At 36.6% G+C, this 72,089-nt stretch overlaps 1 protein-coding gene across 1 annotated transcript; it reads left to right on the forward strand.

Moving 5' to 3' along the window:
- The first annotated feature begins 36,042 nt into the window (after positions 1 to 36,042).
- Positions 36,043 to 49,590, forward strand: LOC311120578 (uncharacterized protein). The gene is made up of 2 exons (XM_084195166.1): positions 36,043 to 36,815; positions 45,975 to 49,590. Exons 1-2 carry the CDS (start codon positions 36,275 to 36,277, stop codon positions 47,006 to 47,008), a joined length of 1,575 nt encoding a protein of 524 aa, XP_084051292.1. The 5' UTR covers positions 36,043 to 36,274; the 3' UTR covers positions 47,009 to 49,590.
- Positions 49,591 to 72,089: the final 22,499 nt, after the last annotated feature.

Consider the following 72,089-nt stretch of genomic DNA (forward strand, 5'->3'; position numbering starts at 1 on the left):
CAATCAGGTGATTTAATGTACTAAATACCCAATACTAAACCAATCAGGTGGTTTAATATACTAAATACCCAATACAAAACCAATCAGGTGATTTAATATGCTAAATACCCAATACTAAACCAATCAGGTGATTTAATATACTAAATACCCAATACTAAACCAATCAGGTAATTTCATGTACTAAATACCCAATACTAAACCAATCAGGTGATTTAAGATACTAAATACCCAATACTAAACCAATCAGGTGATTTAAGATACTAAATACCCAATACTAAACCATTCAGGTGATTTAATATACTAAATACCCAATACTACACCAATCAGGTGATTTAATATACTAAATACCCAACACTAAACCAATCAGGTGATTTAATAAACTAAATACCCAATACTAAACCAATCAGGTGATTTAATATACTAAATACCCAATACTAAACCAATCAGGTGATTTAATATACTAAATACCAATACTAAACCAATCAGGTGATTTAATGTACTAAATACCCAATACTAAACCAATCATGTGATTTAATATACTAAATACCCAATACTAAACCAATCTGTAGCTCAGCTGGTAGAGCACGGCGCTTGTAACGCCAAGGTAGTGGGTTCGATCCCCGGGACCACCCATACACAAAAAATGTATGCACGCATGACTGTAAGTCGCTTTGGATAAAAGCGTCTGCTAAATGGCATATTATATAATTATATTATAGGTGATTTAATATACTAAATACCCAATACTAAACCAATCAGGTGATTTAATATACTAAATACCCAATACTAAACCAATCAGGTGATTTAATACACCAAATACCCAATACTAAACCAATCAGGTGATTTAATGTACAACATACCCAATACTAAACAAATCAGGTGATTTAATGTACTAAATACCCAATAATAAACCAATCAGGTGATTTAATGTACTAAATACACAATACTAAACCAATTAGTTGATTTAATGTACTAAATACCCAATACTAAACCAATCAGGTGATTTAATATACTACATACCCAATACTAAACCAATCAGGTGATTTAATATACTAAATACCCAATACTAAACCAATCAGGTGATTTAATATACTAAATACCCAATACTAAACCAATCAGGTGATTAATATACTAAATACCCAATACTAAACCAATCAGGTGATTTAATAAACTAAATACCCAGTACTAATCCAATCAGGTGATTCAATATACTAAATACCCAATACTAAACCAATCAGGTGATTTAATGTAATAAATACCCAATACTAAACCAATCAGGTGATTTAATGTACTAAATACCCAATACTAAACCAATCAGGTATTTAATGTACTAAATACCCAATACTAAACCAATCAGGTGATTAAATATACTAAATACCCAATACTAAACCAATCAGTTGATTTAATGTACTAAATACACAATACTAAAGCAATCAGGTGATTTAATATACTAAATACCCAATACTAAACCAATCAGGTGATTTAAGATACTAAATACCCAATACTAAACCAATCAGGTGATTTAATGTACTAAATACCCAATACTAAACCAATCAGGTATTTAATGTACTAAATACCCAATACTAAACCAATCAAGTGATTAAATATACTAAATACCCAATACTAAAACAATCAGGTGATTTAATGTACTAAATACCAATACTAAACCAATCAGGTGATTTAATGTACTAAATACCCAATACTAAACCAATCAGGTGATTTAATGTACTAAATACACAATACTAAACCAATCAGTTGATTTAATGTACTAAATACCCAATACTAAACCAATCAGGTGATTTCATGTACTAAATACCCAATACTAAACCAATCAGGTGATTTAATGTACTAAATACCCAATACTAAACCAATCAGGTGATTTAAGATACTAAATACCCAATACTAAACCAATCAGGTGATTTAAGATACTAAATACCCAATACTAAACCAATCAGGTGATTTAATATACTAAATACCCAATACTAAACCATTCAGGTGATTTAATATACTAAATACCCAATACTACACCAATCAGGTGATTTAATATACTAAATACCCAACACTAAACCAATCAGGTGATTTAATGAACTAAATACCCAATACTAAACCAATCAGGTGATTTAATGTGCTTAATACCCAATACTAAACCAATCAGGTGATTTAATGTACTAAATACACAATACTAAACCAATCAGTTGATTTAATGTACTAAATACCCAATACTAAACCAATCAGGTGATTTCATGTACTAAATACCCAATACTAAACCAATCAGGTGATTTAATGTACTAAATACCCAATACTAAACCAATCAGGTGATTTAAGATACTAAATACCCAATACTAAACCAATCAGGTGATTTAAGATACTAAATACCCAATACTAAACCAATCAGGTGATTTAAGATACTAAATACCCAATACTAAACCATTCAGGTGATTTAATATACTAAATACCCAATACTACACCAATCAGGTGATTTAATATACTAAATACCCAACACTAAACCAATCAGGTGATTTAATAAACTAAATACCCAATACTAAACCAATCAGGTGATTTAATATACTAAATACCCAATACTAAACCAATCAGGTGATTTAATATACTAAATACCAATACTAAACCAATCAGGTGATTTAATGTACTAAATACCCAATACTAAACCAATCATGTGATTTAATATACTAAATACCCAATACTAAACCAATCTGTAGCTCAGCTGGTAGAGCACGGCGCTTGTAACGCCAAGGTAGTGGGTTCGATCCCCGGGACCACCCATACACAAAAAATGTATGCACGCATGACTGTAAGTCGCTTTGGATAAAAGCGTCTGCTAAATGGCATATTATATTATTATATTATAGGTGATTTAATATACTAAATACCCAATACTAAACCAATCAGGTGATTTAATATACTAAATACCCAATACTAAACCAATCAGGTGATTTAATACACCAAATACCCAATACTAAACCAATCAGGTGATTTAATGTACAACATACCCAATACTAAACAAATCAGGTGATTTAATGTACTAAATACCCAATAATAAACCAATCAGGTGATTTAATGTACTAAATACACAATACTAAACCAATTAGTTGATTTAATGTACTAAATACCCAATACTAAACCAATCAGGTGATTTAATATACTACATACCCAATACTAAACCAATCAGGTGATTTAATATACTAAATACCCAATACTAAACCAATCAGGTGATTTAATATACTAAATACCCAATACTAAACCAATCAGGTGATTAATATACTAAATACCCAATACTAAACCAATCAGGTGATTTAATAAACTAAATACCCAGTACTAATCCAATCAGGTGATTCAATATACTAAATACCCAATACTAAACCAATCAGGTGATTTAATGTAATAAATACCCAATACTAAACCAATCAGGTGATTTAATGTACTAAATACCCAATACTAAACCAATCAGGTATTTAATGTACTAAATACCCAATACTAAACCAATCAGGTGATTAAATATACTAAATACCCAATACTAAACCAATCAGTTGATTTAATGTACTAAATACACAATACTAAAGCAATCAGGTGATTTAATATACTAAATACCCAATACTAAACCAATCAGGTGATTTAAGATACTAAATACCCAATACTAAACCAATCAGGTGATTTAATGTACTAAATACCCAATACTAAACCAATCAGGTATTTAATGTACTAAATACCCAATACTAAACCAATCAAGTGATTAAATATACTAAATACCCAATACTAAAACAATCAGGTGATTTAATGTACTAAATACCAATACTAAACCAATCAGGTGATTTAATGTACTAAATACCCAATACTAAACCAATCAGGTGATTTAATGTACTAAACACACAATACTAAACCAATCAGTTGATTTAATGTACTAAATACCCAATACTAAACCAATCAGGTGATTTCATGTACTAAATACCCAATACTAAACCAATCAGGTGATTTAATGTACTAAATACCCAATACTAAACCAATCAGGTGATTTAAGATACTAAATACCCAATACTAAACCAATCAGGTGATTTAAGATACTAAATACCCAATACTAAACCAATCAGGTGATTTAATATACTAAATACCCAATACTAAACCAATCAGGTGATTTAATATACTAAATACCCAATACTAAACCAATCAGGTGATTAATATACTAAATACCCAATACTAAACCAATCAGGTGATTTAATAAACTAAATACCCAGTACTAATCCAATCAGGTGATTCAATATACTAAATACCCAATACTAAACCAATCAGGTGATTTAATGTAATAAATACCCAATACTAAACCAATCAGGTGATTTAATGTACTAAATACCCAATACTAAACCAATCAGGTATTTAATGTACTAAATACCCAATACTAAACCAATCAGGTGATTAAATATACTAAATACCCAATACTAAACCAATCAGTTGATTTAATGTACTAAATACACAATACTAAAGCAATCAGGTGATTTAATATACTAAATACCCAATACTAAACCAATCAGGTGATTTAAGATACTAAATACCCAATACTAAACCAATCAGGTGATTTAATGTACTAAATACCCAATACTAAACCAATCAGGTATTTAATGTACTAAATACCCAATACTAAACCAATCAAGTGATTAAATATACTAAATACCCAATACTAAAACAATCAGGTGATTTAATGTACTAAATACCAATACTAAACCAATCAGGTGATTTAATGTACTAAATACCCAATACTAAACCAATCAGGTGATTTAATGTACTAAATACACAAAACTAAACCAATCAGTTGATTTAATGTACTAAATACCCAATACTAAACCAATCAGGTGATTTCATGTACTAAATACCCAATACTAAACCAATCAGGTGATTTAATGTACTAAATACCCAATACTAAACCAATCAGGTGATTTAAGATACTAAATACCCAATACTAAACCAATCAGGTGATTTAAGATACTAAATACCCAATACTAAACCAATCAGGTGATTTAATATACTAAATACCCAATACTAAACCAATCAGGTGATTTAAGATACTAAATACCCAATACTAAACCAATCAGGTGATTTAATGTACTAAATACCCAATACTAAACCAATCAGGTATTTAATGTACTAAATACCCAATACTAAACCAATCAAGTGATTAAATATACTAAATACCCAATACTAAAACAATCAGGTGATTTAAGATACTAAATACCCAATACTAAACCAATCAGGTGATTTAAGATACTAAATACCCAATACTAAACCAATCAGGTGATTTAATATACTAAATACCCAATACTAAACCATTCAGGTGATTTAATATACTAAATACCCAATACTACACCAATCAGGTGATTTAATATACTAAATACCCAACACTAAACCAATCAGGTGATTTAATGAACTAAATACCCAATACTAAACCAATCAGGTGATTTAATGTGCTTAATACCCAATACTAAACCAATCAGGTGATTTAATGTACTAAATACACAATACTAAACCAATCAGTTGATTTAATGTACTAAATACCCAATACTAAACCAATCAGGTGATTTCATGTACTAAATACCCAATACTAAACCAATCAGGTGATTTAATGTACTAAATACCCAATACTAAACCAATCAGGTGATTTAAGATACTAAATACCCAATACTAAACCAATCAGGTGATTTAAGATACTAAATACCCAATACTAAACCAATCAGGTGATTTAAGATACTAAATACCCAATACTAAACCATTCAGGTGATTTAATATACTAAATACCCAATACTACACCAATCAGGTGATTTAATATACTAAATACCCAACACTAAACCAATCAGGTGATTTAATAAACTAAATACCCAATACTAAACCAATCAGGTGATTTAATGTACTAAATACCCAATACTAAACCAATCATGTGATTTAATATACTAAATACCCAATACTACACCAATCAGGTGATTTAATATACTAAATACCCAACACTAAACCAATCAGGTGATTTAATAAACTAAATACCCAATACTAAACCAATCAGGTGATTTCATGTACTAAATACCCAATACTAAACCAATCAGGTGATTTAATGTACTAAATACCCAATACTAAACCAATCAGGTGATTTAAGATACTAAATACCCAATACTAAACCAATCAGGTGATTTAAGATACTAAATACCCAATACTAAACCAATCAGGTGATTTAAGATACTAAATACCCAATACTAAACCATTCAGGTGATTTAATATACTAAATACCCAATACTACACCAATCAGGTGATTTAATATACTAAATACCCAATACTAAACCAATCAGGTGATTTAATATACTAAATACCAATACTAAACCAATCAGGTGATTTAATGTACTAAATACCCAATACTAAACCAATCATGTGATTTAATATACTAAATACCCAATACTAAACCAATCTGTAGCTCAGCTGGTAGAGCACGGCGCTTGTAACGCCAAGGTAGTGGGTTCGATCCCCGGGACCACCCATACACAAAAAATGTATGCACGCATGACTGTAAGTCGCTTTGGATAAAAGCGTCTGCTAAATGGCATATTATATTATTATATTATAGGTGATTTAATATACTAAATACCCAATACTAAACCAATCAGGTGATTTAATATACTAAATACCCAATACTAAACCAATCAGGTGATTTAATACACCAAATACCCAATACTAAACCAATCAGGTGATTTAATGTACAACATACCCAATACTAAACAAATCAGGTGATTTAATGTACTAAATACCCAATAATAAACCAATCAGGTGATTTAATGTACTAAATACACAATACTAAACCAATTAGTTTATTTAATGTACTAAATACCCAATACTAAACCAATCAGGTGATTTAATATACTACATACCCAATACTAAACCAATCAGGTGATTTAATATACTAAATACCCAATACTAAACCAATCAGGTGATTTAATATACTAAATACCCAATACTAAACCAATCAGGTGATTAATATACTAAATACCCAATACTAAACCAATCAGGTGATTTAATAAACTAAATACCCAGTACTAATCCAATCAGGTGATTCAATATACTAAATACCCAATACTAAACCAATCAGGTGATTTAATGTAATAAATACCCAATACTAAACCAATCAGGTGATTTAATGTACTAAATACCCAATACTAAACCAATCAGGTATTTAATGTACTAAATACCCAATACTAAACCAATCAGGTGATTAAATATACTAAATACCCAATACTAAACCAATCAGTTGATTTAATGTACTAAATACACAATACTAAAGCAATCAGGTGATTTAATATACTAAATACCCAATACTAAACCAATCAGGTGATTTAAGATACTAAATACCCAATAATAAACCAATCAGGTGATTTAATGTACTAAATACCCAATACTAAACCAATCAGGTATTTAATGTACTAAATACCCAATACTAAACCAATCAAGTGATTAAATATACTAAATACCCAATACTAAAACAATCAGGTGATTTAATGTACTAAATACCAATACTAAACCAATCAGGTGATTTAATGTACTAAATACCCAATACTAAACCAATCAGGTGATTTAATGTACTAAATACACAATACTAAACCAATCAGTTGATTTAATGTACTAAATACCCAATACTAAACCAATCAGGTGATTTCATGTACTAAATACCCAATACTAAACCAATCAGGTGATTTAATGTACTAAATACCCAATACTAAACCAATCAGGTGATTTAAGATACTAAATACCCAATACTAAACCAATCAGGTGATTTAAGATACTAAATACCCAATACTAAACCAATCAGGTGATTTAATATACTAAATACCCAATACTAAACCATTCAGGTGATTTAATATACTAAATACCCAATACTACACCAATCAGGTGATTTAATATACTAAATACCCAACACTAAACCAATCAGGTGATTTAATGAACTAAATACCCAATACTAAACCAATCAGGTGATTTAATGTGCTTAATACCCAATACTAAACCAATCAGGTGATTTAATGTACTAAATACCCAGTACTAAACCAATCAGGTGATTTAATATACTAAATACCCAATACTAAACCAATCAGGTGATTTAATGTACTAAATACCCAATACTAAACCAATCAGGTGATTTAATGTTCTAAATACCCAATACTAAACCAATCAGGTATTTAATGTACTAAATACCCAATACTAAACCAATCAGGTGATTCAATGTACTAAATACCCAATACTAAACCAATCAGGTGGTTTAATATACTAAATACCCAATACAAAACCAATCAGGTGATTAAATATACTAAATACCCAATACTAAACCAATCAGGTGATTTAATGTACTAAATACACAATACTAAAGCAATCAGGTGATTTAATATACTAAATACCCAATACTAAACCAATCAGGTGATTTAAGATACTAAATACCCAATACTAAACCAATCAGGTGATTTAATGTACTAAATACCCAATACTAAACCAATCAGGTATTTAATGTACTAAATACCCAATACTAAACCAATCAAGTGATTAAATATACTAAATACCCAATACTAAAACAATCAGGTGATTTAATGTACTAAATACCAATACTAAACCAATCAGGTGATTTAATGTACTAAATACCCAATACTAAACCAATCAGGTGATTTAATGTACTAAATACACAATACTAAACCAATCAGTTGATTTAATGTACTAAATACCCAATACTAAACCAATCAGGTGATTTCATGTACTAAATACCCAATACTAAACCAATCAGGTGATTTAATGTACTAAATACCCAATACTAAACCAATCAGGTGATTTAAGATACTAAATACCCAATACTAAACCAATCAGGTGATTTAAGATACTAAATACCCAATACTAAACCAATCAGGTGATTTAATATACTAAATACCCAATACTAAACCATTCAGGTGATTTAATATACTAAATACCCAATACTACACCAATCAGGTGATTTAATATACTAAATACCCAACACTAAACCAATCAGGTGATTTAATGAACTAAATACCCAATACTAAACCAATCAGGTGATTTAATGTGCTTAATACCCAATACTAAACCAATCAGGTGATTTAATGTACTAAATACCCAGTACTAAACCAATCAGGTGATTTAATATACTAAATACCCAATACTAAACCAATCAGGTGATTTAATGTACTAAATACCCAATACTAAACCAATCAGGTGATTTAATGTTCTAAATACCCAATACTAAACCAATCAGGTATTTAATGTACTAAATACCCAATACTAAACCAATCAGGTGATTTAATGTACTAAATACCCAATACTAAACCAATCAGGTGGTTTAATATACTAAATACCCAATACAAAACCAATCAGGTGATTTAATATGCTAAATACCCAATACTAAACCAATCAGGTGATTTAATATACTAAATACCCAATACTAAACCAATCAGGTAATTTCATGTACTAAATACCCAATACTAAACCAATCAGTTGATTTAAGATACTAAATACCCAATACTAAACCAATCAGGTGATTTAAGATACTAAATACCCAATACTAAACCATTCAGGTGATTTAATATACTAAATACCCAATACTACACCAATCAGGTGATTTAATATACTAAATACCCAACACTAAACCAATCAGGTGATTTAATAAACTAAATACCCAATACTAAACCAATCAGGTGATTTAATATACTAAATACCCAATACTAAACCAATCAGGTGATTTAATATACTAAATACCAATACTAAACCAATCAGGTGATTTAATGTACTAAATACCCAATACTAAACCAATCATGTGATTTAATATACTAAATACCCAATACTAAACCAATCTGTAGCTCAGCTGGTAGAGCACGGCGCTTGTAACGCCAAGGTAGTGGGTTCGATCCCCGGGACCACCCATACACAAAAAATGTATGCACGCATGACTGTAAGTCGCTTTGGATAAAAGCGTCTGCTAAATGGCATATTATATTATTATATTATAGGTGATTTAATATACTAAATACCCAATACTAAACCAATCAGGTGATTTAATATACTAAATACCCAATACTAAACCAATCAGGTGATTTAATACACCAAATACCCAATACTAAACCAATCAGGTGATTTAATGTACAACATACCCAATACTAAACAAATCAGGTGATTTAATGTACTAAATACCCAATAATAAACCAATCAGGTGATTTAATGTACTAAATACACAATACTAAACCAATTAGTTGATTTAATGTACTAAATACCCAATACTAAACCAATCAGGTGATTTAATATACTACATACCCAATACTAAACCAATCAGGTGATTTAATATACTAAATACCCAATACTAAACCAATCAGGTGATTTAATATACTAAATACCCAATACTAAACCAATCAGGTGATTAATATACTAAATACCCAATACTAAACCAATCAGGTGATTTAATAAACTAAATACCCAGTACTAATCCAATCAGGTGATTCAATATACTAAATACCCAATACTAAACCAATCAGGTGATTTAATGTACTAAATACCCAGTACTAAACCAATCAGGTGATTTAATATACTAAATACCCAATACTAAACCAATCAGGTGATTTAATGTACTAAATACCCAATACTAAACCAATCAGGTGATTTAATGTTCTAAATACCCAATACTAAACCAATCAGGTATTTAATGTACTAAATACCCAATACTAAACCAATCAGGTGATTCAATGTACTAAATACCCAATACTAAACCAATCAGGTGGTTTAATATACTAAATACCCAATACAAAACCAATCAGGTGATTAAATATACTAAATACCCAATACTAAACCAATCAGGTGATTTAATGTACTAAATACACAATACTAAAGCAATCAGGTGATTTAATATACTAAATACCCAATACTAAACCAATCAGGTGATTTAAGATACTAAATACCCAATACTAAACCAATCAGGTGATTTAATGTACTAAATACCCAATACTAAACCAATCAGGTATTTAATGTACTAAATACCCAATACTAAACCAATCAAGTGATTAAATATACTAAATACCCAATACTAAAACAATCAGGTGATTTAATGTACTAAATACCAATACTAAACCAATCAGGTGATTTAATGTACTAAATACCCAATACTAAACCAATCAGGTGATTTAATGTACTAAATACACAATACTAAACCAATCAGTTGATTTAATGTACTAAATACCCAATACTAAACCAATCAGGTGATTTCATGTACTAAATACCCAATACTAAACCAATCAGGTGATTTAATGTACTAAATACCCAATACTAAACCAATCAGGTGATTTAAGATACTAAATACCCAATACTAAACCAATCAGGTGATTTAAGATACTAAATACCCAATACTAAACCAATCAGGTGATTTAATATACTAAATACCCAATACTAAACCATTCAGGTGATTTAATATACTAAATACCCAATACTACACCAATCAGGTGATTTAATATACTAAATACCCAACACTAAACCAATCAGGTGATTTAATGAACTAAATACCCAATACTAAACCAATCAGGTGATTTAATGTGCTTAATACCCAATACTAAACCAATCAGGTGATTTAATGTACTAAATACCCAGTACTAAACCAATCAGGTGATTTAATATACTAAATACCCAATACTAAACCAATCAGGTGATTTAATGTACTAAATACCCAATACTAAACCAATCAGGTGATTTAATGTTCTAAATACCCAATACTAAACCAATCAGGTATTTAATGTACTAAATACCCAATACTAAACCAATCAGGTGATTTAATGTACTAAATACCCAATACTAAACCAATCAGGTGGTTTAATATACTAAATACCCAATACAAAACCAATCAGGTGATTTAATATGCTAAATACCCAATACTAAACCAATCAGGTGATTTAATATACTAAATACCCAATACTAAACCAATCAGGTAATTTCATGTACTAAATACCCAATACTAAACCAATCAGGTGATTTAAGATACTAAATACCCAATACTAAACCAATCAGGTGATTTAAGATACTAAATACCCAATACTAAACCATTCAGGTGATTTAATATACTAAATACCCAATACTACACCAATCAGGTGATTTAATATACTAAATACCCAACACTAAACCAATCAGGTGATTTAATAAACTAAATACCCAATACTAAACCAATCAGGTGATTTAATATACTAAATACCCAATACTAAACCAATCAGGTGATTTAATATACTAAATACCAATACTAAACCAATCAGGTGATTTAATGTACTAAATACCCAATACTAAACCAATCATGTGATTTAATATACTAAATACCCAATACTAAACCAATCTGTAGCTCAGCTGGTAGAGCACGGCGCTTGTAACGCCAAGGTAGTGGGTTCGATCCCCGGGACCACCCATACACAAAAAATGTATGCACGCATGACTGTAAGTCGCTTTGGATAAAAGCGTCTGCTAAATGGCATATTATATTATTATATTATAGGTGATTTAATATACTAAATACCCAATACTAAACCAATCAGGTGATTTAATATACTAAATACCCAATACTAAACCAATCAGGTGATTTAATACACCAAATACCCAATACTAAACCAATCAGGTGATTTAATGTACAACATACCCAATACTAAACAAATCAGGTGATTTAATGTACTAAATACCCAATAATAAACCAATCAGGTGATTTAATGTACTAAATACACAATACTAAACCAATTAGTTGATTTAATGTACTAAATACCCAATACTAAACCAATCAGGTGATTTAATATACTACATACCCAATACTAAACCAATCAGGTGATTTAATATACTAAATACCCAATACTAAACCAATCAGGTGATTTAATATACTAAATACCCAATACTAAACCAATCAGGTGATTAATATACTAAATACCCAATACTAAACCAATCAGGTGATTTAATAAACTAAATACCCAGTACTAATCCAATCAGGTGATTCAATATACTAAATACCCAATACTAAACCAATCAGGTGATTTAATGTAATAAATACCCAATACTAAACCAATCAGGTGATTTAATGTACTAAATACCCAATACTAAACCAATCAGGTATTTAATGTACTAAATACCCAATACTAAACCAATCAGGTGATTAAATATACTAAATACCCAATACTAAACCAATCAGTTGATTTAATGTACTAAATACACAATACTAAAGCAATCAGGTGATTTAATATACTAAATACCCAATACTAAACAAATCAGGTGATTTAAGATACTAAATACCCAATACTAAACCAATCAGGTGATTTAATGTACTAAATACCCAATACTAAACCAATCAGGTATTTAATGTACTAAATACCCAATACTAAACCAATCAAGTGATTAAATATACTAAATACCCAATACTAAAACAATCAGGTGATTTAATGTACTAAATACCAATACTAAACCAATCAGGTGATTTAATGTACTAAATACCCAATACTAAACCAATCAGGTGATTTAATGTACTAAATACACAATACTAAACCAATCAGTTGATTTAATGTACTAAATACCCAATACTAAACCAATCAGGTGATTTCATGTACTAAATACCCAATACTAAACCAATCAGGTGATTTAATGTACTAAATACCCAATACTAAACCAATCAGGTGATTTAAGATACTAAATACCCAATACTAAACCAATCAGGTGATTTAAGATACTAAATACCCAATACTAAACCAATCAGGTGATTTAATATACTAAATACCCAATACTAAACCATTCAGGTGATTTAATATACTAAATACCCAATACTACACCAATCAGGTGATTTAATATACTAAATACCCAACACTAAACCAATCAGGTGATTTAATGAACTAAATACCCAATACTAAACCAATCAGGTGATTTAATGTGCTTAATACCCAATACTAAACCAATCAGGTGATTTAATGTACTAAATACACAATACTAAACCAATCAGTTGATTTAATGTACTAAATACCCAATACTAAACCAATCAGGTGATTTCATGTACTAAATACCCAATACTAAACCAATCAGGTGATTTAATGTACTAAATACCCAATACTAAACCAATCAGGTGATTTAAGATACTAAATACCCAATACTAAACCAATCAGGTGATTTAAGATACTAAATACCCAATACTAAACCAATCAGGTGATTTAATATACTAAATACCCAATACTAAACCATTCAGGTGATTTAATATACTAAATACCCAATACTACACCAATCAGGTGATTTAATATACTAAATACCCAACACTAAACCAATCAGGTGATTTAATGAACTAAATACCCAATACTAAACCAATCAGGTGATTTAATGTGCTTAATACCCAATACTAAACCAATCAGGTGATTTAATGTACTAAATACCCAGTACTAAACCAATCAGGTGATTTAATATACTAAATACCCAATACTAAACCAATCAGGTGATTTAATGTACTAAATACCCAATACTAAACCAATCAGGTGATTTAATGTTCTAAATACCCAATACTAAACCAATCAGGTATTTAATGTACTAAATACCCAATACTAAACCAATCAGGTGATTTAATGTACTAAATACCCAATACTAAACCAATCAGGTGGTTTAATATACTAAATACCCAATACAAAACCAATCAGGTGATTTAATATGCTAAATACCCAATACTAAACCAATCAGGTGATTTAATATACTAAATACCCAATACTAAACCAATCAGGTAATTTCATGTACTAAATACCCAATACTAAACCAATCAGGTGATTTAAGATACTAAATACCCAATACTAAACCAATCAGGTGATTTAAGATACTAAATGCCCAATACTAAACCATTCAGGTGATTTAATATACTAAATACCCAATACTACACCAATCAGGTGATTTAATATACTAAATACCCAACACTAAACCAATCAGGTGATTTAATAAACTAAATACCCAATACTAAACCAATCAGGTGATTTAATATACTAAATACCCAATACTAAACCAATCAGGTGATTTAATATACTAAATACCAATACTAAACCAATCAGGTGATTTAATGTACTAAATACCCAATACTAAACCAATCATGTGATTTAATATACTAAATACCCAATACTAAACCAATCTGTAGCTCAGCTGGTAGAGCACGGCGCTTGTAACGCCAAGGTAGTGGGTTCGATCCCCGGGACCACCCATACACAAAAAATGTATGCACGCATGACTGTAAGTCGCTTTGGATAAAAGCGTCTGCTAAATGGCATATTATATTATTATATTATAGGTGATTTAATATACTAAATACCCAATACTAAACCAATCAGGTGATTTCATATACTAAATACCCAATACTAAACCAATCAGGTGATTTAATACACCAAATACCCAATACTAAACCAATCAGGTGATTTAATGTACAACATACCCAATACTAAACAAATCAGGTGATTTAATGTACTAAATACCCAATAATAAACCAATCAGGTGATTTAATGTACTAAATACACAACACTAAACCAATTAGTTGATTTAATGTACTAAATACCCAATACTAAACCAATCAGGTGATTTAATATACTACATACCCAATACTAAACCAATCAGGTGATTTAATATACTAAATACCCAATACTAAACCAATCAGGTGATTTAATATACTAAATACCCAATACTAAACCAATCAGGTGATTAATATACTAAATACCCAATACTAAACCAATCAGGTGATTTAATAAACTAAATACCCAGTACTAATCCAATCAGGTGATTCAATATACTAAATACCCAATACTAAACCAATCAGGTGATTTAATGTAATAAATACCCAATACTAAACCAATCAGGTGATTTAATGTACTAAATACCCAATACTAAACCAATCAGGTATTTAATGTACTAAATACCCAATACTAAACCAATCAGGTGATTAAATATACTAAATACCCAATACTAAACCAATCAGTTGATTTAATGTACTAAATACACAATACTAAAGCAATCAGGTGATTTAATATACTAAATACCCAATACTAAACCAATCAGGTGATTTAAGATACTAAATACCCAATACTAAACCAATCAGGTGATTTAATGTACTAAATACCCAATACTAAACCAATCAGGTATTTAATGTACTAAATACCCAATACTAAACCAATCAAGTGATTAAATATACTAAATACCCAATACTAAAACAATCAGGTGATTTAATGTACTAAATACCAATACTAAACCAATCAGGTGATTTAATGTACTAAATACCCAATACTAAACCAATCAGGTGATTTAATGTACTAAATACACAGTACTAAACCAATCAGTTGATTTAATGTACTAAATACCCAATACTAAACCAATCAGGTGATTTCATGTACTAAATACCCAATACTAAACCAATCAGGTGATTTAATGTACTAAATACCCAATACTAAACCAATCAGGTGATTTAAGATACTAAATACCCAATACTAAACCAATCAGGTGATTTAAGATACTAAATACCCAATACTAAACCAATCAGGTGATTTAATATACTAAATACCCAATACTAAACCATTCAGGTGATTTAATATACTAAATACCCAATACTACACCAATCAGGTGATTTAATATACTAAATACCCAACACTAAACCAATCAGGTGATTTAATGAACTAAATACCCAATACTAAACCAATCAGGTGATTTAATATACTAAATACCCAATACTAAACCAATCAGGTGATTTAATACACCAAATACCCAATACTAAACCAATCAGGTGATTTAATGTACAACATACCCAATACTAAACAAATCAGGTGATTTAATGTACTAAATACCCAATAATAAACCAATCAGGTGATTTAATGTACTAAATACACAACACTAAACCAATTAGTTGATTTAATGTACTAAATACCCAATACTAAACCAATCAGGTGATTTAATATACTACATACCCAATACTAAACCAATCAGGTGATTTAATATACTAAATACCCAATACTAAACCAATCAGGTGATTTAATATACTAAATACCCAATACTAAACCAATCAGGTGATTAATATACTAAATACCCAATACTAAACCAATCAGGTGATTTAATAAACTAAATACCCAGTACTAATCCAATCAGGTGATTCAATATACTAAATACCCAATACTAAACCAATCAGGTGATTTAATGTAATAAATACCCAATACTAAACCAATCAGGTGATTTAATGTACTAAATACCCAATACTAAACCAATCAGGTATTTAATGTACTAAATACCCAATACTAAACCAATCAGGTGATTAAATATACTAAATACCCAATACTAAACCAATCAGTTGATTTAATGTACTAAATACACAATACTAAAGCAATCAGGTGATTTAATATACTAAATACCCAATACTAAACCAATCAGGTGATTTAAGATACTAAATACCCAATACTAAACCAATCAGGTGATTTAATGTACTAAATACCCAATACTAAACCAATCAGGTATTTAATGTACTAAATACCCAATACTAAACCAATCAAGTGATTAAATATACTAAATACCCAATACTAAAACAATCAGGTGATTTAATGTACTAAATACCAATACTAAACCAATCAGGTGATTTAATGTACTAAATACCCAATACTAAACCAATCAGGTGATTTAATGTACTAAATACACAGTACTAAACCAATCAGTTGATTTAATGTACTAAATACCCAATACTAAACCAATCAGGTGATTTCATGTACTAAATACCCAATACTAAACCAATCAGGTGATTTAATGTACTAAATACCCAATACTAAACCAATCAGGTGATTTAAGATACTAAATACCCAATACTAAACCAATCAGGTGATTTAAGATACTAAATACCCAATACTAAACCAATCAGGTGATTTAATATACTAAATACCCAATACTAAACCATTCAGGTGATTTAATATACTAAATACCCAATACTACACCAATCAGGTGATTTAATATACTAAATACCCAACACTAAACCAATCAGGTGATTTAATGAACTAAATACCCAATACTAAACCAATCAGGTGATTTAATGTGCTTAATACCCAATACTAAACCAATCAGGTGATTTAATGTACTAAATACCCAGTACTAAACCAATCAGGTGATTTAATATACTAAATACCCAATACTAAACCAATCAGGTGATTTAATGTACTAAATACCCAATACTAAACCAATCAGGTGATTTAATGTTCTAAATACCCAATACTAAACCAATCAGGTATTTAATGTACTAAATACCCAATACTAAACCAATCAGGTGATTCAATGTACTAAATACCCAATACTAAACCAATCAGGTGGTTTAATATACTAAATACCCAATACAAAACCAATCAGGTGATTTAATATGCTAAATACCCAATACTAAACCAATCAGGTGATTTAATATACTAAATACCCAATACTAAACCAATCAGGTAATTTCATGTACTAAATACCCAATACTAAACCAATCAGGTGATTTAAGATACTAAATACCCAATACTAAACCAATCAGGTGATTTAAGATACTAAATACCCAATACTAAACCATTCAGGTGATTTAATATACTAAATACCCAATACTACACCAATCAGGTGATTTAATATACTAAATACCCAACACTAAACCAATCAGGTGATTTAATAAACTAAATACCCAATACTAAACCAATCAGGTGATTTAATATACTAAATACCCAATACTAAACCAATCAGGTGATTTAATATACTAAATACCAATACTAAACCAATCAGGTGATTTAATGTACTAAATACCCAATACTAAACCAATCATGTGATTTAATATACTAAATACCCAATACTAAACCAATCTGTAGCTCAGCTGGTAGAGCACGGCGCTTGTAACGCCAAGGTAGTGGGTTCGATCCCCGGGACCACCCATACACAAAAAATGTATGCACGCATGACTGTAAGTCGCTTTGGATAAAAGCGTCTGCTAAATGGCATATTATATTATTATATTATAGGTGATTTAATATACTAAATACCCAATACTAAACCAATCAGGTGATTTAATATACTAAATACCCAATACTAAACCAATCAGGTGATTTAATACACCAAATACCCAATACTAAACCAATCAGGTGATTTAATGTACAACATACCCAATACTAAACAAATCAGGTGATTTAATGTACTAAATACCCAATAATAAACCAATCAGGTGATTTAATGTACTAAATACACAATACTAAACCAATTAGGTGATTTAATGTACTAAATACCCAATACTAAACCAATCAGGTGATTTAATATACTACATACCCAATACTAAACCAATCAGGTGATTTAATATACTAAATACCCAATACTAAACCAATCAGGTGATTTAATATACTAAATACCCAATACTAAACCAATCAGGTGATTTAATATACTAAATACCCAATACTAAACCAATCAGGTGATTTAATAAACTAAATACCCAGTACTAATCCAATCAGGTGATTGAATATACTAAATACCCAATACTAAACCAATCAGGTGATTTAATGTAATAAATACCCAATACTAAACCAATCAGGTGATTTAATGTACTAAATACCCAATACTAAACCAATCAGGTATTTAATGTACTAAATACCCAATACTAAACCAATCAGGTGATTAAATATACTAAATACCCAATACTAAACCAATCAGGTGATTTAATGTACTAAATACACAATACTAAAGCAATCAGGTGATTTAATATACTAAATACCCAATACTAAACCAATCAGGTGATTTAAGATACTAAATACCCAATACTAAACCAATCAGGTGATTTAATGTACTAAATACCCAATACTAAACCAATCAGGTATTTAATGTACTAAATACCCAATACTAAACCAATCAAGTGATTAAATATACTAAATACCCAATACTAAAACAATCAGGTGATTTAATGTACTAAATACACAATACTAAACCAATCAGGTGATTTAATATACTAAATACTCTCCTCTTATCTATAGGAGGGGTGCTCTCCTCTTATCTACCAACATAGATAGGGCTCTAACTCCTTTAGCCCCACAGTGAAATAGGGTGCAGGCCAGGCAGCAGGCTGTTAGCCAACCTGCCAGCTTAGTGGAGTCTGCCAATAGTATAGTCAGTGTAGTCAGCTCAGCCATACCCATTGAGACTGTGTCTGTGCCTCGACCTAGGTTGGGCAAAACTAAACATGGTGGTGTCCACCCTAGCAATCTTATTAGGATAAAGACCTCCTCCATTCCTGCCATTATTGAAAGAGATCGTGATACCTCACATCTCAAAATAGGGTTACTTAATGTTAGATCCCTCACTTCAAAGGCAGTCATAGTCAATTAACTAATCACTGATCATAATCTTGATGTGATTGGCCTGACTGAAACATGGCTTAAGCCTGATGAATTTGCTGTGTTAAATGAGGCCTCACCTCCTGGTTACACTAGTGACCATATTCCCCGTGCATCCCGCAAAGGCGGAGGTGTTGCTAACATTTACGATAGCAAATTTCAATTTACAAAAAAAAAAATGACGTTTTCATCTTTCGAGCTTCTAGTCATGAAATCTATGCAGCCTACTCAATCACTTTTTATAGCTACTGTTTACAGGCCTCCTGGGCCATATACAGCGTTCCTCTCTGAGTTTCCTGAATTCCTATCAGACCTTGTAGTCATAGCAGATCATATTCTAATTTTTGGTGATTTTAATATTCACATGGAGAAGTCCACAGACCCACTCCAAAAGTCCTTCGGAGCCATTATCGACTCAGTGGGTTTTGTCCAACATGTCTCTGGACCTACTCACTGCCACAGTCATACTCTGGACCTAGTTTTGTCCCATGGAATAAATGTTGTAGATCTTAATGTTTTTCCACAAAATCCTGGACTATCGGACCACCATTTTATTACGTTTGCAATCGCAACAAATAATCTGCTCAGACCCCAACCAAGGAGCATCAAAAGTCGTGCTATAAATTCTCAGACAACACAAAAATTCATTGATGCCCTTCCAGACCCCTTCTGCCTACCCAAGGACGTCAGAGGACAAAAATCAGTTAACCACTTAACTGAGGAACTAAATTTAACCTTGCACAATACCCTAGATGCAGTTGCACCCCTAAAAACGAAAAACATTTGTCATAAGAAACTAGCTCCCTGGTATACAGAAAATACCCGAGCTTTGAAGCAAGCTTCCAGGAAATTGGAACGGAAATGGCGCCACACCAAACTGGAAGTCTTCCGACTAGCTTGGAAAGACAGTACCGTGCAGTACCGAAGAGCCCTCACTGCTGCTCGATCATCCTACTTTTCCAAATTAATCGAGGAAAATAAGAACAATCCAAAATTTCTTTTTGATACTGTTGCAAAGCTAACTAAAAAGCAGCATTCCCCAAGAGAGGATGGTTTTCACTTCAGCAGTGATAAATTCATGAACTTCTTTGAGGAAAAGATCATGACCATTAGAAAGCAAATTACGGACTCCTCTTTGAATCTGCGTATTCCTCCAGGGCTTAGCTGTCCTGGATCTGCACAGCTCTGCGAGGGCCTGGGATCGGGAGAGACACTTAAGTGTTTTAGTACTATATCTCTTGACACAATGATGAAAATAATCATGGCCTCTAAACCTTCAAGCTGCATACTGGATCCTATTCCTACTAAACTGCTGAAGGAGCTGCTTCCTGTGCTTGGCCCTCCTATGTTGAACATAATAAACAGCTCTCTATCCACCGGATGTGTACCAAACTCACTAAAAGTGGCAGTGATAAAGCCTCTCTTGAAAAAGCCAAACCTTGACCCGGAAAATATAAAAAACTATCGGCCAATATCGAATCTTCCATTCCTCTCAAAAATTTTAGAAAAAGCTGTTGCGCAGCAACTCACTGCCTTTCTGAAGACAAACAATGTATACGAAATGCTTCAGTCTGGTTTTAGACCCCATCATAGCACTGAGACTGCACTTGTGAAGGTGTTAAATGACCTTTTAATGGCGTCAGACCGAGGCTCTGCATCTGTCCTCGTGCTACTAGACCTTAGTGCTGCCTTTGACACCATCGATCACCACATTCTTTTGGAGAGACTGGAAACCCAAATTGGTCTACACGGACAAGTTCTGGCCTGGTTTAGATCCTACCTGTCGGAAAGATATCAGTTTGTCTCTGTGAATGGTCTGTCCTCCGACAAATCAACTGTACATTTCGGTGTTCCTCAAGGTTCCGTTTTAGGACCACTATTGTTTTCACTATATATTTTACCTCTTGGGGATGTTATTCGAAAACATAATGTTAACTTTCACTGCTATGCGGATGACACACAGCTGTACATTTCAATGAAGCATGGTGAAGCCCCAAAATTGCCCTCGCTAGAAGCCTGTGTTTCAGACATAAGGAAGTGGATGGCTGAAAACTTTTTACTTTTAAACTCGGACAAAACAGAGATGCTTGTTCTAGGTCCCAAGAAACAAAGAGATCTTCTGTTAAATCTGACAATTCATCTTGATGGTTGTAAAGTCGTCTCAAATAAAACTGTGAAGGACCTAGGCGTTACTCTTGACCCTGATCTCTCTTTTGACGAACATATCAAGACTGTTTCAAGGACAGCTTTTTTCCATCTACGTAACATTGCAAAAATCAGAAATTTTCTGTCCAAAAATGATGCAGAAAAATTAATCCATGCATTTGTTACTTCTAGATTAGACTACTGCAATGCTCTATTTTCCGGCTACCCGGATAAAGCACTAAATAAACTTCAGTTAGTGCTAAATACGGCTGCTAGAATCCTGACTAGAACCAAGAAATTTGATCATATTACTCCAGTGCTAGCTTCCCTACACTGGCTTCCTGTTAAGGCAAGGGCTGATTTCAAGGTTTTACTGTTAACCTATAAAGCGTTACATGGGCTTGCTCCTACCTATCTTTCCGAGTTGGTCCTGCCGTACATACCAATACGTACGCTACGGTCACAAGACGCAGGCCTCCTAATTGTCCCTAGAATTTCTAAGCAAACAGCGGGAGGCAGGGCTTTCTCCTATAGATCTCCATTTTTATGGAACAGTCTGCCTACCCATGTGAGAGACGCAGACTCGGTCTCAACCTTTAAGTCTTTACTGAAGACTTATCTCTTCAGTAGGTCATATGATTGAGTGTAGTCTGGCCCAGGAGTGTGAAGGTGAACGGAAAGGCTGGAGCAACGAACAGCCCTTGCTGTCTCTGCCAGGCCGGTTCCCCTCTCCACTGGGGTTCTCTGCCTCTAACCCTGTTGCAGGGGCTGAGTCACTGGCCTGCTGGTGCTCTTTCATGCCGTCCCTGGGAGGGGTACGTCAATTGAGTGGGTTGAGTTACTGACGTGATCTTCCTGTCTGGGTTGGCGACCCCCCCCCCCTTGGTTTGTGCTGTGGTGGAGACCTCTGTGGGCTATACTCGGCCTTGTCTCAGGATTGTAAGTTGGTGGTTGGGGATATCCCTCTAGTGGTGCGGGGGCTGTGCTTTGGCGGAGTGGGTGGGGTTATATCCTTCCTGTTTGGCCCTGTCCGGGGGTTTCTTCGGATGGGGCCACAGTGTCTCCGGACCGCTCCTGTCTCAGCCTCCAGTATTTATGCTGCAGTAGTTTATGTGTCGGGGGGCTGGGGTTAGTTGGTTATACCTGGAGTACTTCTCCTGTCTTATCCAGTGTCCTGTGTGAATTTAAGTATGCTCTCTCTAATTCTCTCGTTCTCTCTTTCTCTCTGAGAACCTGAGCCCTAGGACCATACGTCAGGACTACCGGGCATGATGACACCCTGCTGCCCCCAGTCCGCCTGGCCTTGCTGCTATTCCAGTTTCAACTGTTCTGCCTGCGGCTACGAAACCCCTACCTGTCCCAGACCTGCTGTTTTCAACTCTAAATGATCGGCTATGAAAAGCCAACTGAGAGACCTGAGCCCTAGGACCATACGTCGGGACTACCGGCCGTGGTGACTCCTTGCTATCCCCAGTCCGCCTGGCCTTGCTGCTATTCCAGTTTAAACTGTTCTGCCTGCGGTTATGGAACCCCTACCTGTCCCAGACCTGCTGTTTTAAACTCTAATGATCGGCTATGAAAAGCCAACTGAGATTTATTCCTGATTATTATTTGACCATGCTTGTCACTTATGAACATTTTTGAACATCTTGGCATGGTTCTGTTATAATCTCCACCCGGCACAGCCAGAAGAGGACTGGCCACCCCTCATAGCCTGGTTCCTCTCTAGGTTTCTTCCTAGGTTTTGCCTTTCTAGGGAGTTTTTCCTAGCCACCGTGCTTCTACACCTGCATTACTAGCTGTTTGGGGTTTTAGGCTGGGTTTCTGTACAGCACTTCGAGATATTAGCTGATGTAAGAAGGGCTATATAAAATAAAATTGATTGAATACCCAATACTAAACCAATCAGGTGATTTAAGATACTAAATACCCAATACTAAACCAATCAGATGATTTAATGTACTAAATACCCAATACTAAACCATTCAGGTGATTTAATGTACTACATACCCAATACTAAACCAATCAGTTGATTTAATGTACTAAATACACAACACTAAACCAATCAGGTGATTTAATGTACTAAATACCCAATACTAAACCAATCAGGTGATTTAAGATACTAAATACCCAAAACTAAACCAATCAGGGGATTTAAGATACTAAATACCCAATACTAAACCAATCAGTTGATTTAATATACTAAATACCCAATACTAAACCAATCAGGGGATTTAATATACTAAATACCCAATACTAAACCAATCAGGTGATTTAATATACTAAATACCCAATACTAAACCAATCAGGTGATTTAATGTACTAAATACCCAATACTAAACCATTCAGGTGATTTAATGTACTAAATACCCAATACTAAACCAATCAGGTGAATTAAGATACTAAATATCCAATACTAAACCAATCAGGGGATTTAATATTCTAAATACCCAATACTAAACCAATCAGGTAATTTCATGTACTAAATACCCAATACTAAACCAATCAGGTGATTTAAGATACTAAATACCCAATACTAAACCAATCAGGTGATTTAAGATACTAAATACCCAATACTAAACCATTCAGGTGATTTAATATACTAAATACCCAATACTACACCAATCAGGTGATTTAATATACTAAATACCCAACACTAAACCAATCAGGTGATTTAATAAACTAAATACCCAATACTAAACCAATCAGGTGATTTAATATACTAAATACCCAATACTAAACCAATCAGGTGATTTAATATACTAAATACCAATACTAAACCAATCAGGTGATTTAATGTACTAAATACCCAATACTAAACCAATCATGTGATTTAATATACTAAATACCCAATACTAAACCAATCTGTAGCTCAGCTGGTAGAGCACGGCGCTTGTAACGCCAAGGTAGTGGGTTCGATCCCCGGGACCACCCATACACAAAAAATGTATGCACGCATGACTGTAAGTCGCTTTGGATAAAAGCGTCTGCTAAATGGCATATTATATTATTATATTATAGGTGATTTAATATACTAAATACCCAATACTAAACCAATCAGGTGATTTAATATACTAAATACCCAATACTAAACCAATCAGGTGATTTAATACACCAAATACCCAATACTAAACCAATCAGGTGATTTAATGTACAACATACCCAATACTAAACAAATCAGGTGATTTAATGTACTAAATACCCAATAATAAACCAATCAGGTGATTTAATGTACTAAATACACAATACTAAACCAATTAGGTGATTTAATGTACTAAATACCCAATACTAAACCAATCAGGTGATTTAATATACTACATACCCAATACTAAACCAATCAGGTGATTTAATATACTAAATACCCAATACTAAACCAATCAGGTGATTTAATAAACTAAATACCCAGTACTAATCCAATCAGGTGATTGAATATACTAAATACCCAATACTAAACCAATCAGGTGATTTAATGTAATAAATACCCAATACTAAACCAATCAGGTGATTTAATAAACTAAATACCCAGTACTAATCCAATCAGGTGATTGAATATACTAAATACCCAATACTAAACCAATCAGGTGATTTAATGTAATAAATACCCAATACTAAACCAATCAGGTGATTTAATGTACTAAATACCCAATACTAAACCAATCAGGTATTTAATGTACTAAATACCCAATACTAAACCAATCAGGTGATTAAATATACTAAATACCCAATACTAAACCAATCAGGTGATTTAATGTACTAAATACACAATACTAAAGCAATCAGGTGATTTAATATACTAAATACCCAATACTAAACCAATCAGGTGATTTAAGATACTAAATACCCAATACTAAACCAATCAGGTGATTTAATGTACTAAATACCCAATACTAAACCAATCAGGTATTTAATGTACTAAATACCCAATACTAAACCAATCAAGTGATTAAATATACTAAATACCCAATACTAAAACAATCAGGTGATTTAATGTACTAAATACACAATACTAAACCAATCAGGTGATTTAATATACTAAATACCCAATACTAAACCAATCAGGTGATTTAAGATACTAAATACCCAATACTAAACCAATCAGATGATTTAATGTACTAAATACCCAATACTAAACCATTCAGGTGATTTAATGTACTACATACCCAATACTAAACCAATCAGTTGATTTAATGTACTAAATACACAACACTAAACCAATCAGGTGATTTAATGTACTAAATACCCAATACTAAACCAATCAGGTGATTTAAGATACTAAATACCCAAAACTAAACCAATCAGGGGATTTAAGATACTAAATACCCAATACTAAACCAATCAGTTGATTTAATATACTAAATACCCAATACTAAACCAATCAGGGGATTTAATATACTAAATACCCAATACTAAACCAATCAGGTGATTTAATATACTAAATACCCAATACTAAACCAATCAGGTGATTTAATGTACTAAATACCCAATACTAAACCATTCAGGTGATTTAATGTACTAAATACCCAATACTAAACCAATCAGGTGATTTAAGATACTAAATATCCAATACTAAACCAATCAGGGGATTTAAGATACTAAATACCCAATACTAAACCAATCAGTTGATTTAATATACTAAATACCCAATACTAAACCAATCAGGTTATTTAATATACTAAATACCCAATACTAAACCAATCAGGTGATTTAATATACTAAATACCCAATACTAAACCAATCAGGTGATTAAATATACTAAATACCCAATACTAAACCAATCAGGTGATTTAATATACTAAATACCCAATACTAAACCAATCAGGTGATTTAATATACTATATACCCAATACTAAACCAAATCAGATGATTTAATATACTAAATACCCAATACTAAACCAATCAGGTGATTTAATATACTAAATACCCAATACTAAACCAATCAGGTGATTTAATATACTAAATACCCAATACTAAACCAATCAGGTGATTTAATATACTAAATACCCAATATTAACCAATCAGGTGATTTAATATACTAAATACCCAATACTAAACCAATCAGGTGATTTAATGTACTAAATACCCAATACTAAACCAATCATGTGATTTAATGTACTAAATACCCAATGCTAAACCAATCAGGTGATTTAAGATACTAAATACCCAATGCAAAACCAATCAGGTGATTTAATATACTAAATACCCAATACTAAACCAATCAGGTGATTTAATATACTAAAAACCCAATACTAAACCAATCAGGTGATTTAATATACTAAATACCCAATACTAAACCAATCAGGTGATTTAATATACTAAATACCCAATACTAATCCAACCAGGTGATTTAATATAATAAATACCCAATACTAAACCAGTCAGTTGATTTAATATAATAAATACCCATTACTAAACCAATCAGGTGATTTAATATACTAAATACCCAATACTAAACCAATTTGGTGATTTAATGTACTAAATACCCAATACTAAACCAATCAGGTGATTTAATATACCACTAAATACCAAATACTAAACCAATCAGGTGATTTAATATACTAAATACCCAATACTAAACCAATCAGGTGATTTAATATACTAAATACCCAATACTAAACCAATCAGGTGATTTAATGTACTAAATACCCAATACTAAACCAATCATGTGATTTAATGTACTAAATACCCAATGCTAAACCAATCAGGTGATTTAAGATACTAAATACCCAATGCAAAACCAATCAGGTGATTTAATATACTAAATACCCAATACTAAACCAATCAGGTGATTTAATATACTAAATACCCAATACTAAACCAATCAGGTGATTTAATATACTAAATACTCAATACTAAACCAATCAGGTGATTTAATATATTAAATCCCCAATACTAAACCAATCAGGTGATTTAAAATACTAAATACCCAATACTAAACCAATACGTTGATATAATATACTAAATACCCAATACTAAACCAATCAGGTGATTTAATATACTAAATACCCAATACTAAACCAATCAGGTGATTTAATGTACTAAATACCCAATACTAAACCAATCATGTGATTTAATGTACTAAATACCCAATGTAAACCAATCAGGTGATTTAAGATACTAAATACCCAATGCAAAACCAATCAGGTGATTTAATATAATAAATACCCAATACTAAACCAATCAGGTGATTTAATATACTAAAAACCCAATACTAAACCAATCAGGTGATTTAATATACTAAATACCCAATACTAAACCAATCAGGTGATTTAATATACTAAATACCCAATACTAAACCAACCAGGTGATTTAATATACTAAATACCCAATACTAAACCAATCAGGTGATTTAATATACTAAATTCCTAATACTAAACCAATCAGATGATTGAATATACTAAATACCCAATACTAAACCAATCAGGTGATTGAATATACTAAATACCCAATACTAAACCAATCAGGTGATTTAATATACTATATACCCAATACTAAACCAAATCAGATGATTTAATATACTAAATACCCAATACTAAACCAATCAGGTGATTTAATATACTAAATACCCAATACTAAACCAATCAGGTGATTTAATATACTAAATACCCAATACTAAACCAATCAGGTGATTTAATATACTAAATACCCAATACTAAACCAATCAGGTGATTTAATATACTATATACCCAATACTAAACCAAATCAGATGATTTAATATACTAAATACCCAATACTAAACCAATCAGGTGATTTAATATACTAAATACCCAATACTAAACCAATCAGGTGATTTAATATACTAAATACCCAATACTAAACCAATCAGGTGATTTAATATACTAAATACCCAATATTAACCAATCAGGTGATTTAATATACTAAATACCCAATACTAAACCAATCAGGTGATTTAATGTACTAAATACCCAATACTAAACCAATCATGTGATTTAATGTACTAAATACCCAATGCTAAACCAATCAGGTGATTTAAGATACTAAATACCCAATGCAAAACCAATCAGGTGATTTAATATACTAAATACCCAATACTAAACCAATCAGGTGATTTAATATACTAAAAACCCAATACTAAACCAATCAGGTGATTTAATATACTAAATACCCAATACTAAACCAATCAGGTGATTTAATATACTAAATACCCAATACTAATCGAACCAGGTGATTTAATATACTAAATACCCAATACTAAACCAGTCAGGTGATTTAATATACTAAATACCCAATACTAAACCAATCAGGTGATTTAATATACTAAATACCCAATACTAAACCAATCAGGTGATTTAATGTACTAAATACCCAATACTAAACCAATTTGGTGATTTAATGTACTAAATACCCAATACTAAACCAATCAGGTGATTTAATATACTACTAAATACCAAATACTAAACCAATCAGGTGATTTAATATACTAAATACCCAATACTAAACCAATCAGGTGATTTAATGTACTAAATACCCAATACTAAACCAATCAGGTGATTTAATGTACTAAATACCCAATACTAAACCAATCATGTGATTTAATGTACTAAATACCCAATGCTAAACCAATCAGGTGATTTAAGATACTAAATACCCAAGGCAAAACCAATCAGGTGATTTAATATACTAAATACCCAATACTAAACCAATCAGGTGATTTAATATACTAAATACCCAATACTAAACCAATCAGGTGATTTAATATACTAAATACTCAATACTAAACCAATCAGGTGATTTAATATATTAAATCCCCAATACTAAACCAATCAGGTGATTTAAAATACTAAATACCCAATACTAAACCAATACGTTGATATAATATACTAAATACCCAATACTAAACCAATCAGGTGATTTAATATACTAAATACCCAATACTAAACCAATCAGGTGATTTAATGTACTAAATACCCAATACTAAACCAATCATGTGATTTAATGTACTAAATACCCAATGTAAACCAATCAGGTGATTTAAGATACTAAATACCCAATGCAAAACCAATCAGGTGATTTAATATAATAAATACCCAATACTAAACCAATCAGGTGATTTAATATACTAAAAACCCAATACTAAACCAATCAGGTGATTTAATATACTAAATACCCAATACTAAACCAATCAGGTGATTTAATATACTAAATACCCAATACTAAACCAACCAGGTGATTTAATATACTAAATACCCAATACTAAACCAATCAGGTGATTTAATATACTAAATTCCTAATACTAAACCAATCAGATGATTGAATATACTAAATACCCAATACTAAACCAATCAGGTGATTGAATATACTAAATACCCAATACTAAACCAATCAGGTGATTTAATATACTATATACCCAATACTAAACCAAATCAGATGATTTAATATACTAAATACCCAATACTAAACCAATCAGGTGATTTAATATACTAAATACCCAATACTAAACCAATCAGGTGATTTAATATACTAAATACCCAATACTAAACCAATCAGGTGATTTAATATACTAAATACCCAATACTAAACCAATCAGGTGATTTAATATACTATATACCCAATACTAAACCAAATCAGATGATTTAATATACTAAATACCCAATACTAAACCAATCAGGTGATTTAATATACTAAATACCCAATACTAAACCAATCAGGTGATTTAATATACTAAATACCCAATACTAAACCAATCAGGTGATTTAATATACTAAATACCCAATATTAACCAATCAGGTGATTTAATATACTAAATACCCAATACTAAACCAATCAGGTGATTTAATGTACTAAATACCCAATACTAAACCAATCATGTGATTTAATGTACTAAATACCCAATGCTAAACCAATCAGGTGATTTAAGATACTAAATACCCAATGCAAAACCAATCAGGTGATTTAATATACTAAATACCCAATACTAAACCAATCAGGTGATTTAATATACTAAAAACCCAATACTAAACCAATCAGGTGATTTAATATACTAAATACCCAATACTAAACCAATCAGGTGATTTAATATACTAAATACCCAATACTAATCGAACCAGGTGATTTAATATACTAAATACCCAATACTAAACCAGTCAGGTGATTTAATATACTAAATACCCAATACTAAACCAATCAGGTGATTTAATATACTAAATACCCAATACTAAACCAATCAGGTGATTTAATGTACTAAATACCCAATACTAAACCAATTTGGTGATTTAATGTACTAAATACCCAATACTAAACCAATCAGGTGATTTAATATACTACTAAATACCAAATACTAAACCAATCAGGTGATTTAATATACTAAATACCCAATACTAAACCAATCAGGTGATTTAATGTACTAAATACCCAATACTAAACCAATCAGGTGATTTAATGTACTAAATACCCAATACTAAACCAATCATGTGATTTAATGTACTAAATACCCAATGCTAAACCAATCAGGTGATTTAAGATACTAAATACCCAAGGCAAAACCAATCAGGTGATTTAATATACTAAATACCCAATACTAAACCAATCAGGTGATTTAATATACTAAATACCCAATACTAAACCAATCAGGTGATTTAATATACTAAATACTCAATACTAAACCAATCAGGTGATTTAATATACTAAATCCCCAATACTAAACCAATCAGGTGATTTAAAATACTAAATACCCAATACTTAACCAATACGGTGATTTAATATACTAAATACACAATACTAAACCAATCAGGTGATTTAATATACTACTAAATACCAAATACTAAACCAATCAGGTGATTTAATATACTAAATACCCAATACTAAACCAATCAGGTGATTTAATATACTAAATACCCAATACTAAACCAATCAGGTGATTTAATGTACTAAATACCCAATACTAAACCAATCATGTGATTTAATGTACTAAATACCCAATGCTAAACCAATCAGGTGATTTAAGATACTAAATACCCAATGCAAAACCAATCAGGTGATTTAATGTACTAAATTCCCAATACCAAACCAATCAGGTGATTTAATATACTAAATACCCAATACTAAACCAATCAGGTGATTTAATATACTATATACCCAATACTAAACCAAATCAGATGATTTAATATACTAAATACCCAATACTAAACCAATCAGGTGATTTAATATACTAAATACCCAATACTAAACCAATCAGGTGATTTAATATACTAAATACCCAATACTAAACCAATCAGGTGATTTAATATACTAAATACCCAATACTAAACCAATCAGGTGATTTAATATACTATATACCCAATACTAAACCAAATCAGATGATTTAATATACTAAATACCCAATACTAAACCAATCAGGTGATTTAATATACTAAATACCCAATACTAAACCAATCAGGTGATTTAATATACTAAATACCCAATACTAAACCAATCAGGTGATTTAATATACTAAATACCCAATATTAACCAATCAGGTGATTTAATATACTAAATACCCAATACTAAACCAATCAGGTGATTTAATGTACTAAATACCCAATACTAAACCAATCATGTGATTTAATGTACTAAATACCCAATGCTAAACCAATCAGGTGATTTAAGATACTAAATACCCAATGCAAAACCAATCAGGTGATTTAATATACTAAATACCCAATACTAAACCAATCAGGTGATTTAATATACTAAAAACCCAATACTAAACCAATCAGGTGATTTAATATACTAAATACCCAATACTAAACCAATCAGGTGATTTAATATACTAAATACCCAATACTAATCCAACCAGGGGATTTAATATACTAAATACCCAATACTAAACCAGTCAGGTGATTTAATATACTAAATACCCAATACTAAACCAATCAGGTGATTTAATATACTAAATACCCAATACTAAACCAATCAGGTGATTTAATGTACTAAATACCCAATACTAAACCAATTTGGTGATTTAATGTACTAAATACCCAATACTAAACCAATCAGGTGATTTAATATACTACTAAATACCAAATACTAAACCAATCAGGTGATTTAATATACTAAATACCCAATACTAAACCAATCAGGTGATTTAATGTACTAAATACCCAATACTAAACCAATCAGGTGATTTAATGTACTAAATACCCAAAACTAAACCAATCATGTGATTTAATGTACTAAATACCCAATGCTAAACCAATCAGGTGATTTAAGATACTAAATACCCAAGGCAAAACCAATCAGGTGATTTAATATACTAAATACCCAATACTAAACCAATCAGGTGATTTAATATACTAAATACCCAATACTAAACCAATCAGGTGATTTAATATACTAAATACTCAATACTAAACCAATCAGGTGATTTAATATACTAAATCCCCAATACTAAACCAATCAGGTGATTTAAAATACTAAATACCCAATACTAAACCAATACGGTGATTTAATATACTAAATACCCAATACTAAACCAATCAGGTGATTTAATATACTACTAAATACCAAATACTAAACCAATCAGGTGATTTAATATACTAAATACCCAATACTAAACCAATCAGGTGATTTAATATACTAAATACCCAATACTAAACCAATCAGGTGATTTAATGTACTAAATACCCAATACTAAACCAATCATGTGATTTAATGTACTAAATACCCAATGCTAAACCAATCAGGTGATTTAAGATACTAAATACCCATTGCAAAACCAATCAGGTGATTTAATGTACTAAATACCCAATACTAAACCAATCATGTGATTTAATGTACTAAATACCAATGCTAAACCAATCAGGTGATTTAAGATACTAAATACCCAATGCAAAACCAATCAGGTGATTTAATATACTAAATACCCAACACTAAACCAATCAGGTGATTTAATATACTAAATACCCAATACTAAACCAATCAGGTGATTTAATATACTAAATACTCAATACTAAACCAATCAGGTGATTTAATATACTAAATCCCCAATATAAACCAATCAGGTGATTTAAAATACTAAATACCCAATACTAAACCAATACGGTGATTTAATATACTAAATACCCAATACTAAACCAATCAGGTGATTTAATATACTACTAAATACCAAATACTAAACCAATCAGGTGATTTAATATACTAAATACCCAATACTAAACCAATCAGGTGATTTAATATACTAAATACCCAATACTAAACCAATCAGGTGATTTAATGTACTAAATACCCAATACTAAACCAATCATGTGATTTAATGTACTAAATACCCAATGCTAAACCAATCAGGTGATTTAAGATACTAAATACCCAATGCAAAACCAATCAGGTGATTTAATATACTAAATACCCAATACTAAACCAATCAGGTGATTTAATATACTAAATACCCAATACTAAACCAATCAGGTGATTTAATATACTAAATACTCAATACTAAACCAATCAGGTGATTTAATATACTAAATCCCCAATACTAAACCAATCAGGTGATTTAAAATACTAAATACCCAATACTAAACCAATACGGTGATTTAATATACTAAATACCCAATACTAAACCAATCAGGTGATTTAATATACTAAATACCCAATACTAAACCATTCAGGTGATTTAATGTACTAAATACCCAATACTAAACCAATCATGTGATTTAATGTACTAAATACCCAATGTAAACCAATCAGGTGATTTAAGATACTAAATACCCAATGCAAAACCAATCAGGTGATTTAAAATACTAAATACCCAATACTAAACCAATCAGGTGATTTAATATACTAAAACCCCAATACTAAACCAATCAGGTGATTTAATATACTAAATACCCAATACTAAACCAATCAGGTGATTTCATATACTAAATACCCAATACTAAACCAACCAGGTGATTTAATATACTAAATACCCAATACTAAACCAATCAGGTGATTTAATATACTAAATTCCTAATACTAAACCAATCAGATGATTGAATATACTAAATACCCAATACTAAACCAATCAGGTGATTGAATATACTAAATACCCAATACTAAACCAATCAGGTGATTTAATGTACTAAATACCCAATACTAAACCAATCAGGTGATTTAATATACTAAATACCCAATACTAAACCAATCAGGTGATTTAATATACTAAATACCCAATACTAAACCAATCAGGTGATTTAATATACTAAATACCCAATATTAACCAATCAGGTGATTTAATATACTAAATACCCAATACTAAACCAATCAGGTGATTTAATATACTAAATACCCAATACTAAACCAATCAGGTGATTTGTAGATCAACCAGATCTTGACTACAACTAAGTTACTAAGTCTTTAAAACGACACTGTGTTGTTACATTGGTGAGTAAAAACTCATGCTTCCTACCCTTTAACTTTTTGTCTAAAAATAAAATCTACATTTTACTCAACTTCGTTACCCACTCCAGTCAGCAGATGGCGATGTGGGACTTTAAGGCTATGCTGCTAGTGTGACGTATAATCTAGTGGACGGGACGCTTCTTTCAACAGCAGCAACAGTTAGTCAGACACCTCGGTAGCTTGCTAGCCAAAATAGCCCAACCAATAAAGCTCTTTAGACGCTTTCGTGTATATTAGCCACTGTGTTTTAAACCCACTTCTGTCGTCTAGTTAGTTATCCCATTTAATTTCATATTTACGGTGTTGTTGTTATTGGTCAGCTATCTGGCTGGTTAAGTTAGCACTAGCCTAGCTAGCTAACATCCCCGACCATGAGGTCACTAAGCTACTCTCCTCCTGCTAAAGAAGAGGAGGTCTGCTGGACGGAGAAAGAAGCTCTAGTGAAAGAGGAGGAGGAAGAGGAGGATGTTACAATACAAAAACAAGTAGAGGGTGAGACTGTTACCGTGAAAGAAGAAGAGAAAAACGTTACAGTGAAAGAGGAGGGGGATGTTACAGTGAAAGAAGAGGAAGACGCGTTCAGAGTGGAAGAGGAGGAGGATATTACAGTGAAAGAAGAGGAGGACGCGTTCAGAGTGAAAGAGGAGGAGGATGTTACAGTGAAAGAAGAGGAAGACGCGTTCAGAGTGAAAAAGGAGGAGGATGTTACAGTAAAAGAAGAGGAGGAAGCAGTTTTTGGAGTGAAAGAGGAGGAGGAGGAGATGACTGTCACATCGAAAAAGGAGGAGGAAGAAGAGGAGGAAACTGGATATCTGGTTCCGGTTTCCCAAAGGCATCTTAAGGCATCCAATGGTTCTACTGATGAACTTAGCAGTAAGATGGTTTTGGGTAACCGGGCCCTGATTAACACTAGTAAGTACTGTCTTAAAAACAGAGACATAAACTCTGCAGTTGTTGAACTGATGTGTGGTGTTAAAGGTGAAATCTGTAGTTGCTACATCCATATTTGGACTTTTAAATTATTTATATATATCCATTGATTCTTGAAGAATATAACACATGCCTCATGAGCTTAGTTCAACTGTCATACCCCATCAGATCCCAAAATAAGCTTTTTTTACTCCAATGTTTAGAAACAATGTAAATGTAAACCAACACTGTATAGCATCAACATCGTTAAAACTATAATGGTGATATCATTGATGGTCAGTCCTTGCATCCATAGGTCTGTATGTCTATTTATTTGAGAGTAGTTACATTTCTCCAGTCCCATCCATCATTTTATTACCAAAACAGTGGCAGAATGACAGCTTTGTTATTATTTGAACTGCAGATTGGTCCTCTGTAGCTCAGCTGGTAGAGCACGGAGCTTGTAACGCCAGGGTAGTGGGTTCGATCCCCGGGACCACCCATTCACAAAAATGTATGCATGCATGACTGTAAGTTGCTTTGGATAAAAACGTCTGCTAAATGGCATATTATTATTATTATGATTATTATTATTGATGTGTGGCTTTTTTTAAGGGACATCCTAGGATTTAAACAGCAACAAAATGACTGCCCAGAGACTTGGTTTGGTAAATAGCTGAGGGATGGAGGTTGGAGAAATGTAACCACTCTCAAATTCATAGAGAAAGCGATTGTAGCAACCTTAACCCAAAACCTAGCGACCTCATCAAGAAGTTCAGACATCTTGGTATAACAGTTATAAGGTGTTGGCTTGACAGTCTCTGGACCTAGGTTTGAGTCCAGCTCAGGGCTACCCCTGGAATTCACTACACTATGAATACAAGGACTGGCCATCCATGAGGTCAAAATCATAGTTTTAACCTGGTTTTGAAGATATACAGTGTTTGTTTACAAATAGTGGCTTTATACAAGCTTATATTTTGGTTTGTGATGGGGAAATACAGTTGAAACATATGAGGCATTTATAAGTTTGATTCTTCAAGAATCAATGGCTATTAGGGCTGACCCCATTTAGTCGACTGGTTGATTGTTTGGTCGATAGGCTGTTGGTCGACCAATATTGTTTTAGTCGAACGGTCGCAAATATACAGTGCATTCGGAAAGTATTCAGCTGTCCTTTAGACCTTTAGACCTTTAGACCTTAGGTCCCTGCGCCTCTCGGGAGGCAGTGACCTTTAGACCTTTAGACCTTAGGTCCCTGCGCCTCTCGGGAGGCAGTGACCTTTAGACCTTTAGACCTTAGGTCCCTGCGCCTCTCGGGAGGCAGTGACCTTTAGACCTTTAGATCTTAGGTCCCTGCGCCTCTCGGGAGGCAGTGACCTTTAGACCTTAGGGTCCCTGCGCCTCTCGGGAGGCAGTGACCTTTAGACCTTTAGACCTTAGGTCCCTGCGCCTCTCGGGAGGCAGTGACCTTTAGACCTTTAGACCTTAGGTCCCTGCGCCTCTCGGGAGGCAGTGACCTTTAGACCTTTAGACCTTAGGTCCCTGCGCCTCTCGGGAGGCAGTGACCTTTAGACCTTAGGTCCCTGCGCCTCTCGGGAGGCAGTGACCTTTAGACCTTTAGACCTTAGGTCCCTGCGCCTCTCGGGAGGCAGTGACCTTTAGACCTTTAGACCTTAGGTCCCTGCGCCTCTCGGGAGGCAGTGACCTTTAGACCTTTAGGTCCCTGCGCCTCTCGGGAGGCAGTGACCTTTAGACCTTTAGACCTTAGGTCCCTGCGCCTCTCGGGAGGCAGTGACCTTTAGACCTTTAGACCTTAGGTCCCTGCGCCTCTCGGGAGGCAGTGACCTTTAGACCTTTAGACCTTAGGTCCCTGCGCCTCTCGGGAGGCAGTGACCTTTAGACCTTTAGACCTTAGGGTCTCTGCGCCTCTCGGGAGGTCCCCGTCACACATTTCTATCCGGCCCGCGAAGTTATTTGGGTTGTCAAAACATTTTGGCCCGCTTCCATACATACCGCCCATGATGGACTGCACTACAACTCCCAGCAAGCACTGCCAAAGTGCTGCACGCCAAACGTCAGTGCATTGCGACAGACATACCCCTCCTCCCAGATCCACACACAGACCCACACACGAGCCAGCCAAAACACTGGATCATATCACTAATGGTATCTACCAGACCGAAAGTTTAAACATGTTGTAGGATAAATGTATAAACAAATTATACTGAAAAGATAAAGGATTCACACGCGGGTTTACTACTAAAGGACAATAGGACACACAAGCAAGTATAAATGAGTCAAAAGTTGAGTCATCTACTTTATGAAATTACAGCCTGTTGTGCTCGCATCGGTGAATTCAACGTCAGTTGCGCTGCTTTCGTGTGTCCCGCTTAGAGCAGTCAGCGGAGGGAAAGGGTACAGACACACGCTACAGTCCTAGGCTACTGGAAATGTTTCAGTCAGGCTTCGGTTTTTAAAGCTTGACAATGAAGAACCAGAAAACTAAACTTTCAACAAAACACTGTGCAAAGGAGAAACATGTAGGTCTATTACAGCAACATTTGAGCAGCAGTCTAGACTCGACTACAAGACATTTTGACTGACACCACACAGCAATGCTGCATTCAACCGCACCGGTGAAACATGTTTTAAGTTTAGCTACATTTTTGTTATTTGCAGTTATTAAATACCTTTTCATTAAGGGTCGCAGCATATTATGCACATCTGCTGGCAGATCAGCAAAGGCTGGACAAATATACTGAACAAAAATAGAAACGCAACATGTAAAGTGTTGGTCCCATGTTTCATGAGCTGAAATAAAAGATCCCAGAAATGTTCCATACGCACAAAAAGCTTATTTCTCTCAAATTTTGTGCACACATTTGTTTACATCCCTGTTAATGAACATTTTTCATTTGCCAAGATAATCCATCCACCTGACCGGTGTGGCATATCAAGAAGCTGATTAAACAGCATGATCATTACACAGATGCACCTTGTGCTGGGGACAATAAAAGGCCACTCTAAAATGTGCAGTTTTGTCACAGAACACAATGCCACAGATGTCTCAAGTTTTGAGGACCTCCACATCTGGCTTGGTCACCTCCGGGATCATCTGAGACCAGCCACCCGGACATCTGATGAAACGTGGGTCTGCGCAACCAAATAATTTCTGCACAAATTGTCAGAAACCGTCTCAGGGAATCTCATCTGTGTGCTCGTCGTCCTCACCAGGGTCTTGACCTGACTCCATGTCATCTGGAAGGCAAAAGATTTGGATACTTCAGTGACAGCCTTATCCCTAGACACAGAGAAAGCCTTTGATAGGGTGGGCTGGGACTACCTGCCTTAAACTCTAAATACATCTGGATTTGGACAGGGCTTTCAGAATATTATTAAATGTGTGTACAACGACCCCAAATCCATAGTAGTCACTAACGGACTACGATCGTCTCCATTTTCAGTAGGGTGAGGCACGAGACAAGGTGACTGTCTCTCTCCTCTCCTATTTATTATAGCATTAGAACCATTAGCCGAAGCCATTAGGCTGCATCAGTCAATCAAAGGGGTTACTATGGGAGGTAGGGAGAATAAACTACTGCTTTATGCAGACGACATATATTACTATTAATGTCAGACCCCCAACTCTCCATATCTCTTTTACCGGACCTAGTAAATGCATTTTCAGAGATATCGGGCTATAAAGTAAACTGGACCAAATCTGAAGTAATGCCCCTATCAAAACAGTGTCTGAGAAATGACTTCCTCAACTGGAGGTTTCAACGAGTCCCTAAAAACTTGAAGTACCTGGGGATCGCTTTAAATCCTGGTCTAGGGAACAAGATTTCTAAAAACCTTGACCCACTATTGAACAACATTCCACTCCAGTTGAAAAACTGGGATAAACTACGAATCTCATTATGGGGTAGGATACAGGTTCTAAAGATGGTCATAGCTCCTAAACTGAATTACGTCATCCGCGTGTTACCACTGTCCATACCTGTCTACACCTTTAAATCCATAGACAGAATGATTGCTCCGTTTATTTGGGCCTGTAAAAGGGCCAGGATGAAACTAGCGAGATTACAGACAAAGACTGAGAAGGGAGAATGAAAGTTCCCCAACATGCAATTATATCAAGAAGCCTTTATAACTGCCCAAAATAGTCTCTTTATTGAGAACTCTAATTGGCCAATTTGGGTGGACATGGAAGAGGAACTTAATGCCCCATTCGGAGCATCAGATTATTTGAGTCAACAAAAGGTGGGACTGCAGAATCCGATAATGTCCCCATACTAAAAATATACGGAGTCAGATTCATAAGAGAGAGAGATCTTCCCCTTTCTTGACGAGCTCTGCTTCGTTATGGAACAACCCTACATGGAAAATGGGGGGACACTTGGTTTTCTGGAAAGATTCGTTTAGAAAGGGGATAAAGAACATTGGTTGTCAAGAAAACACTTTTAGCTCTTTTTGAAGAACTAAGGTGCAAGTGTAATTTACAGAGACTTTTGGAGATATCTCCAGCTTAGAGATTGTATGTTTAAGGTAAGACAGAATACCAACTAATTCCCTGTACATTCTGATATAAGTGTTAAGATAGAAATCCTTTGTTAATGACCATATACCGCAGGGTTGTTATTAATATATATATATATATATATATGTATATACATATACAGCCACCTTATATATGGATTTAATGGACCTTGTAAAGGCCTAAAGGCCTTATGGGTAAAAGACCTGGAGGTAACATTTGGAGAGGAATGGAATATAACAGTACAACAGATGCTCCTCCCTATGAGAGATGCCCGGTCCAAGCTGATTCATATAACAGTACAACAGTTGCTCCTCCCTATGAGAGATGCCCGGTCCAAGCTGATTCAATAGGATTTATCAGACTCCTCTGAGGTTGAACAGAATGGGTTTGATATAATCCAACCTATTGCCGGAGATGTCAGTCAAGTACAGGTGACATGATCCATGTGTTCTGTAACTGTCCAAGCTTGGGTACCTTTTTGACAGAGGGTGACGGAAAATATTGGGGATATTCAGGCTCACGGTAGGGCGCTCCCTAAACAGTGTCTCTCTCCCACTGGCGTATAGCAGCAAGGGTCAAAGGTTACCCAGCGGTGTACGCTCCCACTCCACCAGGGGTCTGGCAACGTCTTGGGCGATATTTAAAGGTTTGACTGTAGGAGGTATTTGTGCTGCGGCGAGTTGGGCATCACCACACATTTCTGTGAGGTTTTACCACTTGGACGTCACTGCTCACAGTGTGCTAACAGCTGGGGGAGACTTGGACGTCACTGCTCCCAGTGTGCTAACAGCTGGGGGAGACTTGGACGTCACTGCTCCCAGTGTGCTAACAGCTGGGGAAGACTTGGACGCCACTGCTCCCAGTGTGCTAACAGCTGGGGGAGACTTGGACGTCACTGCTCCCAGTGTGCTAACAGCTGGGGAAGACTTGGACGTCACTGCTCCCAGTGTGCTAACAGCTGGGGGAGACTTGGATGTCACTGCTCCCAGTGTGCTAACAGCTAACAGCTGGGGAAGACTTGGACGTCACTGCTCCAAGTGTGCTAACAGCTGGGGAAGACTTGGACGTCACTGCTCCCAGTGTGCTAACAGCTGGGGAAGACTTGGACGTCACTGCTCCCAGTGTGCTAACAGCTGGGGAAGACTTGGACGTCACTGCTCCCAGTGTGCTAACAGCTGGGGAAGACTTGGACGTCACTGCTCCCAGTGTGCTAACAGCTGGGGGAGACTTGGACGTCACTGCTCCCAGTGTGCTAACAGCTGGGGGAGACTTGGACGTCACTGCTCCCAGTGTGCTAACAGCTGGGGGAGACTTGGACGTCACTGCTCCCAGTGTGCTAACAGCTGGGGAAGACTTGGACGTCACTGCTCCCAGTGTGCTAACAGCTGGGGAAGACTTGGACGTCACTGCTCCCAGTGTGCTAACAGCTGGGGAAGACTTGGACGTCACTGCTCCCAGTGTGCTAACAGCTGGGGAAGACTTGGACGTCACTGCTCCCAGTGTGCTAACAGCTGGGGAAGACTTGGACGTCACTGCTCCCAGTGTGCTAACAGCTGGGGGAGACTTGGACGTCACTGCTCCCAGTGCACTAACAGCTAACAGCTGGGGAAGACTTGGACGTCACTGCTCCCAGTGTGCTAACAGCTGGGGAAGACTTGGACGTCACTGCTCCCAGTGTGCTAACAGCTGGGGGAGACTTGGACGTCACTGCTCCCAGTGTGCTAACAGCTGGGGGAAGTCACTAGGCAGCGCACCATGTGTGAAATACCCAGACTGCCGCATCTTGCTGGGTCAGGTCTGGGTGGTCTGCAATGAGCCTTTTCATTTAGTATCCGTTGGGGTTGGTCTGGGGCGGGATTCTATTTCCCCATAGTATGTTGTACCGAAGTTGACCGACTGAAACGGAACGTAATGTTATGACTTTTAACTTAACAAGGAACAACACCTGTTTGGCCCCGCACCGCCCGTTCCTGGGTTCGGTGAAGAGCGGTATTAAATTGAAGGAATTAATCCGAACCTCAGGCTCGTCACCTGTGGAAGGCGAGTCGCAGATTTAATAGTATGTTGTACCTAGTTTCCCTCCTTCAGGGAACAGTAGTTATAGTCATAACGTTAAGCTTGTCATATGATGAACTCCATCTTAAATACTGGATCTTGCTGTCGGACAGTGTTTTGTATTCAGATCTCTGAAATGCGCTCTACCTACGTAACATTTTAGTGTCTCCTTATGTTACGCTTGGAAAAAACAGTTTTCATGGCCACAGAAATCCTACATTTCACGGTTCGCAAAATCCAATGCTTCTGAGAGTCGCCTTAACTTGATTGAAGGTGACAAACGGTACGCGATGCAACAGCCAAAGTGCGGTGAAAACGTCGTTCAGAAGGAATGTCGAGAATATCTTGGCATCTCATTCGTTATGCCAGGAAAGACAGTTAATGCCGTTCTCCACGTTGGATCAAATATCCCTATCAAATGGATGTTTATAATGTGTTATTGTCTGATTGATTTACAGTAGGGTCTGATTGATTTACAGTAGGGTTTAGTCTGATTGATTTACAGTAGGGTTTAGTCTGATTGGTTTACAGTAGGGTCTGATTGATTTACAGTAGGGTCTGATTGATTTACAGTAGGGTCTGATTGATTTACAGTAGGGTCTGATTGATTTACAGTAGGGTCTGATTGATTTACAGTAGGGTCTGATTGGTTTACAGTAGGGTCTGATTGGTTTACAGTAGGGTCTGATTGGTTTACAGTAGGGTCTCGTTAGATCTAACAGAAAGCATCAAGATAATGTGGTCATGTTTTATATGTTTCTGTGTGTCAGTTTGGACACAGGGAAACTTTCCCCATAATGTGTAGAGGACTGTTCCTTGATGGAGAGGCTTTGGCACAACATACAGAGCTATTTTCCTTTATTCAGGACATTTAGAATGACAAAACTTTACAGAGTAGGCTAGTGGGATTATTCACAAAGTATTCTTGGGTCCTACAGTAGGTCTATGTTATTGTTAGGTGAAGTTATGGGTCCTACAGTAGGTCTATGTTGTTAGGTGAAGTTATGGGTCCTACAGTAGGTCTATGTTGTTGTTAGGTGAAGTTATGGGTCCTACAGTAGGTCTATGTTATTGTTATGTGAAGTTATGGGTCTTACAGTAGGTCTATATTGGTATGTGAAGTTATGGGTCTTACAGTAGGTCTATATTGTTAGGTGAAGTTATGGGTCCTACAGTAGGTCTATGTTGTTGTTAGGTGAAGTTATGGGTCCTACAGTAGGTCTATGTTATTGTTAGGTGAAGTTATGGGTCCTACAGTAGGTCTATGTTGTTGTTAGGTGAAGTTATGGGTCCTACAGTAGGTTTATGTTGTTAGGTGAAGTTATGGGTCCTACAGTAGGTCTATGTTGTTAGGTGAAGTTATGGGTCCTACAGTAGGTCTATGTTGTTAGGTGAAGTTATGGGTCCTACAGTAGGTCTATGTTGTTAGGTGAAGTTATGGTCCTACAGTGGGTCTATGTTGTTAGGTGAAGTTATGGGTCCTACAGTAGGTCTATGTTGTTAGGTGAAGTTATGGGTCCTACAGTAGGTATATGTTGTTAGGTGAAGTTATGGGTCCTACAGTAGGTATATGTTGTTGAGCCTTACAATTATAATCCTAAAGTAGTGGGAAATGCACTCATAAGCCAACCTGTAAATGGAGGCTATTGTTGCTGGCAGCCTCTGAGAACTCCCCTGAGTTTTCCCCCACGGTGGTGAATTAGTGAATAGCGACACAGAGCTTAATGTGAGTTTCCTTGAGTAGCACTCCTGATCTTCCACTGATAGTGCGCTGTAATATTCAGAATACGTTGTGAAAAACTAAAATGTTCGCTCACCATTGTTGCTCCATGCAGATATACTACATCCATAACTAGAGGTTATTAGCATGGAGGAGTTCAGATATACTACATCCATAACTAGAGGTTATTAGCATGGAGGAGTTCAGATATACTACATCCATAACTAGAGGTTATTAGCATGGAGGAGTTCAGATATACTACATCCATAACTAGAGGTTATTAGCATGGAGGAGTTCAGATATACTACATCCATAACTAGCGGTTATTAGCATGGAGGAGTTCAGATATACTACATCCATAACTAGAGGTTATTAGCATGGAGGAGTTCAGATATACTACATCCATAACTAGAGGTTATTAGCATGGAGGAGTTCAGATATACTACATCCATAACTAGAGGTTATTAGCATGGAGGAGTTCAGATATACTACATCCATAACTAGAGGTTATTAGCATGGAGGAGTTCAGATATACTACATCCATAACTAGAGTTTTTTAGCACTGAGGAGTTCAGATATACTACATCCATAACTAGATGTTATTAGCATGGAGGAGTTCAGATATACTACATCCATAACTAGAGGTTATTAGCATGGAGGAGTTTCTGCAGCCAAATTGTGTTGCATAGCAACAAACAGCAAACACAGAAAGGGTCCTATATTGGAGAGTAAAAGTCGTCTGGCACTCTGCTTAGGATTTCAACAACTAAACTTATTTCAACTTCTTGGTTGTTGTACAGCTTGTGGGCCTTTAACCATCTGTCTGACTTTGTCGTTCACACAGGAGAGAGACGTGACTATTGTGGATCCTCTGGGGAGCCTCAACAACATCATGAAGCTGAGGAGGCAGAGAAGGTTCTCTCCAGATCAGAACACCAGGAGAGACCCACAGGAAAGAAATCTCACTGCTGCTCTGACTGTGGGAAGAGTTACTCAAGATCTGATTCACTAAAACTACACATGAGAATTCACACAGGAGAGAAACCTCATTGCTGCTCTGACTGTGGGAAACGTTACTCACGATCAAATGCACTAAAAGTACACCTGAGAATACACACTGGAGATAAACCTCATTGCTGCTCTGACTGTGGGAAGAGATTCACCTGTTCAGCAGACCTTAAAATACATCAAAGAATTCACACTGGAGAGAAACCTTATGGCTGTGATCAATGTGGGAAGAGTTTTACTCAGCTAAGCACCCTGAAATCACACCAGAGAATACACACTGGAGAGAAATCTTTTGGCTGTGCTCAATGTGGGAAGAGTTTTACTGTGTCACGCTCCCTGATAGCGCACCAGAGAACACACACAGGAGAGAAGCTTCACCACTGTTCAGATTGTGGGAAAAGCTTTTCAACATCACAGACTTTGATGCTGCACCAGAGAACACACACAGGAGAGAAACCATACAACTGTAATCAATGTGGGAAGAGTTTTGTTACATCTAGCTATCTGACGATACACCAGAGAACACACACAGGAGAGAAACCTTATCGCTGTAATCAATGTGGGAAGAGTTTTATTCAGTCAAGTGGCCTGATAGTGCACCAGAGAACACACACAGGAGAGAAATCTTATAGCTGTGATCATTGTGGGAAGAGTTTTGTTACATCTAGCTATCTGAGGAAACACCAGAGAACACACACAGGAGAGAAATCGTATAGCTGTAATCAATGTGGGAAGAGTTTTACTTGGCTAAACAGCCTGGTATCACACCAGAGAACACACACAGGAGAGAAACCTCATAGCTGCGCTCAATGCGACAAGCGATACTCTGATAAAAGATCTCTGATCAAACATCAGAAAATACATACATGAAGGAGTTGTTTCATGATATGAATGTCACAATGTAGAATGTTTTAACATTGTAGTAGGAGTATTTTAATGAATGTCACGATGTAGAACCTTAAACATTTCCCCCCTGTTCTATTTATTTCAGCATGATATGGATATTAGCCTCTGGGAAAAATACAGGCTCTGAATTGAAAGAGTATTTATGTGATTTAACGAAAAGTGAAAGAAAAAAAAAGTTGTGTTACACTTACCTTGTTGGCGACCCACTTGAATCAAAATGCAACACTTCAAAATGTAGATAGCTGTTTTCTACAAATTGTCCTCTGTCCAGTGATGTACACATTATTCCCAGATTCCAAGTGGTGTTTGAGCTGTTAGTTAACAGGACGTGCAACCTCATCTCCCCACTTTCACGCAATTGATTTCAACATGATATCAATATGAGTGATGACAAATAAGTGTTGCGTTTCTTTATTTAGTGAACCCTAAATTTAAATGCATCTCTCCAAAATACTGTCTTCTGCAGGTTGTCCTCTAACCAGTGAGATAAAAGATATCTCCCATTTCCATGTGTGATTTTTTGGTACTTGTTAAAAACAAACATGTGCAGTTTATAAGTTGCTCGTTTACAAAAATACACGTAATATGATTATTGTGGCACATGTTTGTGTTGATAGTACATTTGATGTTTAGGTTTTCAATATATCAAACTGTTTCTGCATATTGGTTATTGATCTGGACGCGTTAAAACTGTTTTGACATTGGGCAGTATCCCACCGACATCCAATATATGTTGGGTTTTTGTTGAAAGTGGAAGTTGAAAATATGTATTTTCAGGTCGTTTTTTCAATGACTTGAAAACAACTTAATTTCAACGTACTTGCAGCCTATAAACATGGACCCAGTATAATAAATTGGTCTATAATCAGTTTTATTAACAATCTTACATCACTCCAGAATTTCTTTACAACATTCAAGTGCTAATTGTCTTTATTCCACTACTGAAGAAGCGTGACTCAAATCTCCTACTCATATTTCAAACATCCAGCCTGACAAAATATACATTTTTAATTATTCCATGCCTCACCATTAAGTGAATTATTGCCAATACATATTAACAAAGGGGTGTACATTTGGTTTTGATATTTCATATTTACAATTCATGTAACATTTAGTAATCATAATTATTTATGCAACCAACTGACAATTTTTTAGTACAATTATATTGACATTGTTGCACTGCTTTTAGAATATCAGGGTTTACAATTTATTTTGACTGCACGTTTTTCTGTATTGGAGATGAGTTTTGTTTGGGCTCGTTCCAAGGGGACGAGAGTTCTAGAAGATAATGAGTTTTAGGAAGACCAGAGTTCTAGAAGCTAATGAGTTTTAGGAAGACCAGAGTTCTAGAAGCTAATGAGTTTTAGGAAGACCAGAGTTCTAGAAGCTAATGAGTTTTAGAAAGACCAGAGTTCTAGAAGCTAATGAGTTTTACGAAGACGAGAGTTCTAGAAGCTAATGAGTTTTAGGAAGACCAGAGTTCTAGAAGCTAGTGAGTTTTAGGAAGACCAGAGTTCTAGAAGCTAATGAGTTTTAGAAAGACCAGAGTTCTAGAAGCTAATGAGTTTTACGAAGACGAGAGTTCTAGAAGCTAATGAGTTTTAGGAAGACCAGAGTTCTAGAAGCTAATGAGTTTTAGGAAGACGAGAGTTCTAGAAGCCAGTGAGTTTTAGGAAGACCAGAGTTCTAGAAGCTAGTGAGTTTTAGGAAGACCAGAGTTCTAGAAGCTAGTGAGTTTTAGGAAGACCAGAGTTCTAGAAGCTAATGAGTTTTAGGAAGACCAGAGTTCTAGAAGCTAGTGAGTTTTAGGAAGACCAGAGTTCTAGAAGCTAATGAGTTTTAGGAAGACCAGAGTTCTAGAAGCTAGTGAGTTTTAGGAAGACCAGAGTTCTAGAAGCTAATGAGTTTTAGGAAGACCAGAGTTCTAGAAGCTAGTGAGTTTTAGGAAGCTAGTGAGTTTTAGGAAGACCAGAGTTCTAGAAGCTAGTGAGTTTTAGGAAGACCAGAGTTCTAGAAGCTAATGAGTTTTAGGAAGACCAGAGTTCTAGAAGCTAGTGAGTTTTAGGAAGACCAGAGTTCTAGAAGCTAGTGAGTTTTGGGACGACCAGAGTTCTAGAAGCTAGTCAGTTTTAGGAAGACCAGAGTTCTAGAAGCTAATGAGTTTTAGGAAGACCAGAGTTCTAGAAGCTAGTGAGTTTTAGGAAGACCAGAGTTCTAGAAGCTAATGAGTTTTAGGAAGACCAGAGTTCTAGAAGCTAGTGAGTTTTAGGAAGACCAGAGTTCTAGAAGCTAATGAGTTTTAGGAAGACCAGAGTTCTAGAAGCTAGTGAGTTTTAGGAAGACCAGAGTTCTAGAAGCTAGTGAGTTTTAGGAAGACCATAGTTCTAGAAACTAGTGAGTTTTAGGATTATATTCTTAGATGCTCTTTAGTCTTTCAGTTGTTATTCTTCTGTTTGTTGTCTGGTAAATATTTCTGATGTATTTGTTTTTTTTCCTGTGAAGCCATTTCCATATCTGAAATGTGCTGTATAAATAAAGCTTAATTTGATTTGAACATATTGCAAAACAATGACAAACCAATTAACAAATGTGTGCAAAAGCAACACATGTCTTAGTATGAAAAACAGAATAAATTCAGTATATCTTCCACTATGTCAAAATAGGACCCCTCGCCCTTATGCACGTGACTGAAATGGAACCAATCACTAAAATCACTGAGCCAGCTTTGATGGCCCAATAAAGCAAGTTTCTGCCAGCCAATGGGATAATTCCAGTGCAGTACATGTGTAGAGGGATAATTCCAGTGCAGTACATGTATAGAGGGATAATTCCAGTGCAGTACATGTTTAAATGGTGCAGAGGGATAATTCCAGGTGCAGTACATGTGTAGAGGGATAATTCCAGGTGCAGTACATGTGTAAGTCTGTCACGTGAATTTATATCTCTAATTCAACCTAAGCTTGAATCATTACCAGAGGTTGTAAAGCTCTGGTTTTAATCATCAATGATTCAAGGTCCACAAAACACAAACATACTGTTTTTATACCCCTTGACAAACAAAGGCACTATGCTCCTCCCACATTTAGGTGGTTTTCTTAAAACAGTTCCCGCCTTCTTCTTTACCCTTGAATGTTTAGTAATGTTAGTGGGTTGACACTATATGATAATTCGAATATCGTATACACATTTCTACTATATTTGGGGTGAAACCCTACGCTCCGTATTTTCCGCTGGCTCCCCCCACAGAAAACACTGAGCCAATCACGGCCCAACTAGAGAACATTACTAACCCCTACGCTCCGTATTTTCCGCTGGCTCCCCCCACAGAAAACACTGAGCTGGTCTGAAACACCTGCGTTTTGGAGCTGCCTTTATTCAAAAAGCAAAAAAAATACCATGTTTGTATGCGGCTTTATGAACTTATTTTTTTACATTGTTTGCAAACTGATATGTAACAAGTATTAAAGCAAAAACAACTTCTTTATTTTTTGCTAAACATGTCGCCACTGATTGTGTGTGACTTTTAAACAGTATTTCTGTTGACGACACCTTGTATCCTTATTAACACGGTATACCTAACACATGTAGTGGACTGATTCTGTTGACGACATGGCGTATCCTTATTAACACGGTATACCTAACACATGTAGTGGACTGATTCTGTTGACGACACGGCGTATCCTTATTAACACGGTATACCTAACACACGTAGTGGACTGATTCTGTTGACGACACGGCTTATCCTTATTAACACGGTATACCTAACACGTAGTGGACTGATTCTGTTGACGACACGGCGTATCCTTATTAACACGGTATACCTAACACATGTAGTGGACTGATTCTGTTGACGACACGGCGTATCCTTATTAACACGGTATACCTAACACATGTAGTGGACTGATTCTGTTGACGACACGGCGTAGCATTATTCTCCAATGTGGACGATTTAAGGACTTCCACCAGACTGATTGGTCTTCCAACTTGGTACCCCAAGTTCCACTGTAGATATATAGTCCACTACAATACATGATGGTACCCCATGTTCCACTGTAGATATATAGTCCACTACAATACATGATGGTACCCCAAGTTCCACTGTAGATATATAGTCCACTACAATACATGATGGTACCCCAAGTTCCACTGTAGATATATAGTCCACTACAATACATGATGGTACCCCAAGTTCCACTGTAGATAGGTAGTCCACTACAATACGTGATGGTACCCCAAGTTCCACTGTAGATATATAGTCCACTACAATACATGATGGTACCCCAAGTTCCACTGTAGATAGGTAGTCCACTACAATACGTGATGGTACCCCAAGTTCCACTGTAGATATATAGTCCACTACAATACATGATGGTACCCCAAGTTCCACTGTAGATATATAGTCCACTACAATAAATGATGGTACCCCAAGTTCCACTGTAGATATATAGTCCACTACAATACATGATGGTACCCCAAGTTCCACTGTAGATATATAGTCCACTACAATACATGATGGTACCCCAAGTTCCACTGTAGATAGGTAGTCCACTACAATACGTGATGGTACCCCAAGTTCCACTGTAGATATATAGTCCACTACAATACATGATGGTACCCCAAGTTCCACTGTAGATAGGTAGTCCACTACAATACGTGATGGTACCCCAAGTTCCACTGTAGATATATAGTCCACTACAATACATGATGGTACCCCAAGTTCCACTGTAGATATATAGTCCACTACAATACATGATGGTACCCCAAGTTCCACTGTAGATATATAGTCCACTACAATACATGATGGTACCCCAAGTTCCACTGTAGATATATAGTCCACTACAATACATGATGGTACCCCAAGTTCCACTGTAGATAGGTAGTCCACTACAATACGTGATGGTACCCCAAGTTCCACTGTAGATAGATATGGTCCACTACAATACATGATGGTACCCCAAGTTCCACTGTAGATATATAGTCCACTACAATACATGATGGTAACCCAAGTTCCACTGTAGATATATAGTCCACTACAATACATGATGGTACCCCAAGTTCCACTGTAGATAGGTAGTCCACTACAATACGTGATGGTACCCCAAGTTCCACTGTAGATATATAGTCCACTACAATACATGATGGTACCCCAAGTTCCACTGTAGATAGTCCACTACAATACATGATGGTACCCCAAGTTCCACTGTAGATATATAGTCCACTACAATACATGATGGTACCCCAAGTTCCACTGTAGATTGTCCACTACAATACATGATGGTACCCCAAGTTCCACTGTAGATATATAGTCCACTACAATACATGATGGTACCCCAAGTTCCACTGTAGATATATAGTCAACTACAATACATGATGGTACCCCAAGTTCCACTGTAGATATATAGTCCACTACAATACACGATGGTACCCCAAGTTCCACTGTAGATAGATATAGTCCACTACAATACATGATGGTACCCCAAGTTCCACTGTAGATAGATATAGTCCACTACAATACATGATGGTACCCCAAGTTCCACTGTAGATATATAGTCCACTACAATACATGATGGTACCCCAAGTTCCACTGTAGATATATAGTCCACTACAATACATGATGGTACCCCAAGTTCCACTGTAGATATATAGTCCACTAAAATACATGATGGTACCCCAAGTTCCACTGTAGATAGATGGTCCACTACAATACATGATGGTACCCCAAGTCCACTGTAGATAGATGGTCCACTACAATACATGATGGTACCCCAAGTTCCACTGTAGATAGATGGTCTACTACAATACATGATGGTACCCCAAGTTCCACTGTAGATAGATATAGTCCACTACAATACATGATTGTACCCCAAGTTCCACTGTAGATATATAGTCCACTACAATATATGATTGTACCCCAAGTTCCACTGTAGATATATAGTCCACTACAATACATGATGGTACCCCAAGTTCCACTGTAAATATAGTCCACTACAATACATGATGGTACCCCAAGTTCCACTGTAGATATATAGTCCACTACAATACATGATGGTACCCCAAGTTCCACTGTAGATAGATATAGTCCACTACAATACGATGGTACCCCAAGTTTCACTGTAGATATATAGTCCACTACTTGAGTTCTTGTGCTATAATTTGAAATTCCTGAAGTTCTATGACAGTTAATTTGACAGTGCATCTTAATGAATGTAGCTGATGGGGTTAGTAAAACAGCCGTATCTCTTGATTTGTAGAAGTTATTTCTGTTCTGATTTCAGATTTCAATAGCAGAAACCCCAAGTTCTGCTATTGTAGATAGATGGTCCACTACAATACATGATGGTACCCCAAGTTCCACTGTAGATAGATGGTCCACTACAATACATGATGGTACCCCAAGTTCCACTGTAGATATATAGTCCACTACAATACATGATGGTACCCCAAGTTCCACTGTAGATAGATGGTCCACTACAATACATGATGGTACCCCAAGTTCCACTTTAGATAGTCCACTACAATACATGATGGTACCCCAAGTTCCACTGCAGATATATAGTCCACTACAATACATGATGTTACCCCAAGTTCCACTGTAGATATATAGTCCACTACAATACATGATGGTACCCCAAGTCCCACTGTAGATATATAGTCCACTACAATACATGATTGTACCCCAAGTTCCACTGTAGATAGATATAGTCCACTACAATACGATGGTACCCCAAGTTCCACTGTAGATATATAGTCCACTACTTGAGTTCTTGTGCTATAATTTGAAATTCCTGAAGTTCTATGACAGTTAATTTGACAGTGCAGCTTAATGAATGTAGCTGATGGGGTTAGTAAAACAGCCGTATCTCTTGATTTGTAGAAGTTATTTCTGTTCTGATTTCAGATTTCAATAGCAGAAAAGTAGATTTACTTCACGCTAAGTTGTCTAACTTGTTGGGAATGTGGTCAAAACATCAGTTGATTCATAAAGTTGAGATGTGGTTGCTAAAACGGCTAGCTGTAGCATTTGATCAGTAGAAGATAATTATGTTGAAGATTTCATACCCTCTAAGATTTTGTCTAAAGTGCTGGTAAAGTTGTCAAAGTAGCTGATTTGTGTCAAAAGTTACATTGTTTACAGTAAATAAAAATTTGAAAGTCACAGCTTCAGAATGGGAGTTTTTCACAACGGGAGGTTTAGAATATTGAATAAATCCCATTAAAGTGGATGAAGTTTAATACAAGTTCAACAGTTTAAAAAGTATAAATGTTATAAAAAAGTTCAACGGTGTAGGAGTAGCGTGCTAAAGAACAACTATAATATCTTGGTAATTGTACATTAAATAAAACTGTGTGCCTTGCTTCAGTTCTTTACATGTATTTTTGTGGTAGTGTTCTGATTTCAGATTTTAAATAGCAGAGAAGTAGACAAAGATTTCATATGCTATACAGTGGGGAGAACAAGTATTTGGTCTGTAATTTTTTATCATAGGTACACTTCAACTGTGAGAGACGGAATCTATAACAAAAATCCAGAAAATCACATTGTATGATTTTTAAGTAATTTAATTTGCATTTTATTGCATGATATAAGTATTTGATACATCAGAAAAGCAGAACTTAATATTTGGTACAGAAACCTTTGTTTGCAATTACAGAGATCATACGTTTCCTGTAGGTCTTGACCAGGTTTGCACACACTGCAGCAGGGATTTTGGCCCACTCCTCCATACAGACCTTCTCCAGATCCTTCAGGTTTCGGGGCTGTCGCTGGGCAATACGGACTTTCAGCTCCCTCCAAAGATTTTCTATTGTGTTCAGCTATACGTTTTTATCAGACTTTTTTGGGAAAGTGGAAAAAAATTAACTTGCTACTTCCTACAGCATTTTCATGTTCATTTTGTGGGGCGCTACAGTCTCCTGGTAAAAAAACTACTTTGCCAACGACCCCCATGCAAAGTATTGGAAGTGTTGAGTTTATGGATCTACTTTTGATGAAATAAGGAAGACATTCAATTTACTTTTAGGGAAAAAGATTGTACAATAAAACCGGACTAAACGTTCAAATCGCCATTTTGCTCCTTCATTATGGATAATAATTCTGGTCATTCTACCAACATATAGCGTCCGCCATTGCTCTGGGTACAGCTTACCTCTGAAAAGCCAACAGCGTAAACCTGACTGCTGCAGACCAGGCTGGGCCACGCTTCATTTAGCAACATGTTGCCATAGCGCCAGTTGGCAGGCATTCTGGAACGTCTCTTTAGCCAGTCAACACGTTCAAACACAACTGGTACAGTGGCTTAAAACAAGAGATGGAATTGACACTGTTAGATTCAAAATATCAGTGTTGCAAACATGTCACATCTTCTAGTCTCCCTCTTTGCAGCGAGTGAAGTACGTTCAGAAAATCGGCAAGTATGCGGCATCTTAAAAATAGTTTTCTAGATGGAGATCATTCCACACTCTGTGTTCTACTACCCAGGTCTGGTGTTGGAGATCATTCCACACTGTAGATCTCCTGTGTGTATTTTTTTAGGTTTAATCAGAGAACTTGAATGAGAGTATCTCTTGTCCCATTGATCACAGCTGTAAGGTTTCTATCCAGTGTGGGTTCTTTGGTGTACTGCCAGATTGTGTGAGGTAGCAAAACTCATCCCACAGTCAGAGCAGTGGTGAGGTTTCTCTCCAGTGTGGGTTCTCTGGTGTGATATCAGTATGTCTAATCTAGCAAAACCCTTCCCACAGTCGGAGCAGTGGTGAGGCTTCTCTCCTGTGTGGGTTCTCTGGTGTGATATCAGTATGTCTAATCTAGCAAAACCCTTCCCACAGTCGGAGCAGTGGTGAGGCTTCGCTCCTGTGTGTGTTCTCTGGTGTTTATTCAGTCCACTTGAGGTGTTAAAGCTTTTACCACAGTCTGAGCAGTGGTAAGGCTTCTCTCCTGTGTGTGTTCTCTGGTGTTTATTCAGTCCACTTGAGGTGTTAAAGCTTTTACCACAGTCTGAGCAGTGATAAGGCTTCTCTCCGGTGTGTGTTCTCTGGTGTTTATTCAGTTCACTTGAGGTGTTAAAGCTTTTACCACAGTCAGAGCAGTGGTAAGGCTTCTCTCCGGTGTGTGTTCTCTGGTGTATATTCAGTCTACTTGAGGTGGTAAAGCTTTTACCACAGTCAGAGCAGTGGTAAGGCTTCTGACCTGTGTGTGTCAGCAGGTGTGTTTTCAGACTACTTGAATGAGCAAAACTCTTCCCACAGTCGGAGCAGGGGTGAGGCTTCTCTCCTGTGTGTGTTCTCTGGTGTTTATTCAGTCTACTTGAGGTGGTAAAGCTTTTACCACAGTCTGAGCAGTGGTAAGGCTTCTCTCCGGTGTGGGTTCTCTGGTGTATATTCAGTCTACTTGAGGTGGTAAAGCTGTTACCACAGTCAGAGCAGTGGTAAGGCTTCTGACCTGTGTGTGTCAGCAGGTGTGTTTTCAGACTACTTGAATGAGCAAAACTCATTCCACACTGAGAGCAGTGGTGTGGCTTTTCTCCTGTGTGGCTTCTTTGGCGTATTTTAAGTTCTGTTGAAGATTTGCAATTCTTCCCACTATCAGAGCAGTGAGATTTCTTCCCTGTGGGTCTCCGCTCTGGTTTCTTGAGGTGTTCTGATCTGGAGAGACTCTTCTCTGCCTCTTCAGCATCATGATGTTGTTGAGGCTCCCCAGAGGATCCACGATAGTCACGTGTCTCTCCTGTGTGAACAACAAAACTTCTGACTTCTATTCCAAGCTAAATCCAACCAGGGACCTTCCATTGTGTTAAACTAGGGCAGTGTTTCTTAATATGCTTACTATAACGTGACATTTTCACATAATAACTTCATGATTTGGGTGTCACATATTTACGTGATAATTCTATTGTATTAACGTGATAATTATCTAATTTCAATAAATAAAAAAGCAGGATTAGGGGATAGACGAGCATAACTGGGAATCATTTGACTGTCAGTTTTTCTGCCACATCTGTCTAACTTGGAGGAAATATACCAGTCTATCTTCATGTTAACTAACAGAACTCTGTCTACTGTGGTGGAAATATACCAGTCTATCTTCATGTCAACTAACAGAACTGTCTCCCTTGGAGGAAATATACCAGTGTATCTTCATGTCAACTAACAGAACTGTCTCCCTTGGAGGAAATATACCAGTCTATCTTCATGTCAACTAACAGGACTGTCTACTGTGGTGTAAATATACCAGTCTATCTGCAGGTTGTCCTGGGAACAGATCTATTGTATTTGTTCAGAACTGACTTTGATGTGTTAAATCTCCCTCTTCCTCCTCTTCTCCTCCTCTTGTAGTTCCACTCAGCCTCAGTGTTTTCCTGCAGTCCACCAGCCTCACAGACACCCTCTTCAGACCCAGCAGTAAGGTGCTACTGGGAGAGGTACGACACGGGGACTCTGGGAGGGCGGAAGGGGGCAGGCTAGCGTTGTCCTGGTAACCATAAAGAGGGGACACAGACACAATCACTATGGATTCTGTCATTCACTGATTTCATGAAGCACTTTACAGAAACCTGGCCTAGCTAGACCCTGATAGAGCAAGCTGTATGCTAGACCAGACCAAGCTGTAGCAACTAGACCAGACCAAGCTGTAGCAACTAGACCAGACCAAGCTGTATCAACTACACCAGACCAAGCTGTAGCAACTAGACCAAGCTGTAGCAACTAGACCAGACCAAGCAGTAGCAACTATACCAAGCTGTAGCACCTAGACCAAGCTGTAGCAACTAGACCAAGCTGTAGCAACTAGACCAAGCTGTAGAAACTAGACCAGACCAGACCAAGCTGTAGCAACTAGACCAAGCTGTAGCAACTAGACCAAGCTGTAGAAACTAGACCAGACCAAGCTGTAGCAACTAGACCAGACCAAGCTGTAGCAACTAGACCAGACCAAGCTGTAGCAACTAGACCAGACCAAGCTGTAGCAACTAGACCAAGCTGTAGCAACTAGACCAGACCAAGCTGTAGAAACTAGACCAGACCAAGCTGTAGCAACTAGACCAAGCTGTATTAAACTAGACCAGACAAAGCTGTATCAACTAGACCATACCTAGCTGTATCAACTAGACCAGACCAAGCTGTATCAACTAGACCAGACCAAGCTGTATCAACTAGACCAAGCTGTAGCAACTAGACCAGACCAAGCTGTAGAAACTAGACCAGACCAAGCTGTAGCAACTAGACCAAGCTGTATTAAACTAGACCAGACAAAGCTGTATCAACTAGACCATACCTAGCTGTATCAACTAGACCAGACCAAGCTGTATCAACTAGACCAGACCAAGCAGACCAAGCTGTATCAACTAGACCAAGCTGTAGCAACTAGACCAGACCAAGCTGTAGCAACTAGACCAGACCAAGCTGTAGCAACTAGACCAGACCAAGCTGTAGCAACTAGACCAGACCAAGCTGTAGCAACTAGACCAGACCAAGCTGTAGCAACTAGACCAGACCAAGCTGTAGCAGCTAGACCCGACCAAGCTGTAGCCGCTAGACCAGACCAAGCTGTAGCAACTAGACCAGACCAAGCTGTAGCAACTAGACCAGACCAAGCTGTAGCAACTAGACCAGACCAAGCTGTATCAACTAGACCAGACAGTTGTCATGTTAGGTAAGTACCATCTGGTGATCTGATCTGGAGAGACTCTTCTCTTTCTCGTCAGCATCATGATGTTGTTGAGGCTCCCCAGAGGATCCACGATAGTCATGTCTCTCTCCTGTGTGAACGACAAAGTCAGACAGTCAACGTAGTGAATGTTTAAATGCTTTCACAAACTTTGACAATTGTCTTCTACAATTAATAAGACAGTCAAGTGAGCAACAATAGTCATATGTTGTCTTCATTTTTCACATAGTAGTAATGTCTATGATTTTAGTCTTCCAATAAGTTATTCCAGTTGCTGAAACCTTAGGCAGTGTTCCAGAGAACTTTAGGTCACCAATATTATTATGGTTATTATTTCATTATCAGCTTTACAACAGAGAGAAAACCACTGGAAATAAGATCAATAATCAATATTACAAGATTCAACAATGAGTGCCTCACCTTAATTATTTGGTCTATTTCCCCCTCATAACTTAGCCTACTGTTCTGACTTGGTTGTGCACATTTAGCCTATAGCCTGTTTTAGAGAATTGTCATTGAATATTGTTCTGACTTGGTGTACAGGGAGAACACTGTAAGAACGGCCCATGTTCTGAATTCTGTCGCTGTACATTTCAAAAGTGCTGAACAAATAGTTATATTGACTACGTCCGTCCTAGCTCGCTCATTAATGTCTTAATCGAAATTACGGATTGCCTCTTATCCGCTCGTCGTCCCCTTTATGCCATAGTTTGTACATTGTCTGAATTGTCAGTAGAAACCACATTTGTTTAAGCAAGTCAGCCATATCGGCTATGTTTCTTTTTAAAGGCAGTAAATGAGGCTGAATGAAGTGTTTCGCTGCCAGACAAGGCTCCGCTGATAGCCAGGTGTAGCGGTGGTAAGGTGTTGGGACTCTGCTGTTGGGACAGCTTTATGGAGGCCCTAACAGTTTGGGACAGCTTTATGGAGGCCCTAACAGTTTGGGACAGCTTTATGGAGGCCCTAACAGTTTGTCACCACCGTTTGTCACCGTTATAGTGCAATTAATCAGTGGTGGAAAAAGTACCCAATTGTCATACTTGAGTAAATATAGATACCTTAATAGAAAGTTACTCAAGTAAAATGGAAAGTTACTGAGTAAAATACTACTTGAGTGAAAGTTAAAGTATTTGGTTCAAAATATACTTAAGTATCAAAAGTTAAAGTATAAATATTTTCAAATTCAAATTCCTGATATTAAGCAAAGCAGACGGCACCATTTTCTTGTTTTTAAAATGTACAGATAGCCAGGGGCACACTCCAACACTCAGACATAATTTACAAACGATGTATTTGTGTTTAGTTAGTCCGCCAGATCAGAGGCAGTAGGGATGACCAGGGATGTTCTCTTGATAAGTGAGTAAATTGGACCATTTTCCTGTCCTGCTAAGCATTCTAAATGTAACGAGTACTTTTGGGTATCAAATAAAATGTAGGGAGTAAAAAGTACACTATTTTCTTTAGGAATCTAGGTAAGTAAAAGTAGTCAAAAATATAAATAGTAAAGTAAATTACAAATACCCCCCAAAACTACTTAAGTAGTACTTTAAAGTATTTCTACTTAAGTACTTTAGGCCACTGCAATTAATGTATTGTTTAGTGTTGTGTAGTGGTTTTTGCTGGCATGCATCTAAAAAACATTTTAAAAGTTTGCCCACCAAGATTGACATGCTGAAATCGCCACTGCTCAAAAATACCGTTCAATGGGTAGAATTTCGTGCAAATCATGGTATTTTTTTGTCCTGGTTTCATGAGTGGCACAGTGGTCTAAGGCACTGCATCGCAGTGCAAACTGTGCCACTAGAGATCCTGGTTCGAATCCAGGCTCTGTCGCAGCCGGCCGCGACCGGGAGACTCATGGGCGGCGCACAATTGGCCCAGCGTCGTCCAGGGTAGGGGAGGGAATGGCCGGCAGGGATGTAGCTCAGTTGATAGAGCATGGCGTTTGCAACGCCAGGGTTGTGGGTTCGATTCCCACGGGGGGCCAGTATAAAAAAAAAATATGTATTCACTAACTGTAAGTCGCTCTGGATAAGAGCGTCTGCTAAATGACTAAAATGTAATGTAAATGTAATGAGGAATCACTCAGTACTTACTGGTGTTAATCAGATCTCTCTCCTCCTCTTCTTGTTCTTCCTCCTCTTTCGATGTGACAGTTTTCTCCTCCTCCTTGACTCTAAAAACTGCATCCTCATCATCCTCCTCTTTCACTCTGAACGCGTCTTCCTCTTCTTTCACTGTAACGTCCTCCTCCTCTTTCACTCTGAACGCGTCTTCCTCTTCTTTCACTGTAACATCTTTATCTTCTTCTTTCACGGTAACAGCTTCACCCTCTACTTGTTTTTGTATTGTAACATCCTCCTCTTCCTCCAGAGCTTCTTTCTCCGTCCAGCAGACCTCCTCTTCTTTAGCAGGAGGAGAGTAGCTTAGTGAGCTCATGGTCGGGGATGTTAGCTAGTTAGGCTAGTGCTAACTTAACCAGCCAGCTAGCTGACCAATAACAACAACACCGTAAATATGAAATTAAATGGGATAACTAACTAGAAGACAGAAGTGAATTCAAAACACAGTGGCTAATATACCAGAAAGCGTCTAAAGAGCTTCAATGCTTCGGCTAGCAAGCTACCGAGGTGGCTGACCAGTTTCATTGAACTATGAAAGAGCTGGGTTGTCACTACTTACCACAGCCACAAAGTCAGCATTGGCTGTCGCCAAAATTCATGAAAACAAACATTTACTTTTTAGTCTTAATTTAAGGACAGGGTTAGGCATAGCGTTAGCAGTGTAATTAGGTTTAAAATCAGATTTTAAGAAGATAAGTTGTAGAAAAGGCAGGGTTTAGACATATTTGTGACTGTGATAACTAGTGCCGACCGACTAGCTGTTGTTGTTGTTGAAAGAAGCGTCCCGTCCACTAAATTATACGTCATACTCTGGCAGACTTGCCTGAAAGACCCACATCGCCATCTGCAGACTGGAGTGTGTAAAACAGTTGACATTTGTAATATTATTTTCAGACAAAAAGTTAATAACTTTCAACGATTGTTTGAATTTTATTTCAAATATAATATTAAATAACAGTATATGAAATGTATATAGAGGGAATCTCAAATTTCAAAGTCATCATTTGAAAAATGTAGGTTGGGATTCAATCTGAATCTGCTTAATATCATCCTCCCTCTCTCTCTGACCCTCTTTCTCCCTCCCTGACCCTCTTTCTTTCTCCCTGACCCTCTCCCTCTCTGACCCTCTTTCTCTCTCTCTGACCCTATCTCTCTGATCCTCTCTCTCTCTGACCCTCTCTCTCTCTCCCTCTGACCCTCTTTCTCTCTGACCCTCTTTCTCTCTCCCTGACCCTCCCTCTCTCTCTCTCCCTCTCTCCCTGACCCTCTTTCTCTCTCTCCCTCTCTCTCTTTGACCCCTTTTCTCTCTCTCTCTCCCTCTCTCTCTGACCCTCTCTCTCTGACCCTATCTCTCTCTCTCCCTCTCTCTCTCTGACCCTCTTTCTCGCTCTCTCTCTCTCTGACCCTCTTTCTCTCCCTGACCCTCTCTCTCTCTCTCTCTTTCTCTGACTCTCTCTCTCCCCCTCTCTCTCTGACCCTCTTTCTTTCTATCCCTCTCTCTCTGACAGTCTCTCTCTAGCCCTCCATAATTATTGGGACAGTGAAGCATTTTTTCTTATTTTGGTTTCTATACATTTGGATTTTAAATCAAATAATTACTGAGGTTAAAATTATACATTTTCAGCTTTTATTTGAGGGTATTTGTGTAAATATTGGTTTCACCATTTAAAAATGACACTTTTTATACATAGTCCCCCCATTTTAGAGAAAGTTAAGTATTTGTTCCCATATTCATAGCACACACTGACTACGTTAAGCTTGTGACTCTACCATTTTTTGGGATGCATTTGCTGTTTGTTTAGGTTGTGTTTCAGATTATTTTGTGCCCAATAGAAATTAAATGGTAAATAATGCATTGTGTCATTTTGGAGTCATTTTTAGTGTAAATCAGAATATAATATGTTTATAAACACTTCCACATTAATGTGGATGCTACCATGATTACAGATAATCCTGAATGAATTGTGACGCTAACCTCCCCTGTTATTGTAATGGTGAGAGGTTAGCATGTCTTAGGGGTTTGATATAAAATGCTAACCTCCCCTGTTATTGTAATGGTGAGAGGTTAGCATGTCTTAGGGGTTTGATATAAAATGCTAACCTCCCCTGTTATTGTAATGGTGAGAGGTTAGCATGTCTTAGGGGTATGATATAAAATGCTAACCTCCCCTGTTATTGTAATGGTGAGAGGTTAGCATGTCTTAGGGGTATGATATAAAATGCTAACCTCCCCTGTTATTGTAATGGTGAGAGGTTAGCATGTCTTAGGGGTATGATATAAAATGCTAACCTCCCCTGTTATTGTAATGGTGAGAGGTTAGCATGTCTTAGGGGTATGATATAAAATGCTAACCTCCCCTGTTATTGTAATGGTGAGAGGTTAGCATGTCTTGGAGGTATGATATAAAATGCTAACCTCCCCTGTTATTGTAATGGTGAGAGGTTAGCATGTCTTGGAGGTATGATATAAAATGCTAACCTCCCCTGTTATTGTAATGGTGAGAGGTTAGCATGTCTTGGAGGTATGATATAAAATGCTAACCTCCCCTGTTATTGTAATGGTGAGAGGTTAGCATGTCTTAGGGGTATGATATAAAATGCTAACCTCCCCTGTTATTGTAATGGTGAGAGGTTAGCATGTCTTAGGGGTTTGATATAAAATGCTAACCTCCCCTGTTATTGTAATGGTGAGAGGTTAGCATGTCTTGGAGGTATGATATAAAATGCTAACCTCCCCTGTTATTGTAATGGTGAGAGGTTAGCATGTCTTGGAGGTATGATATAAAATGCTAACCTCCCCTGTTATTGTAATGGTGAGAGGTTAGCATGTCTTCCTCCCCTGTTATTGTAATGGTGAGAGGTTAGCATGTCTTAGGGGTTTGATATAAAATGCTAACCTCCCCTGTTATTGTAATGGTGAGAGGTTAGCATGTCTTAGGGGTATGATATAAAATGCTAACCTCCCCTGTTATTGTAATGGTGAGAGGTTAGCATGTCTTAGGGGTATGATATAAAATGCTAACCTCCCCTGTTATTGTAATGGTGAGAGGTTAGCATGTCTTAGGGGTATGATATAAAATGCTAACCTCCCCTGTTATTGTAATGGTGAGAGGTTAGCATGTCTTGGAGGTATGATATAAAATGCTAACCTCCCCTGTTATTGTAATGGTGAGAGGTTAGCATGTCTTGTAGGTATGATATAAAATGCTAACCTCCCCTGTTATTGTAATGGTGAGAGGTTAGCATGTCTTGGAGGTATGATATAACATGCTAACCTCTCCTGTTATTGTAATGGTGAGAGGTTAGCATGTCTTAGGGGTATGATATAAAATGCTAACCTCCCCTGTTATTGTAATGGTGAGAGGTTAGCATGTCTTAGGGGTTTGATATAAAATGCTAAGCTCCCCTGTTATTGTAATGGTGAGAGGTTAGCATGTCTTAGGGGTATGATATAAAATGCTAACCTCCCCTGTTATTGTAATGGTGAGAGGTTAGCATGTCTTAGGGGTATGATATAAAATGCTAACCTCCCCTGTTATTGTAATGGTGAGAGGTTAGCATATCTTGGAGGTATGATATAAAATGCTAACCTCCCCTGTTATTGTAATGGTGAGAGGTTAGCATGTGTAGTGCCTAAAAGACACCTTTGCTGGTCCATGCTTGTGATGATAAGGAATCCGCCGACACTGTACTCTGTTTATAAAGGTTTATTATAACAAAGTATATTCAGCATCGGAATTTGACAGATACTGCAGATATCTGGAGACAGCAACAGCCAAATATGTAATTCGCTATTCTCCCCTTCTATTGTTCAAGACATGATTTTATATAATTTATGACGTAATATGGTGTGATTCTAAAAACCAATCCCTGGCCTTTTCCACGTCTCTCCCCATATCATCTTTCCATGAACCACAGTAATGTTTTCCAGATGTTTCCAGCACAGTAGAGTTGAGTTCCTCTATTACACCATTTTGCCACATCAGCAAAATCTTAGGGCCAAGTTCCCTCTATCACACTTAAGACACTACACATGTCTTGGAGGTATGATATAAAATGCTAACCTCCCCTGTTATTGTAATGGTGAGAGGTTAGCATGTCTTAGGGGTATGATATAAAATGCTAACCTCCCCTGTTATTGTAATGGTGAGAGGTTAGCATGTCTTGGAGGTATGATATAAAATGCTAACCTCCCCTGTTATTGTAATGGTGAGAGGTTAGCATGTCTTGGAGGTATGATATAAAATGCTAACCTCCCCTGTTATTGTAATGGTGAGAGGTTAGCATGTCTTGGAGGTATGATATAAAATGCTAACCTCCCCTGTTATTGTAATGGTGAGAGGTTAGCATGTCTTCCTCCCCTGTTATTGTAATGGTGAGAGGTTAGCATGTCTTCCTCCCCTGTTATTGTAATGGTGAGAGGTTAGCATGTCTTCCTCCCCTGTTATTGTAATGGTGAGAGGTTAGCATGTCTTCCTCCCCTGTTATTGTAATGGTGAGAGGTTAGCATGTCTTCCTCCCCTGTTATTGTAATGGTGAGAGGTTAGCATGTCTTCCTCCCCTGTTATTGTAATGGTGAGAGGTTAGCATGTCTTAGGGGTATGATATAAAATGCTAACCTCCCCTGTTATTGTAATGGTGAGAGGTTAGCATGTCTTCCTCCCCTGTTATTGTAATGGTGAGAGGTTAGCATGTCTTCCTCCCCTGTTATTGTAATGGTGAGAGGTTAGCATGTCTTGGGGGTTTGATCTTTGACCTTCTAACTTTCTCACTCTCAAACTTTCAATGCAATTATCTGCAAAAGATTGGTGACAAACAGTGGGTAAACTGTTGGGAAATCAAACAGTGGGTAAACTGGTGGGAAATCAAACAGTGGGTAAACTGGTGGGAAATCAAACAGTGGGTAAACTGGTGGGAAATCAAACAGTGGGTAAACTGGTGGGAAATCAAACAGTGGGTAAACTGGTGAGAAATCAAACAGTGGGTCAACTGGTGGGAAATCAACAGTGGGTCAACTGTTGGGAAATCAAACAGTGGGTCAACTGTTGGGAAATCAAACAGTGGGTCAACTGGTGGGAAATCAAACAGTGGGTCAACTGGTGGGAAATCAAACAGTGGGTCAACTGGTGGGAAATCAAACAGTGGGTCAACTGTTGGGAAATCAAACAGTGGGTAAACTGTCGGGAAATCAAACAGTGGGTAAACTGTCGGGAAATCAAACAGTGGGTAAACTGTCGGGAAATCAAACAGTGGGTAAACTGTCGGGAAATCAAACAGTGGGTAAACTGTCGGGAAATCAAACAGTGGGTAAACTGTTGGGAAATCAAACAGTGGGTAAACTGTTGGGAAATCAAACAGTGGGTAAACTGTTGGGAAATCAAACAGTGGGTAAACTGTTGGGAAATCAAACAGTGGGTAAACTGTTGGGAAAAAAACAAGGTGGGTAAACTGTTGGGAAAAAACAAGGTGGGTAAACTGTTGGGAAAAAACAAGGTGGGTAAACTGTTGGGAAAAAACAAGGTGGGTAAAGTGTTGGGATAAATCAAGGAGGGTAAACTGTTGGGAAAACACAAGGTGGGTAAACTGTTGGGAAAAAACAAGGTGGGTAAACTGTTGGGAAAACACAAGGAGGGTAAACTGTTGGGAAATCAAACAGTGGGTAAACTGTTGGGAAATCAAACAGTGGGTAAACTGTTGGGAAATCAAACAGTGGGTAAACTGTTGGGAAATCAAACTGTGGGTAAACTGTTGGGAAATCAAACAGTGGGTAAACTGTGTAGTCTTGCATTTTACCTTCCACCAGGTGATGTATTATAATGGGGTTGATAGTGACAACCACACCCCTCCACCACTAGATTTTATTATAATGGGGTTGATCGTGACAACCACCCCCCTCCACCACTAGATGTATTATAATGGGGTTGATCGTGACAACCACCCCCCTCCACCACTAGATGTATTATAATGGGGTTGATAGTGACAACCACCCCCTCCACCACTAGATGTATTATAATGGGGTTGATAGTGACAACCACCCCCCTCCACCAGTAGATGTATTATAATGGGGTTGATAGTGACAACCACCCCCCTCCACCACTAGATGTATTATAATGGGGTTGATCGTGACAACCACCCCCCTCCACCACTAGATTTTATTATAATGGGGTTGATCGTGACAACCACCCCCCTCCACCACTAGATGTATTATAATGGGGTTGATAGTGACAACCACCCCCCTCCACCACTAGATGTATTATAATGGGGTTGATCGTGACAACCACCCCCCTCCACCACTAGATTTTATTATAATGGGGTTGATCGTGACAACCACCCCCCTCCACCACTAGATGTATTATAATGGGGTTGATAGTGACAACCACCCCCCTCCACCACTAGATTTTATTATAATGGGGTTGATCGTGACAACCACCCCCCTCCACCACTAGATGTATTATAATGGGGTTGATCGTGACAACCACCCCCTCCACCACTAGATGTATTATAATGGGGTTGATAGTGACAACCACCCCCCTCCACCACTAGATTTTATTATAATGGGGTTGATCGTGACAACCACCCCCCTCCACCACTAGATGTATTATAATGGGGTTGATAGTGACAACCACCCCCCTCCACCACTAGATTTATTATAATAGGGTTGATAGTGACAACCCCCCTTCTAGGATCTCCATCTAAATCTGACAGCTTCTAGGATCTAGTGTCACATGGTATACTGGTACCACGGTAATATCATGGTACCCGAACATAATGGTACCAACATTTTAGAATACCTTTCATATGATACTACCGACTTTTTTGTTGTTGTTGTTGTATGTGTGGTCCCGGGGATCGAACCCACTACCTTGGCGTTACAAGCGCCGTGCTCTACCAGCTGAGCTACAGAGGACCACAGGCTTATAAGATATGTGTATGGGTGGTCCCGGGGATCGAACCCACTACCTTGGCGTTACAAGCGCCGTGCTCTACCAGCTGAGCTACAGCTGGTAGAGCTTAGCAGTGATGGCGAGCGGGGATGCAGACCCAGATGAGTCTTCCGTTAAAGATTTGTACATTTATTACATTGGAGCAGCGAGCAATATTGATACATTGTATCATTTCGTCGTCTGTTATAAACCAAGATCACAGACCAGTCTTGAGTAGACTTTGCAAGTTCACTATCATGCCGCCTCTGAGTGTCAGCCAGGAGAATGGAGCGACTGCCATGGCTGCAGCTTTACAGCAAAGAAAACGGCTTGTCTCTAGCCTATATTGTAAAATAATAATAATAATAATATGGCCCATATTACCAGATAAACCTTTTTGTGTTGTGGCGTGTATTCATGGACGCCATGGGAAGCCAGGCTTCCCCCCCCAAAAAAATTACCCAGAAAATAATTAAATAACATCAAGCAATTTATCTTTCGTCTCTCTGCGTTTCATAATTCGCAAGATGCTGACTGTATCTCACAGGAGAAAACATCCGAGCGAGCGAAACAGCGCCCCTCTGTCTCTCTACGTGTAGGCCATCGATCTGATGCTGTCTGGTCCAAACGAGTATGACATTGTTTCTGCCCGTAGCATTGAATGCATTGGAAGTCAGCGAGCATTCGCCCTCCCTTGACAAAAAAGGCACACAAAATAAATAAATGCTAATCAGCGTTGAGCTCAACTGTGATTGGTCCTGGCGAAAAGAAAAAAAGTGTAAAGGGAAGCCAGGTTGGATTTGGCCTCACTCCTATCAAATGGCGTTGAGAGCAGATGTCATTAACAGAAACAACTTGAATTGTTGCCTTGTTGTCCTCTGGTGGCTAGCTAGCTAGCTAGCTTAAATGGTCCCTTTCCTAAATTAGCCATGGATGGAGATAGGGATTTGGACTTAATTCTCCATACTGGCCAATGGTTATAATGGCGATTCTGATCCACCCATTAAATTCATTCATTGCTGTGCCCCTGGACTGAGAGGATGGAAGTTCAATATGTAGCTAGATGTAGAAGGCTAACGTTAACTAGCTAACGTTGCCCATGAATGGAAGTTAGGCTAGCTAGCTAGCATTTTAGCCAGGTAGCCTAGGACAACAAAAACTAAAAGCGTGTACTGTATGACAGAGTGATAGACCGTTTCATCAACATGAAAGAGAGGAGGATTGGCATTGGTGTTTCTCTACAAGTAGGGTGAGTCAACATGCTTTTCTACTTGCACGAACACACACACGAGAAATCAGAACCATGGACAGACACATCATATTTAGCTTATGTTGATTGGACTAAATTGTTTTTGGTATCTTTTAGTTGTCACTGTAGTAGACTAAGCAGAGGTGATTTTGATGATGTTGAAATGTTGAAATTGAAATGGTGCTGGAATAGTGGAGGCAGCTCCTGTTTTCTTTGCGATTCGCGGTAACTGTCCGTGGTGAAAGGTGACAGCTTCTAGGATCTCCATATAAATGTAAAAGCTTCTAGGATCTCCAACTGAATGTAACAGCTTCTAGGATCTCCAACTAAATGTGACAGCTTCTAGGATCTCCAACTAAATGTGACAGCTTCTAGGATCTCCAACTAAATGTGACAGCTTCTAGGATCTCCAACTAAATGTGACAGCTTCTAGGATCTCCAACTAAATGTGACAGCTTCTAGGATCTCCAACTAAATGTGACAGCTTCTAGGATCTCCAACTAAATGTGACAGCTTCTAGGATCTCCAACTAAATGTGACAGCTTCTAGGATCTCCAACTAAATGGAAAGACATATTTATTGTCTGGATGCTCATTTTATACATACAAATGACGAATTTGATCATGTGACATTAGAGCTGAAGGGTGAAACAAGTTGAACCATCCACCCAGCCACATCAAAAGTTATCACAGAGATCAGTCCACACTCTGTGTTCTACTACCCAGGTCTGGTGTTGGAGATCATTCCACACTCTGTGTTCTACTACCCAGGTCTGGTGTTGGAGATCATTCCACACTCTGTGTTCTACTACCCAGGTCTGGTGTTGGAGATAATTCAACACTCAGTGTTCTACTACCCAGGTCTGGTGTTGGAGATCGTTCCACTCTCTGTGGATCTCCTGCATGTATTTTCTGATGTTTAATCAGGTATCTTGAATCAGAGTATCTCTTGTCACACTGATCACAGCTATAAGGTTTCTTTCCTGTGTGTGTTCTCTGGTGTGATATCAGGTTGCCTGATGTAGTAAAACTCTTCCCACATACAGCACAGCCGTAAGGTTTCTCTCCTGTGTGGATTCGCTTGTGACGTATTAAAGTCCCAATAAAAGTGAAACTCTTCCCGCAGTCAGAGCAGTGGTGAGGCCTCTCTTGAGTGTGTGTCAGCTTGTGTACAGTCAGGCTTCCTGACTGGGTGAATCTCTTATCACACTGATCACAACTGTAAGGTTTCTCTCCTGTGTGAGTTCTCTGGTGTGAAGCCAGAGTACCGATTTGAGTGAACTCTTGTGTGTGTTCTCTGGTGTGATTTTAAATGTTGTGACCTAACAAAACACTTCCCACAGTCAGAGCAGAGGAAAGGTCTTTCTCCAGTCTGGGTTCGCTGGTGCACAGCCAGAGATGCTGATGTAAAGCAATAATTCCCACATACATCACAGTTATAAGGCTTCTCTCCTGTGCATTCTTTCTGGTGTTGTTTTAGGTTGCTTGGTGAAGCAAAGCTCTTCCCACAGTCAGAGCAGTGGAATGGTTCTCTGGAATGCGTGGAATGTGTTCTCTGGAATGCGTGGACCGTGTTCTCTGGAATGCGTGGAATGTGTTCTCTGGAATGCGTGGAATGTGTTCTCTGGTGTAAAATCAGTTCACTTGAGGTAGTAAAGCTCATTCCACATGCATCACAGCCATTGGTTCTTTCTCCAGTGTGAATTCCTTGGTGATATTGTAGTGACTGCGATGTTGAAAAACTCTTCCCACGGTCGGAGCAGCAGTGAGGTTTCTTCCCTATGGGTCTCCGCTGGCGTTTCTTGAGGTGCTCTGATCCGGAGAGACTCTTCTCTGCCTCGTCAGCGTCATGACGTTGTTGCGGCTCCCCAGAGGATCCAAGGTAGTCACGTCTCTCTCCTGTGTGAACGACAAAGTCAGACAGTCAATGTAGTGAATGTTTAAATGGTTTTACAAACTTTGACAATTGTCTTCTACAATTAATAAGACAGTCAAGTGAGCAACAATAGTCATATTTTGTCTTATTTTTCACATTACATAGTAGTAATGTCTATGATTTTAGTCTTACAATAAATTAATCCAGTTGCTGAAACCTTAGGCAGTGTTCCAGAGAACTTTAGGTCACCAATATTATTATGGTTATTATTTCATTATCAGCTTTACAACAGAGAGAAAATCACTGTAAATATGGATTAATAAAAACATCTAATAATTAAAAGGGGCAATCCAGGATTGGTACATTTTTTTTTTTGACTTTTAAATTAATACTATACAGTGCATTCAGAAAGTATTCAGACCCATTGACTTTTTCCACATTTTGTTACATTAGTTTTTTTCAAAAATGGAATCAAATGCAAATGAATTACTTAAAAATCATACAATGTGATTTTCTGGATTTTTGTCCAGCTCTCACAGTTGAAGTGTACCTATGATAAAAATTACAGACCTATACATGCTTTGTAAGTAGGAAAACCTGCAAAATCGGCAGTGTATCAAATACTTGTTCTCCCCACTGTACGTGTATGGAGAATGGTAGACTGAGTTAGATGTACTTATCTGTCTACCTTGGAGGAAATAACAGTCTATCTTCATGTCAACTAACAGAACTCTGTATACTGTGGTGGAAATATACCAGTCTATATTCATGTCAACTAACAGAACTCTGTATACTGTGGTGGAAATATACCAGTCTATATTCATGTCAACTAACAGAACTGTCTACTGTGGTGGAAATATACCAGTCTATCTTCATGTCAACTAACAAAACTGTCTACTGTGGTGGAAATATACCAGTCTATCTCCATGTCAACTAACATAACTGTCTACTGTGGTGGAAATATACCAGTCTATCTTCATGTCAACTAACAGAACTGTCTACTGTGGTGGAAATATACCAGTCTATCTCCATGTCAACTAACATAACTGTCTACTGTGGTGGAAATATACCAGTCTATCTTCATGTCAACTAACATAACTGTCTACTGTGGTGGAAATATACCAGTCTATCTTCATGTCAACTAACAGAACTGTCTACTGTGGTGGAAATATACCAGTCTATCTTCATGTCAACTAACAGAACTGTCTACTGT

The sequence above is a fragment of the Coregonus lavaretus genome (assembly GCF_964263955.1).
Source record: "Coregonus lavaretus genome assembly, contig: HAP1_SCAFFOLD_47, whole genome shotgun sequence".
NCBI lineage: Eukaryota > Metazoa > Chordata > Actinopteri > Salmoniformes > Salmonidae > Coregonus > Coregonus lavaretus.

Bases quoted from the DNA above. Each gene is read 5' to 3' on its own strand.
- LOC311120578 (XM_084195166.1), top strand. From the start codon at position 36,275: ATGAGGTCACTAAGCTACTCTCCTCCTGCTAAAGAAGAGGAGGTCTGC. The intron at 36,816-45,974 runs GTAAGTACTGTC...TCGTTCACACAG, and splicing joins CCGGGCCCTGATTAACACTA to GAGAGAGACGTGACTATTGT.